The following is a 72089-nucleotide window of genomic DNA, read 5'->3' on the forward strand; positions in this document are numbered from 1 at the left end:
ATAATGAAAACTGAAAAACTTACAAAGCATGGAGTTTTAAGAACTCAAGTGTAATAAGGCCGCAAATGGGCAATATTCCAAGGGCGAGTTGACTCAGCCCCCGTAGTCGGTCGATCAGGCCAAAGATCCATCAAGTAGTAAGAACCATTGCGGAGGTTCTTGCTGACAACGAAAGGTCCCTCCCAAGGGGGCGAAAGCTTGTGCATGCCTGCCCGATCTTGTATCAGTCGAAGCACCAAATCGCCTTCCTGGAAGGTCCGACTCTTCACCCGGCGACTATGATAACGCCGCAGATCTTGTTGATAGATCGCCGAACGAGCCGCTGCTAAGTCACGTGCCTCTTCCAAGGCATCCAAAGAGTCCTGACGCGCCAGCTCGTTGTCTTGCTCCACATATGCAGCGACTCTAAGAGAATCATGCCTTATGTCAGTAGGGAGGATGGCCTCTGCACCATAGACCAAGAAGAAAGGGGTGAACCCCGTGGACCGATTCGGGGTGGTCCGGATGCTCCATAATACCGAAGGTAACTCCTCCACCCAACATCCTGGAGTTCTTTCCAGGGGAATTATGAGCCGAGGTTTGATCCCTCGCAAAACTTCCTGATTCGCCCGCTCGGCCTGTCCGTTTGACTGCGGGTGAGCAACTGCAGAGATATCAAGCCGGATATGTTCACGGCGACAGAAATCCAGCATCGCTCCTTGGGACAAGTTGGTACCATTGTCCGTGATGATACTGTGCGGATATCCAAAACGGAAAATCAGCTTCTTCAGGAATTTTACCGTAGTCTCCGCATCGCAAGTCCCAACAGGCTCCACCTCAATCCATTTAGTGAATTTATCAACCGCCACCAATAAGTGAGTTTTCTTGTTGGAGGACATCTTAAAGGGACCGACCATGTCCAGCCCCCAGACCGCGAAAGGCCAAGTAATGGGGATCATCCTCAATTCTTGAGCCGGCACATGAGCCTGTCTCCCGTATCGTTGGCACCCCTCACACCGCCGTACTATATCTTCTGCATCTGCGTGAGCCGTCAACCAGAAGAAACCGTGTCGAAAGGCTTTTGATACCAAAGAACGTGACCCGGCGTGATGTCCGCAGTCTCCAGAATGGATGTCATTAAGGATTGTGCATCCTTCCTCGGAGGAAACGCACCGCTGAAAGACCCCTGAAGCACTTCGTTTATATAGCTCGCCATTAATGATGACCATGGACTTGCTACGCCGAACAATCTGGCGAGCCGAAACTTCGTCAGTGGGTAACTCGCCACGAGCAAGATAAGCTAGATAAGGAAGAGCCCAATCCGGAGCGATATGGAGAGCCGCCACAAGCTGAGACTCGGGATCTGGTATCGCCAATTCCTCCTCCGTGGGTACAGTTACGGACGGTTTATGCAGGACATCCAAGAAGACATTAGGGGGGACCGGTTTTCTCTGTGAGCCGAGTCGCGAGAGGGCATCAGCTGCTTCGTTGAGTCGCCGATCAACATGATCAACCTGGTACCCATGAAAATAGCCTGCCACGTGAGATACGGCTCGCCTGTAAGCCGCCATCATAGGATCTCGAGAGTCCCAGGTGCCCGAAACCTGTTGCGCCACCAGATCTGAGTCCCCAAAACATCTGACTCGGGTTAGGTTCATCTCTTTTGCTAGTCGCAAACCGTGAAGCAGAGCTTCATACTCTGCTGCATTATTTGTACAAGGGAACATGAGCCGGAGGACGTAGCAGAACTTATCTCCTTGAGGGGATATCAACACCACACCTGCCCCCGAGCCCTCCAACTGCCTGGATCCATCAAAATAAATAGTCCAATAGGTAAGGTCAGGCCGATCTTCCGGAGCCTGAAGCTCCGTCCAATCATTGACGAAATCAATTAATGCCTGGGACTTGATGGCCATGCGGGGGGTATACTGAATGTGATGTGACCCAAGTTCTATTGCCCATTTGGCGATTCGCCCTGTTGCCTCGCGGTTTTGGATGACGTCGCCGAGGGGCGCGGAACTGACCACGGTGATTGGGTGTTCTTGGAAATAATGTTTAAGCTTTCGACTCGCCATGAACACCCCATAGACCAGTTTCTGCCAATGTGGGTATCGCTGTTTGGAAAGAGTTAACACCTCACTGATAAAGTACACCGGGCGTTGTACCGGGTATTCCTTTCCTTCCTCCTTTCTTTCGACGACCACAGCCACGCTGACCGCTTTGGAATTCGCGGCGATATACAGGAGCATAGGCTCCTTTTCAGTCGGGGCCGCCAGGACCGGCGGGTTAACCAATTGATGTTTCAAGGCCTGAAGTGCCTCGTCAGCCTCCTCTGTGCACACGAACCGGTCAGACTTCCTCAACAATTGATAGAGCGGAATCGCCTTTTCTCCGAGGCGGCTTACAAAACGACTGAGAGCCGCAATGCGACCCGCCAATCGCTGAACTTGGTTAACATTCGTCGGCTTGCCGAGGGAGGTAACCGCTTCAATTTTGTCCGGGTTAGCCTCGATGCCGCGCTCCGATACCAAGAAACCCAGTAGTTTTCCCGTAGGTACGCCGAAAACGCACTTGGTAGGATTTAGCTTCATCTGATATACCCGTAAATTATCAAAGGTTTCCTTAAGGTCTTCCAGAAGTGTCTCCTCCCGGCGGGTCTTGATCACAATGTCGTCAACATAAGCATGGACGTTGCGGCCAATTTGGCTATGAAGACAATTCTGGATGCAACGTTGGTAAGTCGCTCCTGCGCTCTTGAGCCCGAACGACATGGACACATAGCAAAAGGCCCCAAAGGGGGTTATGAAAGCAGTCTTTTCTTGATCTTCCACAGCCATTTTGATTTGATGATAACCTGAATAAGCGTCCAAAAAGCACAACGTTCGCATCCCGCCACCGAGTCAATGATTTGGTCGATGCGGGGAAGAGCGAAAGGATCCTTGGGGCAAGCTCTGTTGAGGTCCGTATAGTCAATACACATACGGAACGTGCCATTCTTCTTGAGTACTAACACCGGGTTAGCTAGCCATTTGGGGTGAAAGACTTCCACGATGAACCCGGCGGCTAAAAGACGGGCGACTTCCTCTCCAATCGCCTTCCGTCGCTCCTCGTTAAACCTGCGGAGGTATTGTTGGACATGTTTGCATTTTGGGTCAATATTAAGATGGTGCTCAGCGAATTCTCTCGGTACACCCGGCATGTCAGAGGGTTTCCATGCAAAGATGTCCCAATTCTCACGGATGAATTCGATGAGCGCGCTTTCCTATTTGGGGTCCAGACCCGTTCCAATGGTAAACTGCTTGGATGAATCGCCAGGGACAAAGTCGACTGTCTTCGTGTCATCCGTTGGTTTGAACTTGAGGGGCGACTCGGAATCTGTAGCGGTTTCTTGAGGGGTGACATGTCTGCTGGGTCAACATTGGCCCGGTGGTTTTTGAGCTCTTCCGCCGCGCAGGCGACTTCCGCCTAGGCCGCGTCTCCTTCCTCACACTCCTTTGCAATTCTTCTATCTCCGTCGACCGTGATGGGCCCTTTAGGACCAGGCATTTTGAGCTTGAGGTAGACGTAGCACGGGCGGGCCATGAAGCGAGCGTAAGCCGGTCGCCCGAACAGCGCATGGTACGGGCTTTTTTATTTAACCACCTCGAAGACCAGAGACTCCGACCTGTAGTTCTATGCAGTTCCAAACGCTACTGAGAGCCTGACCCGGCCAATCGGATAAGCGGATTTGCCCGGGACGATGCCGTGGAAAACCGTGGTTGAAGGCATCAAGTCTTTCTCTAATAGATTCATCCTCCGGAAGGTGTCGAAGTATAGGATATTAATGCTGCTGCCGCCATCCATTAGTACTTTCGATAGAGTGTAACCCGCCACTTGGGGAGCCACGACCAAGGCCAGGTCGCCCGGGTTATCTATTCTCGGCGGGTGATCCTCTCTGCTCCACGTTATGGTCTGTTCGGACCAGTGGAGATATCTGGGAACTGCCGGCTCAATTACGCTGTACGCTCGGTGATTTACCTTTTTATCACGTCTGCAAGCATTAGTGGTGAAAACATGATATTTCCCATTACTTAGCTGTTTACGATTGTTGCGGAAGCCCCCATGCTTGACAAATCCTTGCAGATACCTCTCCGTCACACGAAGTGACAAATCCCGATCTTGATTCATACCAACCCAACAGACACTTTCAGAGGTACTTGTAGTGCACCTTTATAGTCACCCATTTACGTTGTGACGTTTGATACACCCAAAGCACTCCTACGGTATCCGGGAGTTGCACAATCTCACGGTCGAAGGAAAATATACTTGACATTAGAAAAGCTTTAGCATACGAACAATACGATCTAGTGCTATGCTTAGGATTGGGTCTTGTCCATCACATCATTCTCCTAATTATGTGATCCCGTTATCAATGACATCTAATGCCCATGATTAGGAAACCATGATCATCTATTGACTAACGAGCTAGCCAACTAGAGGCTTGCTAGGGACACATTGTGATCTATTTATTCACACATGTATTACTGTTTCCTGTTAATACAATTATAGCATGAACAATAGACGATTATCATGAACAAGGAAATATGATAATAACCATTTTATTATTGCCTCTAGGGCATATTTCCAACAGTCTCCCACTTGCACTAGAGTCAATAATCTAGTTATATTATGATGTATCGAACACCCATAGCATTATGGTGTTGATCATGTTTTGCTCGTGAAAGAGGTTTAGTCAACGGGTCTGCAATATTCAGATCCGTGTGTACTTTACAAATATCTATCACTCCACTCTGGACATGGTCCTGGATAGAGTTGTAGCGGCGTTTGATGTGCTTCGTCTTCCGGTGAAACCTGGGCTCCTTGGCTATGGCAATGGCCCCAGTGTTATCACAGAAGAGTGTCATTGGACCCGACGCGCTTGGAACCACTCCAAGGTCGGTGTTGAGCTCCTTCATCCAAATTCCTTCATGAGCTGCTTCTGAAGCAGCTATGTACTCCGCTTCACATGTAGATGCTGCCACGACTTCTTGCTTGCTGCTGCACCAGCTCACTGCACCACCATTCAACACATATACGTATCCGGTCTGTGACTTAGAGTCATCCGGATCTGTGTCGAAGCTAGCATCGACGTAACCCTTTACGACGAGCTCTTCGTCACCTCCATAAACGAGAAACATTTCCTTAGTCCTTTTCAGGTACTTGAGGATATTCTTGACCGTTGTCCAGTGTTCCATACCTGGATCACTTTGGTACCTCCCTACCAAACTTATGGCAACGTTTATATCAGGTCTAGTACACAGCATGGCATACATTAGAGAGCCCACGGCTGAAGCGTAGGGGACAGAACTCATCTTCTCTCTATCTGCTGCCGTGGTCGGCGACTGGGTCTTACTCAATCTCATGCCTTGCAAAACTGGCAAGAACCCTTTCTTTGAGTTTTCCATATTGAACTTCTTCAATATCTTGTCAAGATATGTACTTTGCGAAAGACCTATGAGGCGTCTTGATCTATCTCTATAGATCTTGATGCCTAATATGTATGCAGCTTCTCCAAGGTCCTTCATTGAAAAACTCTTGTTCAAATAGGCCTTTATGCTCTCCAACATCTCTATATTATTCCCCATCAATAATATGTCATCCACATATAGTATGAGGAAAGCTACAGAGCTCCCACTCACTTTCTTGTACAGACAGGCTTCTCCGTAAACCTGTATGAACCCAAACGCTTTAATCACCTCATTAAAGCGAATGTTCCAACTCCGAGATGCTTGCACCAGCCCATAGATGGAGCGCTGGAGCTTGCACACTTTGTTAGCACCCTTAGGGTCGACAAAACCTTCTGGTTGCATCATATACAACTCTTCTTTAAGGTTCCCGTTAAGGAACGCTGTTTTGACGTCCATTTGCCAAATTTCATAATCATAAAAGGCGGCAATTGCTAACATGATTCGGACTGATTTCAGCTTCGCTACGGGAGAGAAAGTCTCTTCGTAGTCAACTCCTTGAATTTGTCGAAAACCCTTTGCGACAAGTCAAGCTTTGTAAACGGTTACATTACCGTTTGCATCAGTCTTCTTCTTGAAGATCCATTTATTTTCTATGGCTCGCCGGTCATCGGGCAAGTCCGCCAAAGTCCATACTTTGTTCTCATACATGGATCCTATCTCGTATTTCATAGCCTCAAGCCATTTGTTGGAATCCGGGCCCGCCATCGCTTCTTCATAGTTCGATGGTTCACCGTTGTCTAACAACATGATTTCCATCACAGGGTTGCCGTACCACTCTGGTGTGGAGCGTGCCCTTATGGACCTTCGTGGTTCAGTAGTAACTTGATCCGAAGCTTCATGATCATCATCATTAACTTCCTCTTCAGTCGGTGTAGGCACCAAAGGAACAACTTCCCGCGTTGCGCTACTATCCTGTTCGAGAGGGGGTGTAATTACCTCATCAAGTTCTACCTTCCTTCCACTTACTTCTTTCGAGAGAAACTCTTTCTCTAGAAAGGATCCGTTCTTGGCAACAAAGGTTTTACCTTCGGATCTAAGATAGTGTTGGAATTATGCCCTAGAGGCAATAATAAATATAGTTATTATTATAATTCCTGTATCAAGATAATCGTTTATTTATCCATGCTATAATTGTATTGAATGAAGACTCATTTACATGTGTGGATACATAGACAAAACACCGTCCCTAGCATGCCTCTAGTTGGCTAGTCAGTTGATCAAAGATAGTCAGTGTCTTCTGATTATGAACAAGGTGTTGTTGCTTGATAACTGGATCACGTCATTAGGAGAATCACGTGATGGACTAGACCCAAACTAATAGACGTAGCATGTTGATCGTGTCATTTTGTTGCTACTGTTTTCTGCGTGTCAAGTATTTATTCCTATGACCATGAGATCATATAACTCACTGACACCGGAGGAATGCTTTGTGTGTATCAAACGTCGCAACGTAACTGGGTGACTATAAAGATGCTCTACAGGTATCTCCGAAGGTGTTAGTTGAGTTAGTATGGATCAAGACTGGGATTTGTCACTCCGTGTGACGGAGAGGTATCTCGGGGCCCACTCGGTAATACAACATCACACACAAGCCTTGCAAGCAATGTAACTTAGTGTAAGTTGCGGGATCTTGTATTACGGAACGAGTAAAGAGACTTGCCGGTAAACGAGTTTGAAATAGGTATACGGATACTGACGATCGAATCTCGGGCAAGTAACATACCGGAAGGTTTTCGGAGTTACCGGGAATGTACCGGGAATGACGAATGGGTTCCGGGAGTACACCGGGGGGGGCAACCCACCCCGGGGAAGCCCATAGGCCTTGAGGGTGTCACACCAGCCCTTAGTGGGCTGGTGGGACAGCCCACAAGTGCCCTATGCGCCATAGAGATAAAAATCAAAGAGAAAGAAAAAAAAAGGAGGAGGTGGGAAGGAAGGGGGACTCCCTCCCACCAAACCAAGTCCAACTCGGTTTGGGGGGGAGTCCTCCCCCCTTGGACTCGGCCGACCCCCTTGGGGCTCCTTGAGCCCCAAGGCAAGGTCCCCTCCCTCCCACCTATATATACGGAGGTTTTAGGGCTGATTTGAGACGACTTTTCCACAGCAGCCCAACCACATACCTCCACAGTTTTTCCTCTAGATCGCGTTTCTGCGGAGCTCGGGCGGAGCCCTGCTGAGACAAGGTCATCACCAACCTCCGGAGCGCCATCACGCTGCCGGAGAACTCTTCTACCTCTCCGTCTCTCTTGCTGGATCAAGAAGGCCGAGATCATCGTCGAGCTGTACGTGTGCTGAACGCGGAGGTGCCGTCCGTTCGGTACTAGATCGTGGGACTGATCGCGGGATTGTTCGCGGGGCGGATCGAGGAACGTGAGGACGTTCCACCACATCAACCGCGTTCTCTAACGCTTCTGATGTATGGTCTACAAGGGTACGTAGATCACTCATCCCCTCTCGTAGATGGACATCACCATGATAGGTCTTCGTGCGCGTAGGAAAATTTTTGTTTCCCATGCGACGTTCCCAACAGATAGAAGGTATACCCAATAGTTTCCTTAGGGTATCCTATGAATACACATTTCTCCGCTTTGGGTTCGAGCTTTTCTGGTTGAAGTTTCTTCACATAAGCATCACAGTCCCAAACTTTAAGAAACGACAACTTAGGTTTCTTGCCAAACCACAGTTCATACGGTGTCGTCTCAACGGATTTAGACGGTGCCCTATTTAAAGTGAATGCTGCAGTTTCTAATGCGTATCCCCAAAATGATAGCGGTAAGTCGGTAAGAGACATCATAGATCGTACCATATCTAATAAAGTGCGATTACGACGTTCAGACACTCTGTTGCGTTGCGGTGTGCCAGGCGGCGTCAGTTGTGAAACGATTCCACACTTCCTTAGGTGTGTGCCAAACTCGTGACTCAAATATTCTCCTCCACGATCAGATCGTAGACATTTAATTTTTCTGTCAAGTTGATTCTCAACCTCACTCTGAAATTCCTTGAAGTTTTCAAACGTCTCAGATTTGTGTTTCATCAAGTAGATATACCCATACCTACTCAAATCATCGGTGAGAGTGAGAACATAACGATAACCACCGCGAGCTTCAACGTTCATTGGACCACACACATCAGTATATATTATTTCCAATAAGTTGGTTTCTCTCTCCATTATTCCTGAGAATGGAGTCTTAGTCATCTTGCCCATGAGGCACGGTTCGCAAGTGTCAAATCAAGAGACTCTAGTAGTCCATCAATATGGAGCTTCTTCATGCGCTTAACGCCGATATGACCAAGGCGGCAGTGCCACAAGTATGTGGGACTGTCATTATCAACTTTACATCTTTTGGTACTCACACTATGAATATGTGTAACATCACGATCGAGATTCATCAAGAATAAACCATTCATCAGCGGAGCATGACCATAAAACATATCACTCATATAAATAGAACAACCATTATTCTCTGACTTAAATGAGTAGCCGTCTCGCATTAAGCAAGACCCTGATACAATGTTCATGCTTAAAGCTGGTACTAAATAATAATTATTAAGGTTTAAAACTAATCCCGATGGTAGATGTAGAGTTAGCGTGCCGACGGTGATCACATCGACCTTTGAACCATTCCCGACGCGCATCGTCACCTCGTCCTTGGCCAGTCTCCGCTTATTCCGCAGTTCCTGCTTTGAGTTGCAAATGTGAGCAACAACACCGGTATCAAATACCCACGAGCTACTACGAGCGCTGGTAAGGTACACATCAATAACATGTATATCACATATACCTTTAACGTTGCCGGCCTTCTTGTCCGCTAAGTATTTGGGGCAGTTCCGCTTCCAGTGACCTTTTCCCTTGCAATAGAAGCACTCAGTCTCAGGCTTGGGTCCATTCTTTTTCTTCTTCCCAGCATCTGGCTTACCGGGCGCGGCAACAGCTTTACCGTCTTTCTTGAAGTTCTTCTTACCCTTGCCTTTCTTGAAACTAGTGGTCTTGTTGACCATCAACACTTGATGCTCTTTCTTGATTTCTACTTCTGCAGATTTGAGCATCGAGTACAACTCGGGAATGGTCTTCTCCATCCCTTGCATGTTGTAGTTAAGCACAAAGCCTTTGTAGCTTGGTGGGAGAGACTGGAGGATTCTGTCAATTATATTATCATCCGGAAGTTCGACTCCAAGTGAAGTCAGACGACCGTGTAACCCAGACATTTTGAGTATGTGCTCACTGACAGAACTGTTCTCCTCCATCTTACAGCTAAAGAACTTGTCGGAGACTTCATATCTCTCGACACGGGCATGAGCTTGAAAAACTAGCTTCAGCTCCTGGAACATCTCATATGCCCCGTGTTGCTCAAAACGCCTTTGGAGCCCCGTTTCTAAACTGTATAACATGCCACACCTAACCAGAGAGTAGTCATCACTCCGCGTTTGCCAGACGTTCAGAATGTCCTGGGCTGCTGCGGGAGCGGGAGGGTCACCTAGCGGCGCATCAAGGACATAAGCCTTTGTAGCTGCTTCAAGGATGAGCTTCAAGTTGCGAACCCAGTCCGCATAGTTGCTACCATCATCTTTCAGCTTGTTTTTCTCTAGGAATGCGTTGAAATTGAGGTTGACGTTGGCCATCTACAATATTTATAAAGACAACTTTTAGACTAAGTTCATGACAATTAAGTTCATTTAATCAAATTAAGTATGAACTCCCACTTAAATCAACATCCCTCTAGTCATCTAAGTGATACATGATCCATGTTGACTAACCCGTGTCCGATCATCACTTGAGACGGACTAGTCACCATGGTGAGCAACTGCATGCTGATCGTATTCAACCATACGACTCATGTTCGACCTTTCGGTATCTTGTATTCGAGGTCATGTCTGTACATGCTAAGCTCGTCGAGTCAACCTAGGTGTTTCGCATGTGTAAATCTGGCTTACACCCGTTGTATGCGAACGTTAGAATCTATCACACCCGATCATCACATGGTGCTTCGAGACAACGAACCTTCGCAACGGTGCACACTTAGGGGAATACGTTCTCGAAATTTTAAGAGGGATCATCTTATTATGCTACCGTCGTTCTAAGCAATAAGATGTAAAACATGATAAACATCACAATGCAATCATATAGTGACATGATATGGCCATTATCATCTTTGCTCTTTCGATCTCCATCTTCAGGCATCGCATGATCATCATTGTCACCGACGTGACACCATGATCTCCATCATCGTGTCTCTGTGAAGTCGTCACGCCAACTACTACTATCACTACTACTATAGCTAACCGTTAGCAATGAAGTAAAAGTAGTAAGCACATGGCGTTGCATCTCATACAATAAATTAAGACAACTCCTATGGCTCCTGCCGGTTGTCATACTCATCGACATGCAAGTCGTGAAACCTATTACAATAACATGATCATCTCATACATCATACATGCAACATCACAACTTTGGCCATATCACATCACATGTCAAACCCTACAAAAACAAGTTAGACGGCCTCTAATTGTTGTTGCAAGTTTTACGTGGCTGATTTGGGTTTCTAGCAAGAACGCCTTCTTACCTATGTGACAGCCACAACGATGATATGCCAAAGCTTTTTACACTTCATAAGGACCCTTTTCATCAAATCCAATCCGACTAGAGTAGGAGAGACAGACACCCGCTAGCCACCTTTATGCACGGTGTGCATGTCTGTCGGTGGAACCAGTCTCACGTAAGCGTACGTGTAAAGTCGGTCCGGGCCGCTTCGTCCCACAATACCGCCGGAAAAGAATAAGACTACTAGCGGCAAGCAAATTGACAAATCATCGCCCACAACTTTTGTGTTCTACTCGTGCATAGAATCTACGCATAGAAAACCTGGCTCTGATACCACTTTTGGGTAACGTAGCATAATTCAAAATTTTCCTACGCATATTCAGATCTTCCTATGGAGAGACCAGCAACGAGAGAGGGGTAAGAGCATCTTCATACCTTTGAAGATCGCTAAGCGGAAGCGTTGCTAGAACGCGGTTGATGGAGTCGTACTCGGAGCGATTCCGATTTAGTGCCGAACTACGACACCTCCGCGTTCAACACACGTGCAGCCCGGTGACGTCTCCCGCACCTTGATCCAGCAAGGAGGAGGGAGAGGTTGGGGAAGAACTCCAGCAGCACGACGACGTGGTGTCGATGGAGAGATGAGGTCTCCCGGCAGGGCTTCGCCAAGCACCGGCAGAGAGGAGGAGGAAGAGGGGCAGGGCTGCGCCGAGAGAGAGAGAAAACCATGTGTCTCAATGGCCAAAACCCCTCTCTATTTATAGGAGGAGGGGGGAGGGCTGCGCCACCCCTAGGGTTCCCTCCCTAGGGGACGGCGGCCACCAAATGGGAGAGGGGGCGGCAGCTAGGGTGGGAGGGGGTGTGGCGCACCACTTGGTGGGCCTAAGGCCCACATGCGCCTAGGGTTGCCCCCTCTCCCCACCACTAGCGCATCAGGCTGGGTGTGGGAGGCACACCAGCCCACCTAGGGGCTGGTTCCCTTCCCCACTTAGCCCATCTAGCCTCCCGGGGTCGTTGCCCCCTTTCGGTGGTCCCCGGGGCCACCTCCGGTGGTCCCGGTGGTCCCGGTACGTTACCCGTGACGCCCGAAACACTTCCGGTGTCCGAAACCATCTATCCTATATATCAATCTTTACCTCCGGAACATTCCGGAGCTCCTCGTGACATCCGGGATCTCATCCGGGACTCCGAACAACTTTCGGTAACCTCGTATAACAATTCCCTATAACCCTAGCGTCATCGAACCTTAAGTGTGTAGACCCTACGGGTTCGGGAGACAGGCAGACATGACCGAGACACCTCTCTGGCCAATAACCATCAGCGGGGTCTGGATACCCATGGTGGCTCCCACTTGCTCCACGATGATCTCATCGGATGAACCACAATGACAAGGATTCAATCAATCCCGTATACGATTCCCTTTGTCTGTCGGTATAGAACTTGCCCGAGATTCGATCGTCGGTATACCTATACCTTGTTCAATCTCGTTACCGGTAAGTCTCTTTACTCGTTTCGTAGCATGTCATCGTGTGACTAACTCCTTAGTCACATTGAGCTCATGATGATGTTCTACCGAGTGGGCCCAGAGATACCTCTCCGTCACACGGAGTGACAAATCCCGATCTTGATTCGTACCAACCCAACAGACACTTTCGGAGGTACCCGTAGTGCACCTTTATAGTCACCCAGTTACGTTGTGACGTTTGATACACCCAAAGCACTCCTACGGTATCCGGGAGTTGCACAATCTCACGGTCGAAGGAAAATATACTTGACATTAGAAAAGCTTTAGCATACGAACAATACGATCTAGTGCTATGCTTAGGATTGGGTCTTGTCCATCACATCATTCTCCTAATGATGTGATCCCGTTATCAATGACATCTAATGCCCATGATCAGGAAACCATGATCATCTATTGACTAACGAGCTAGCCAGCTAGAGGCTTGCTAGGGACACATTGTGATCTATTTATTCACACATGTATTACTGTTTCCTGTTAATACAATTATAGCATGAACAATAGACGATTATTATGAACAAGGAAATATGATAATAACCATTTTATTATTGCATCTAGGGCATATTTCCAACAGGAACTGAAGCTGTCGTAGAAGCAGCTACCTCGTTGTATACTACATTTGCCGGTCGATACCTCGCGAGATGCCTTGCAGCCTGCAATACACACATATGCGTGCACGAAAGATTTAGTCAAGAATTCGGTCTAGCAACAATATGGCTCTACTTAACAGTTTTGGGTTTCAACATCAAGCATGATGAAAGAACAGTTTTGTGTGTCACAACTCACAACACACGGACCCCAAGACAGGATTCAACATAATTTTGGGTGTGCACTATATACGGATTAGCAGTCAAGTCAATGCGCGCTAAAATTACTTTTTCTGTAAATAAAGTGTTTGTTTTGGGGAGAAGAAGACGAACATGTTGTACACGTTCACGATGCCGCTGCTGGAGCCTGTGGCAAAGTAGGAGTTGTCCTGCGAGGTGCAGAGGGAAAGGCCAGACATGGAGCCTTCGTCAACAACCTTGTGCATACACTTCCTTGTCCTAAGATCCTAGTGGTAAACATGACCGTCCCCACCGCTTCAGGTTGGAGATGCTACTACAACAACACAAATACAGGATGCAAACTCACCAGATCCCAGTTAATAAGATGAAAATGCGGTTCTCCAAGGGTTGCCGGTGGAAGGTGACCCTGCAGGTCGAGCCGGGAGGCGCTCCGGTGGTGAGGACGGCGGGACCCGGTCAGATCCGGGCGGATCTCGTCGGGGTAGATCCATTTTCAGCGGATTTGTCGTGGAGGCGGCCGGATCCGGCGAGGTTGAGGCTGGACGGCTACAGCAAGACCCCCCCTCACGGTGACAGCATGTCCGCGAGAATGGCGGCCACCACCAGCTCCTGCTCGCCGAACTCCTTCCTCGTGCGTCCGCTCGAGCCGCCGCGTCCGTCTTGGATCTCGGCGAGCGAGTAGGGATTGGGTGGAGTTCTGCGGGCGATGGCGAGAGCAGGGGAGGAGGCGGGGCAGTAGATAAGATAGAAGAAATGAACTCGAACTAAAAATGAAACGATTTTTCCACTTAATGAAGGACCGCGGGTTGATTTCGAAGAAACAGAGGGGGCTTTTCGCAAAAATGCCACGACGGACGACCAGAAACCCTATTTGCTTTATTATTAGGAAGATTAGGTAAAGACTAGCAAAAGGGCCCGTGCGTTGCAACGGGAGAAAAAAAATACCACACGCTTTTAATCTTTTTATAATTATTTTGATTTATTAAAATAATAAGTTAACTAACTAATGTAGTTAGTCTTATTCTATTTTGTTGAGAAATCAACCCATTCATTGTTAATTCCACCATGATGAGAAATTAAGCGGGACAAGCAAAGCAAAATAAAGAGGCTACGTGAATTGATCAATGGACTGTTATCTTATTTCACTCATGGGGTAGAGAATGTGGGATCATATGACAAACTGAAGGTGGTGTTCCATTCTCTGTCTCTACAACAATACAATCTTACATTCAATACATTCATTCATCAGCAAACAAATCCCCACAAAATAAAATTTCTTGCCGGTGCACACGGTTGGAGGCATGGGGAGGGGATCTCACCAGATGATGAGTTCCTGCCGGAGGAGGGGATACGATGAGGGGAGCAAGGGTTAGGCGCCTCTATCTGGCCATAAGGAGTCGTTGTTGCCGCGCCATAACCTCAGAGTTCCCCGTGTGAGCCATGGAGGCCCGCCTCCACATGCAAGTACTTCGCTCCGCCGCGCCGCCGCCGTTCTGCATCGAGCAGACGCATCATCCCCAATCACTCTAGCTGTTGCGTTGATTTGATTCAGAAGTTGTGCTCGAGCGTCGAAACAGGGGCAGCAAGCGGGCAGAGGTACGGCCGCGGAGGCGGGTGGGTTGAGATCGACGACAGTGGTGGTTGAGGTCGGCCGCGGCGGCGAGTGGTGTGGTAGCGGCCTGGGCACACGCCAGGGTGGGCCAGGGTCGACGCGATGCGCTCGAGCGCCGCAACGGGGGCAGTGAGCGGGGAGAGGTACGGCCGCGGAGGCGGGTGGGTTGAGATCGGCAGCGGTGGCGGTTGAGGTCGGCCGCGGCGGCGAGTGGTGTGGCGGCGGCCTGGGCACAGGCCAAGGTGGCCCAGGGTCGACGGAAGGAGGCGATGCGTACGGGTATAATTTTTGCAGCGAATCGTTTTTTACTTTTGCATTGCAGATAAATGATGGAGCGCGGGTTGAATAACCAAAATTACAGTTTCCTCTTTATTATTAAAAAATAAATAAAAGGGTAGGTATAGATTAGGTAAAGATATATAGTAGTATTCCCCGTAATTTATTATTATTATTATAAAAAAAGACTTGGCTCTAGTTAAGTGCTTACAGGTGGGTCCCATTGGTTCTTAGACGCTAGGCGTGACGCTGACCGGCGGCGACGGCGGAATACAGGAGTGGCGGCGGTGTTGAGGCCCTCTCGTCTCTCGAGCTGCGGTGGAGGCACGTCTCGCCCTGCGACGGCGCGGATAGCAGACACCGGTGAGGAGGGCGTGGAACTGCGGCGCGGATGCGCGGTGGAGATTCTCCTTTCGTCTTCCTCCGCGCCAGGACAGCACCAAGCGGCTAGGGCCGTCCTTGCGCCGCTTGATGGTGAGCTTCGTGGCGGCGAGAGGCGTCGGAGGCAGCAAGCTAGCGTCCTAACTCCGCTCTCGTTATTTCTAATCCCAGGTTCAGGCACATGCTGCTGCATCAGGCGGTGACCGCCGGCGCCGGCGGCGTCCTCTGGGTCTTCTCCTCCACGGGCGTCTCCAGTTGCGATATTCAGGTCAGGTGAGGCTATGAGCCGCCGCATCGTCCGACGCGTCCTGGAGCGGAACATCGAGGAGCGGTACCGGGCAGGAGCCATTGGCACCGAGGACGCACTCCACCTGTTCGACGAATTGCTCCAGGATGCTGGGCCCTCCTCGGTCCGCGCCATCAACTGCCTCCTCTACGTCGTCGGCCGCGATCGCCCTGCCCTTGGCGTCTCCCTCTTCAACCGGGTCGCCAGAGCCAAGGTGCCCCGCAGCAATATCACCTACAACATCCTCGTCGGTTGCTGCTGCCATGCAGGCCGGTTAGACCTCGGCTTCGCCGCCATGGGCAACATCATTAAGCTGGGTTTTTCGGCTGAAGCCATGGTCGCTTTCAACCACCTACTCAGGGCCATCTGCGCGGAGAACAAGACCAGCTATGCAATGGACATCGCACTCCGACGAATGCCCGAGTTTAACTGCATACCCAATGTTTTCTCCTATAGCGTTCTTCTCAAGGGTCTCTGTGTTGAGAAGAGAAGTCAAGAGGCTCTTGAGCTTATTCACATGATGGCTGATGCTGGAGGTAGCTGCCAACCTAATGTGGTGTCCTATAGCACTGTAGTCGATGGCCTGTTGAAAGAGGGTGAGGTGAACAAAGCTTACAGCCTATTTTGTGAGATGCTACATCAGGGGATTACACCGGATGTTGTGACCTATAGCTCAATCATCTCTGGCATGTGCAAGGTTCAAGCAATGGATAAGGCCGAGGAGGTCCTTCAACAGATGTTTGATAGAGGTATTCTGCCAAATGTTACTACATATAATAGTCTGATACACGGATATTATTCGTCAGGACTGTGCGAAGAGGTGGTTCGTATTTTCAAGAAAATGTCTGGGAATGGTGTTCAGCCAGATATTACAACTTACAACATACAGATGGATTATCTTTGCAAGAGTGGAAGATGTGAGGAAGCTAGGGCGATTTTTGATTCTATGGCTGGTAAGGTCCAAAAACCGAATGTTACTAGCTACAGTATTCTGCTTCATGGGTATGTTATGGAACGGTCATTTCATGATATGCATTGTCTCATTAAATTGATGGTAGAAAATGGTATTGCACCAAATCATTTTGTGTACAACATACTGATAGTTGCATATGCTAAGGAGAAAATGGTTGATGAGGTAATGCATATATTTACAAAAATGCGGCAGCAAGGATTGAACCCAAAAGCTGCGAACTATGGAACAGTAATAAACTTACTTTGCAGTATTGGCCGAATGGATGATGCTATGTTACAATTCAATCAAATGGTAACTGAAGAATTAACTCCTGATATCATAGTTTTCAACACCCTTATAAGTGGTTTTTGTTCTTGTGGAATATGGGAGAAGGTTCATGAACTACTTGCTGAAATGTTGAATCGTGGCATCTATCCCGACAACGTGTTCTTCAACACAATTATGGATCACCTTTGCAAAAATGGAAGGGTCATGGAATCGCAAGATCTCGCTGACCTTATGATACACATGGGTGTGAAGCCTGGCATGCATACTTATAACACACTGATGGGTGGATACTTTTTCATTGGTAAGATGGATGAAGTGAGGAAGTTACTTGACCATATGGTCTCAATTGGCATGGAACTGGATATTGTCACCTATAACACACTGATTGATGGTTACTTTAAGAATGGAATGGTAGATGATGCGTTAGCTGTTTTAAGTGAAATGTTGGACAAGAAAGTTGAGCCTTGTATTATCAATTATAACACAGTGCTGCATGGGTTATTTCATACTGGAAGGACTGTTGCTGCAAATGAACTCTATCTCAGGATGATTGACAGTGGAGTATGCGTGAATATTGTGACCTACAACATAATTCTCAGTGGTTTGTGTAGAAATAACCGTGTGGATGAAGCACTACGGATGTTTCAAAACCTGTGTTCAACAAATTATCAACTTGAGATCAGGACTTATAACATTATGGTTAGTGCGTTGCTTAAAGTTGGTAGGAAGGAAGAAGCCACAGGTTTGTTGGGTGGAATCTGGGCCAAAGGATTTGTGCCTGATGCTGTTACGTATAGATTAATGATACAAAGCTTTTAGAAGAAAAATCTCTGCAAGAATGGTTTGCTGACCGTATGTTAAATGCCATCGTTAGAATGTTACTTCAGAAAGAGGAGGTGCCCAGTGGGGAAATTGATGAGAGGAGCTTCGCCCTTGAAGCTTCCGCAGCTGGCTTGTTGACTGCACTTGCTCCGGGGGGAAATGTCAGCAGTATCAGAGATTCCTCCCTTAAAAATATCACTCTTTTCTGGAATAGGGAACTGGTTGAAACCTTTTCTAGTTATTTCACCTAATCGAGGGCTGAACATTTCTTTGCAGGTTTCCTTTCCCAACCTTTTCCTTTTGTAATGTAAGGAATGTCATGCTGGTCACTTTTCTTAGCAGTAAGTCCGGGAGAACTTTGACTAGTAGTAAACGCCTGACTGGTACCATTTTGATGATCGACTATCTGTGTTTCATCTATATGGGTAACTGCTACTTCTTCCATGGAGCTGAACATTTCGCCTCAATTAAGCACAGTTTTTATTAGTTTTGTCAGTCTTGGATTTGACCTGATAAATTATCCTCGACACTTTTTCCCTTGTGTGCTGTGTCGTTGGACGTATAATAGATACTCCACCACATCATAATGTGAGACAACATTGGGAGCAAACTTTGGCAACCCTTGTCACTATCCAACAATCATACTGTTTACAACTGGCATGCTTTGATGACCATGTTGTGCCTGTTCACTCATTGAAGTTGTTAGCAGGAAGTTGACTTCTGTATCTATATTCCAAATCTCTTTTACATTCAAATGGATACATGTGGTCCTTGAAGAATCAGTGTTCCATCACCACTTACCATTTTATTCATAATGAAAATTGACGTGATAAATATGTTAAGACATGATATATTATAACTGTTGACATATAAATGCATTGCCTAGTCTTTTTTATCAGATCGGTCTTTTGGTTGCATTGGCTAGAGCATGCACTTCTACAATAACATATACTCCCTTCGTTCATAAATATAAGTCTTTTTAGAGCTTTCACTAGGGGACTACATACGGATGTATATGGACATACTTTAGAGTATAGATTTCTCATTTTGCTCCGTATGTAGCCTCCTAGTGAAATATCTAAAAAGACTTATATTTAGGAACGGAGGGAGTATTCTGAAATGTAGACCATATAACAGCATTACTTCTTTAATTTGACACTTTTTCAAGTGGGTAGTTATGCTTAGGTTCTTCGTATGATTCTGTCCTGTAGTCTGAACTCCATTATTGTTCATTATTCAAAATATCTCAATATAATAATTTACTAGGATAATTGTAACCACATGAAAAAAAGAATGACATAGCTAGCTTTTTTGCAGATGTCTTTCCTTAGCCTAAATGGCACAATGTACAAGCATGTATAAATCCAGTGATTAACTTATCTTTCACATCAGTATTCATCTAGTCATTTGATAAGTTATCATTTTTTTCTGTTTTATGAAATGGATAAAGATCATATAAATTTCTTTTCTTAGTGGGTACTTGAAAGATATGTAAACAAGGCTGGCTCTTTCCCTTTAATAAATAAGTGTCGAATCTGTAGTTCTGCATTTTTTTCCTTCAAGCTTTGAGTGGTTTGTCCGATTACCATATTTTGAAGAAATTTAGATCTGTCTGATTGAATTATTGTCCAGCAGTACATCGAGAATAATTTGTGGTTCCCGTAATACTTATTTTATTGTGATTTTGCTCATGTTATTACGGACCAGTTTTACAGCGAATGCATTTGTTCCGTGTCAGCAGTAAATTTGGTTTGTCGTCTCATGTAGCTAGACTGCCAGGTGCCAACCAATCTAGTTGCTACTAGTACTGAAACAACACACAGTTTTTTTTCTTCTCCTCAATCAGACTCTGACTAGGAGTTCTTCTAATTCCAAACCTTTCTTTTTGTCATGTCAAAGCATATTTGTTGGCTACATATATTTTCTGAAAGAAAGGATAATTTGAGCTTTCTTTCCTTGGTAGTCCTCCTGGTTGCTCTTAACATGGATGTGATAAATAGGCGCCGAGAAGGAATTTCTCATAGGTTTCATAAGTTCTAAGTACTCCCTCCTTTCCTAAATATAAGTCTTTTTAGAGATTACACTATGGACTACACTCTAAAGCATGTGTATATACATCCGTATGTAGTCCGTAATGAAATCTCTAAAAGGACTTGTATTTAGGAACGGAGGGAGTACCATACAGTACAGCTTGCTTTTAGAAATAAGTTCTAGATTAGCTTGTTAAGTCTCTTCTGTGATCATGTTCACTTATGTGCTGTGCTGATGTACTGGGCTACATGTTACCAGTTGCAACCAAGGATGCGCTTCGTAAAGGTGCAAATAAGTTTCTGAATCTAGTTATGACGGTGATGAATGCTCAGATTACAGGTGCAAGTAATGCTGATGTATTAGGCAGACATGCAGTCAGGTACAGATAAGCATGCTCTGTGATAAGCTTGCTTCCGGTTCTCTTTCTGTTGTTCTCTCTACCTTTTCTCTTGTGTGTGGGGCGCTACTTGTTGTAGCCGTTGTGTTTGTATCTCTCGATCTTGGTTTTGAAATTGAAAATTGTTCTGGCCGGCTTTTGCCCACCGTAGCAGCGTCAAAAAGGGGTTTACAAACTTCTGAATGAAGGTACGACGGTGATGAGGTCTGAGACTGTGCAGACTACAGGTGCAAGAGATGACGGCGTTCTGGAGATATGCGGTATGTGCTTCAGACTTGCTGGTACATGCCCTTTGTCCAGTGTGGTTCAGTTTTGGCTTGCTGTGTGGTCTCTTTTACTTTCCAACTTGCGTTAAAATTCGTAGCATTTAGTGATAATCTTACTATTATAGTTATAGCTGTGCCAGTAGGTTTTCATCCCACAGCCACCATTCAAAAAAAATGGTGTGCGGTTTGTTTCCTGCTGATGCTATTAATGGAAAAGGGAATGGCATGACTCGAAAAAATAAGTACCACCTATTGAAAGAAGAGAAAATACTTTTGGATGATCCAGAAATAGGAATTTATATCATTTCACTGAATAATTGTGGCATCCTGAGTGACATATGAACTACTAGCTGTCCAGTGAGAAAGAAACTATACATTGTTTGAGCTACAGCCTCTTGTAGGTGATGTTCCTGAATCCCGATTCTTGGATCGTTCATTCTACTGATAGTGATGAATCTGGAGAGTGGCACTGAAAATGATTGAAACGTACCATTAGAATTCAGGAGTGATCACAAGTAATGCATGGTAAGTTAAACTAAACTGTCTAAACTGTTTCTAACCAATAAGAGCTCATAATCTGTTTGAGAAACTGTTCATCTCGAAACAGGCTATCGCCCCGCTTTATATATAAAGCAACAACCAAAGAAAGAACACGGCCGAATAATACATGGCTGTGAGAAACAGTTCCATCAAGGAGTGTTTCCTTGATTTCTAGCTTGTCAACAACGATGAGAAGAGGATATTTTTTTTGGGGGGGGGGGGGGGGGGTGTTCCGAAGCAAAAGTGTGAAAAAAATGAAGGAAAAATAACGGTCACTTGGTAATTAATAGAACACTTGAAGGAAAAATTTGGAGCAGGCAACAAAGGAGAGCTATTAATAAAGGGAGTGATATAAAATGTTGGGGAAGAAAGAATTAGTTACTACGTACCTGAATGAAGAGGCCTAGCTTAGCTAGTAGATGACGAAGTCCAGAGCAGGGCAACTGGGATGTGTGCTGACTGCTCTCTCCAGGGCCGCCCTTGTGGCTTCAAGAGTGCAATCTCCATCAAATGACTTACAGTCACATACGACAGTCGTGAGACTGATAGGAAGGTTCTCGATTCCGAAATCAAAAGGACCACTACCAGTTAGACCACCGGTACTGAAGAGATATTCATTCGTTGCTGGGGTGAAATCAATGTTGAGCTTTTCTAGCTTGGGCATGGATCCTGCTTCAAACATGATCTCTATCCCTAATCCAGGGTACTTACTGTAAGTGAAATCCCTCAACATTGGGAATCCCATGTCACCATTAACAGTGAGCTTTCCTTCAGACATTTCTTTTCCTACTATTTGCAGAGTGAGCAGAGCAGGTAAGCCTCCGAGGATGCAGAGATCTTCATACCTGACTCTCTCCAGGTCAAGCCGTAATTGCTGAAGGTTGACGAGGGAACCCATCCAATCCGGAACCCGTGGAAAGGTTGAGCTCCAGGTAATAAGTTTTTGGAGGCCAACCGGAGTGGGGCACCATTCTTCCAACAATAAGCTGTAATCACAGTTCCAGATAGTTAAAGAACGAAGATTGTGTGTGCCTAGTTCATAGAGAGAAGATGCAATAGCTTTCATGCACTCCTTTGTTTCTTCACTGTCCTCTTGATTATTGGTAAGATCGATATTCAGCTTCCACAGATTCTGTAGCTTGCCAAAATCTTGAAGAAATTGAAGTGGCTGCTTAAAGGCTCTGACTTGTTTCAATGTCTCCAGTGCTTGCATCTTCTCAATTCCTCCTTCCGGAAATTTAACAAACTCGCCGATTAATAGATGCGCCAATTTTTCTAGATTAACTATGGATGATGGTAACTTGGATACCCCTGTGGCTGTTAGGTCCAACATCTCTAAGCAACATAGGTTTCCTATTTCTTCTGGGAGCTCACATACTCTTGTCCAAGAGAGGTTCAGGTACCTCAGCTGGAATAACCTCCCAATATATGCAAGATCATCGTCTCCCAAAAGACTGAAACCTCCAAAGTCCACAACACGCAAATGCTTGAACTTATCTAGAGAAGGGATTTCCCACAGTAATCCAAATGCTTTAAGTGATCGGGCATGAGACAATACCAAGTCAGTCCCTGGAAATGAATAGCCTCCTTCTGTAGCTTGGAGGGAGAATCGACGGACTTTCATTTGTGTCTGATCAATAGTTGGACATGGAGCACCAACGAAAGTAACAAAGTTATCTTCGACAGACTTGGATATGATGTAGTCCATAACTGTGTCATGAACTTGACAGCTTTTGACCTTGCCATACTGGTCTATCTTCACAGGCTGGATCAAACTCCTATTCAGGAGCTCATTAAAACACATTTCTCCTAACTCATGTGCTGCATTTCTTTGTTCTCCATGAAAGAATCCTTCAGCAGTCCATCTCCATATCAGGTCCTTCATCTTAATGGTTGATCCTTTTGGGAACATACTGAGGTATAAGAGACAAGTTTTTAGACGAGGATGAAGATCAAAATAACAAAGTGACAAAATCTTCATCATCCTTTCAGCAATATCACTTGTTTCAAGTGCACACCCAATTGAATCTGCCATGTGATTCCATAGATGCTCTGTTCTTTCTGTGTTAGCCAACAAACCAGATGTAAGTAAGATTGCCAAAGGTAAGTCATCACATTTTTCCAATATTTGATCAGAAACTTCTTCGATGTGTGGACGGCAGTCGTCATCAGAGTTGAATAATCGTTGGTGCAATAGCGGTCTGGAATGTACCATACCAAGAGGTCTTATATGGTAAATATGCCCATTGAATGATGACCGGCATAATTCGGCTATATCTTCACACGGGCTAGTGGTGATTATTATGCCACAGCTTGTCATGGGGAATGCATGCTTAATGACTTCCCATGTTTCTTTCTGGCATATACCGTCAATGACAATCAAGTATCTGCAAACAAACGGTTTGTGAGTGATATTAGTGTGGCTTTAACATAATGACAAATCACCGGAAGGAAAATAAAGAAAACATTGTTCTTCTTCACAAGGGTAGGAGTATAAAAAGGAAATATTAACGCCTCCAGTTTTCGAGAAGCTATCATTCTGGACATTTGCAAGGTCTCTAATACAATTCTGACCACCACTCCACCCGTTCCAAATTAAATTTGAGTCGTGTTTTGATTTGTTTTAGGAACTTAGTACACCTTTGATGAACAAATACTCTATTAACACATACACATTGATATCATTGGCACGCTGCCTATCCCTTGTAAAGCTACCAGCTAGTTTTATATATTGCCTAGTTGTACATAAACATTATCTGTATTACTAATGGACCACACAATTAAACTGTTGGAGCTTTAATACTAAGTAAGAGTAAACTTCACAGAATCAAATCAACTACGGCATCTAACACAAAACTACAACTTATTTGAAATCCTTTTTCATACACAAGCCATGCTCCTGGTTCATTTTTCAATGAATACATGGCGTTCCAGTTAGAAATCTCTACACATCATTTCTTCCTAGTTGACTGACATTCACTTGGAATACATTACAGATTTACAGTATGATTTTTACATATATGTATAATCTTGATCATGTGATATATGTCATAATGGGAAAACTGATAAATAGTGGAACGGGCGCTCTTAGAACATGTTGATTGTTACGCACATCACATGGTCCCTCCATTCTATTTTACTTAATATTGTCGTCACGAACATAATACACAACATGCTAAATTAATTTTCTTAGTTTCAGAATTACTTCGATTACAACGAGTAGAAAGGAGTAGAGACAATACCTTTTGTCTAGTAGCGATTCATTGATGTCGATAATCAGTTGTTCCACGCTCGCTGTTTTCTTAAATTCACCGGTAAGTTCAAGGAGAAGTGCTGTCAGGGTGCTTGTCATGTCTGGATTTGCTGACATTGATATAAAAGGCCAGTAGTCAAAATCTTTTACTCTGAGCTCTTCATACACCTTGTTCGCAAGAGCTGTTCCTCCAGCTCCAACAATGGCAACCAGCTTGGGTTGTTTCCGTGGTCTCAACTCACATGGGCCCTCTTCTTCTGCCTGTGGCGACTCACACTCGTCTTCTTCAGCAGGCGCTGGCTCACATACATCCTCATCTTTTGCCTCCGGCGACTCACACTCTTCTTCTTCAGCAGCCGCTGGCTCACATACATCCTCCTCTTCCATCTCCGGCGACTCATACTCTTCTTCTTCAGCAGGCGCTGGCTCACATGCACCCTCCTCTTCCACCTCCGGCAACTCACATTCTTCTTCTTCAGCAGGCGCTGGCTCACATACACCCTCCTCTTCCACCTCCGATGACTCACATTCTTCTTCTTCCTCTTCCGCCTTTGGCGACTCACATCCATCCTCCTCTTGAACCAATGGCAACTCGGATCCGTCCTCGGCCTCAGCCAGCGGGGACTCACATCCGCCCTCCTCTTCAGCCAGCAATGACTCATGTCCACCATCCACTTCAGCCAGCAGTGGCTCACTGCAGTCAGCCTCATCTTCAGTGAGCAACTTGATCAGCTCAGCTTTGGGCCCATCTTGCTTCGTCAAGAGCTCAAACATGGCAATAGCCGCAGGGTCAACAGTCGCGTGCACGGTGTTGGAGAAGGTCCCGCGGGTCTCATACCTTCCAGTTCCTTTGCCCACCCTGTTGATCTGTTCCTTCAAATCATCGCCGGTCGGACGACTAGCCTTCATCTTCTCCAGCGAGTCCTTCATCTTCTCCATGAAGAAGCCATGATCTGGCTCAACACCCTCGTCGCGGATGGTCTGCATGAAGTCATCGATGGAGTCTTCCATGTCGTAGGAGAGCTCCCGCGCCTCGTTCATCCACGCCTTGTCCTGCGCGGCAGGGTCCTCCTTCCCCGACATGTCCAGCAGAGCCGCGTCCATCGCGCAGAGCTCGTCGGCGAGGGATTTGATCTCCTCACCACGCGCCATCCCGAGGCGCTTGTGCTCGTCGCCCATTAGCGTGGCCAGCTTCCCTAGGACGGACTTGAGGGCCCCCGTCACCGCGCTCACCGGAGCCGCCTCCATCTCCATTGCTGGGACAAATTGTGGGTCTGTGCACGCGCGCGTGTGTTGTGTTGTGTATGGATGCGGAAGCAGTGTAGGCTGTGTAGATGACCCTTCCATGTGCCTTTTTATAGCATCTCTAATTGCCTCATGTTCATCGCATCCCCTCTTGCTTTTGACCGGCATACGTATGCTCGTTCCAAGCACCATCGTGCGTGAGCCTACCTGCTCGTACGTAGTACTCCCACCTGCTCGAATGCTCGATGCAATTAATTTTAAGCCCCCTTGGAAGCCAACCTGCAGTCTCGTGCCACTGGCCGGGTGGATGCATGAATGCTTCCCAAGCCTGTCGTTACCTCTACAGCTAGCAGCCTAGCACACACAACTTGACCTTTTTCTATGGATAATTCGATATATATACAATGCATGCTCCTCAACAAGTTGTAGCGTGCGTTTGTACTAGAAACTAATTATAAATCCTTATCATCATATCATGCATGCACCTGAAAAAAGGAAGAAGCAAAGGTGGTTTGGGCTTTGCCAGCTGATTATGCTCGTGTTAGGTAGAGATCTGTTTTCCTAACTTAATTAGTTTACACGTACCTGCACTGCATACTAGACGATTCAGAATGTCTTATCAAGTTTTTTGGGAATTATAAAGTCTCTATTTCATTTACACCCATCTATTCTACTAAAACATATGCTCATTCTCGACAGGCCGGGGAGGTACGTGTATGCGAAGAGGCGATCCTGAGTTTCTGTTTCAGAGGCGTTGCAGAGCGAGCAGTTCAGACCCTCCTCGTCCTCGACCATTGTCATGAACACAAGTAAGAAGCCAGGTTACTTGCTGTTCACAACTAAGATGAAAAAAAACTACTAATGCAATACGAGCAAGTTTGAAAAGCCAAGCTGTCTTCACCCAGACTATACAGCTGCCACACTACACAACTTGGGCATTTTCCATTGATATTTGCTCTTGAACAAGTTGTGTAATTATTGGCTAGCGTGTGTACATAAACTTATTTTATGTGTGCTTGAGAAGGGCTTGTGCAAGATGTTGAGGTTATTCTGAAGATGAAAAACCTTCTACCATAATTTGGGATTCAATGGGTGGCTTCCATGAAACATCATCTTCCATATTTATCTGCTGCTGCAGTTTCAAAAGAGATATACATAGTCTAGTCCAATTTCATCAGATAAAAGAGCATGCTTGCCTTGTGAAGGACAGTGACATTTGACAGTTGTTGTTTGGAGACTTCTTATGATATCCGGTACATCCTTACATGGAGAGAAACACATGTTGTATGGAGTGCATCAAACCTATTTGAAAGCTTAACAACAAACTTATATGAAAGCTTAACAAAAAACTCATCTGCAGTACGGAGTGCATCCAACATAAATAGATAGCATGCAAAGTTTGATACTTGAGGGTTAGGTATCCGATCAGTATCTTCCAACAGATAGCCTTGGTGATTCCAACATGTAGTAATCAGCTTACGCTTCTTATTGTGCAGCTGATTTTTTTTTTTTTTTGCCTTATATATTAGTGTCTTGACGGCTGTTTAGTTCTCATTGAAGGTGCTGGCGTTACTGAAGGGGTGACTAGAGTTAATAGTCGGGGTATATATATTGAGGGAGATAACACTTGCTTGAAATGAGAAGGTTAATATCTAAGTATGTGGGTTTGTAAAATCTGAGATCTTGAGAACAAGAGAATACTCTGATGTAATATGATTTGTGAAACTTCATGACTAAAGAAACAAATTGTGGTCTTCTTTTCTTTTTTCTTTTTCTGTTGGACTGCTACTTGAGGGCATGATATTGTTTTGCTCCTGGACTGCTATTTGAAGGCATGAGGTTAACCAGGCACCGACAATATCTTGAGTTAATTATTGTATAAATACATTATAGTGATCTTTATTGTTTTTGTTATATTCATATAGTATCAGTTTTTTCACTTAAGCACGTAATTGCCTACCGACTAGGATGAATGAGGAAAATTATTACTAAGGTAAACATACGTCACACGTTCACACTTACTTCCTCCGTCCCATAATATAAAAGTATTTTCGACACTACATTAATATAAGAGTAGTGTAGTGTCAAAAACAATTTTTATATTAAGAAATGGAGGGGGTACTTAAGATAACAACCCAAGCCAATAGATGCAGGAACAATTATGATGAAACACTCAACTGACGAAGCAAATCATATCTATACCTACTAATAAAGCAGGTATTACTTATGCCCATTCATTGTTAGTACTTGTGCAAAAAAGTCCTTGTGTTTTTTTAATTAACCCGCAGTCTAGTAAATAAGTGAAAAAAATGTTTCGTATTTCTGCTTCGTGCCGCATCCTATGCCGTCTGTTATGGGCCTCGTGTGCTTACGGGCTTTCTCCTTGCTTTCCTAGGATCATGCCAAAAAATTATATGATTTCGGCTAAATAATAATACCACATCGCTCCTTTACGCCTAATCTCACCGGTTCATATATGTACATATTGATGATTCAACAAACTATCACAAAAAATCAGGAAACAAAAGCAAGGAGGACGAGGCATAGTGAATACTCAGAAGTGAGGAGGATGAGACATAGTCAATACTCTTATTCACAAGGAGAAGGAAACGATGGATCGAATAATCGATCAAAGAAAGTTGTCCGGATGGATAAAGAAGAGCAGATTGCAACACCATGAATCGGGAATCGGGAATCGGTTATCAAAGATCAAAGAAAACAATTTGGAATCGATTATCAAAGATCAAAGAAAGTTGCCGCTGCTCTCGCATCCCAAAGGCCGAAAGAAGAGCACTCAAAGAAATGGAACAAGGAGGAGGTTTGGGCGGCAGAGCAGATGAGCAAAAGGGAGGTGTGGAGGAGGAGTCGCCGGCCATAGGTCCGGACGCGAGGCAAGGCACAGGGTGTGTGGGAACGACGCTGGAAGGGGATGAGGAAGAGACGAGAGAGGGTGTGTGTGGATCGAAGAGAGGAGCAAGAGGGAGGTGCAAAGGAGGAGCCGCGATGGTCTTGGGTTGGTTGGACTCCCCCTCTCTCTCTTTTTTCCTTTTAAAATTAAAAGAAACTTGAACAAAAGAAAGATGGAGAAGGGATCTAGACCAACATAGTTATTTTTGTGGGATAAAAGAAATATGGAGAATTTAAATAAATTGCTTTGGTGACTTTTACAAACTTTATATCCGCTGATGGATACATCAAGTTTTTCTGTGGCAACGATGTGCTAGTAACTCGATAAAATGTTAAACATGCATCAATAAAGTAGGAAAACTCTTACCTTACATTGAATGATCCGCACGATCTATCCGTCGTCCGCTGATCTTGCCTCGCTCTGACGGACGAGACCTTGTCCGCACCCAACAAAGCAACGACCTAGTCACGAACCGTTTCCTGAAGCTGAATCGTTGTTTCAGAAAAACTGTCCTCATGTCCACGTCGCACATCGTTGTTTCAGAAAAACTGTCCTCATGTCCACGTCGCACCTCACCCTGGTGCAGCGTAGCTGTTGCCAAGATGGTTCGTCCCTATGTTGCAGAATTTTTTTTTACAACAAAACGATTGTTTCTTCCCCAATAAAGTAACAATTTTTTTTGGCAAAATGGCATTGATTAGTCAAGATTAAGCTTGTTTTGTTGGGACCCACTCAAGGAGTAGGTACCTTTTAAAAATTAAGGTATGCTGCTTATTGTCACGTGCACACGGTATACTTTAGTAAAAGGCGAAAGAATAGTTCGCTTTGCGCTCATGACGCAGCTGCTTGATTTGTTCAGTGTGACACAGCTCCCATATATAGCCAGCTAGCGCTAGTCTCTTCCTTCTCCCGGCGATGTGGTACTATTAGCACGAGACAATGTTTCTTCAGTCTAGCATTTGTGGGCCTAAGCGTGAGTTTAGCCGGGTTTGACTGTCCGTGTGGACACAATGGGTGCCACACGCTCTATCTAAAAATTTGAGTTACATGTATGCTTCAAATATTCTGAATATATATTATTCAAAAAATAATTAAATTAAAAGATTAAATGTTCATTGTACATTTTAAATTTTTCATGCAGCGTGAGCCTGTTATGAACATTTAAAATGTACAATGAACCAAAAGGACGGAGGACCATCATGTATGCTTCAAATGCAGCAAATGTAGTATTATCACAATGCAGCAAATGTACAATGAACATTTAAAATGTACAATGTTCATTTTTGTTGAGTAAATAGGCAATTTTCCGAGTACATTAATCCACAAAATAATAACTAGCATGGCATTGACTAGACTAATAACATACTGATCTTGAGCTAACCTAGCACATACTACGCATATAGTGGATACATCTATGCAAACAAGTAGTACTGCTAGAATAAATACGAACATGAGGATAAACAAGTCATACCCTCCAATCGGCCAGTTGGCCGTAGCAGCAGCAGCGGCGGCGGCGGCAGTATCCTCTGCCGTCTTCTTCTCGGCTTCCTCGCGGAGACGATCAGCTTCGCTTGGTGAAGACATGGCGATGACGAGGGCGACGCGGACGTAGACGAAGCAGACGGACGGAGGCGAGCAGTCGCGTGATCGCTCCCCAAAAACCTAATCGCCCCTCTCCCGTACAGGAACCGGAGAGGCGAGGTTTCGGAGGCCTGCTCTCCCGTCGACCGTGTACGCGGTAAACGGGACGGAGTCGCCGGCGGCAGCAGCAGTCAAGGAACGAAGGCGTGAGGCAGATGTGATCTGATTCTCGTGACGGCTAGGGTAGGCGATCGCGTGCTTATAAAGGCGGCTGGGTGGAGAGACGGGGCCAAGCCCACGTCCGAGTCGGTAACAACCAGCTCGGCTCATTCCCGCAACCCGTGTCGTGACGAGGCGTGGCGTGGCGAGGCGGGCGGCGGAGGAGGAGTGCGCGAGGGCACCTTCTCGTCTCACTCTCCAATAGCATGTGGAAGAGAGACCCTTATAAAGGGGTCCAAACTCTCCTCCACTAGCGGGGTGGGACTAAACTCCCACCACCTTGCCATGCCACCACCTACATGGGCCCTTGTAGATTTTCTGAAATTCTCTAATGGGCCTAAGGCCCACCTCCAAATTTCAACAATCCCCCACCAGATCTCAAGGGCACATCGTGTTCCCTCGTTCCAATCACTGTTTTAATATACCAGCATTTCAGTGAAGACCTATTAAGGTTGAGCTTCACCTAGAACAAGTAGCTACACTCCTTTACAACTGAACAATGGACTATGCCTTGAATTGTCAGCTTGGCGTAAAAGAGCTTCACCACAAGTCTTACTAGTACTAGACTGCCGAAGGTGACCCCTCGGGTGGAGCATATTAGTCACACTCCTGGCCTATTCATGAGTTTACTAGAGATCACCCAAACCTCATAGACTGTGACCAGCAGTCAAGCTCATATAGGTGTGTTCCTCCAAAGATCGCTCTGTAGGACAGCATCTTGCTTACATGTAAGCTTTAGAACACATTAAGACAGTAGTCATCCTACCATACAGTATCCGAGAGTATTGCATCTCCAACGGAGTGGGTTAGTAAAGTTACTCTCCTCAGTTCACCACTGGCTTGTTTTCCCAGGTCCTACTTCACGGGATCTCCGATCATATAGGTTAGGTTACTACCATGGAAACTCATGTGGGTCTCATACCCATCTCCCTCGATGCACTATCTATCACAACACGTGATAGCCCTTTTGTAAAGGGATCTGCCAGATTCTTAGACGTTTGGATATAATCCAACGCTATCACTCCGGAGTTTCTCAAACGTCTGACAGACTTCAATCTCATTCTTATATGTTTGTTGGACTTCATATTGTCCTTTGAACTCTTCACTTTAACAATAACCGTCTGATTATCGCAGTTCATAAGGATAGCCGGAACCGGCTTCTCAACCACAGGTAAGTCCATCAAAAGATCTCGAAGAAATTCTGCTTCGACACCAGATGTGTCTAATGCTGTTAATTCTGCTTCCATTGTCGATCTTGTTAAGATCGTTTGCTTGCAAGACTTCCAGGAAACAGCACCACCCCCAAGAGTAAACATATACCCAGTAGTGGCCTTCATCTCATCAGCATCAGAGATCCAATTCGCATCACTATACCCTTCAAGTACCGATGGGAATCCCGTATAGTGAAGCCCGTGGTTGACAGTACCTTTCAAGTAGCGCATAATTCTTTCAACAGCACGCCAATGAACATCGCCCGGGTTTGCAACAAACCGGCTAAGTTTGCTCACATCAAACGCGATGTCAGGCCTCGTTGCGCTAGCTAGGTACATAAGTGAACCGATAATTTGAGAGAATCTCAATTGATCTATAGCTGTGCCTTTAAACTTTCGAATAAGCACACTAGGATCATATGGTGTTTGACAAATTTTGCAGTCTGAATATCCAAAGCGACTCAAAATCTTATCAACATAGTGGGATTGCAGAAGTGTAATCCCACCCTCATCATCTCTCAACAGCTTGATGTTCAAGATAACATCAGCCACCCCAAGGTCCTTCATCTCAAAGTTTTGAGACAGAAAAGACTTAACCTCCTCAATTACTTTGAGGTTGGTTCCAAATATCAGTATGTCATCAACATACAAGCACAATATAACTCCTTCGCCCCCACCATGGCGATAGTATACACATTTGTCAGCTTCATTAACAACGAAGCCAGCAGATGTCAGAGTTGTATTAAACTTCTCATGCCATTGCTTAGGTGCTTGTCTCAGACCATATAAAGATTTCAGCAACTTACACACCTTTCCTTCCTGACCTTCTATCACAAAGCCATCTGGCTGTTGCATATAGATTTCCTCATTTAGCTCTCCATTCAGGAAAGCCGTCTTAACGTCCATTTGATGAACGAGAAGACCATGAGAGGCCGCCAATGAGAGTAGTACTCTAATGGTGGTCAGTCTAGCCACAGGTGAATAAGTATCGAAGAAATCTTCCTCTTCTTTCTGGGCATAGCCCTTGGCCACAAGCCTAGCCTTGTACTTTTCAATCGTACCGTCGGGCCTAAGCTTCTTTTTGAACACCCACTTGCATCCCAATGGTTTGCAACCATAGGGACGATCAGTGATTTCCCATGTCCCGTTAGCCATGATGGAGTCCATCTCGCTACGGACAGCAGCTTTCCAGTAATCAGCATCTGGAGAAGCATACGCTTCTGAAATAGAAGTGGGATTATCATCCACGAGGTATACGAAGAAATCATCACCAAAGGTCTTTGCAGTCCTTTGTCTCTTGCCCCTACCACGGGCTTCCTCGTCATCCTCCTCAGGATTTTCATCATGTGTTTGTTCATAATATTCCATAGGAATGGCAGGTTCAGGAGTTATCTCAGATTCCTGTCTAGAAGTGCTTTGCATATCTCTCATGGGAAATATATCCTCAAAGAATGTAACATCCCTCGACTCCATTATTGTACCGACCTTCACGTCAGGTACCTCAGATTTCACTACTAGAAATCTATAGCCTACGCTATTCTTAGCGTATCCCAAATTAACGCAATCCACAGTCTTTGGTCCAAGCTTACGCTTCTTGGGGATCGGTACATTGACTTTTGCCAAGCAGCCCCAAGTACGTAAGTACGAGAGTGTCGTCCTTCTCTTCGACCACTCCTCGTAGGTAGTGACCTCATTATCTTTTGTAGGAACTTTATTCAGGACATGACACGCGGTCAATATAGCCTCCCCCCACCATGCCTTGGATAAACCCGATGTATCTAACATGGCGTTAACCAAATCAGTTAGAGTACGGTTTTTCCGCTCGGCAACCCCGTTTGACTGGGGTGAATAGGGAGGCGTCCTCTCATGAATAATGCCGTGTTCCGCACAAAATGAATCAAATTCGTTTGAGAAGTACTCTCCACCACGATCAGACCGGACTCGTTTAATTTTCTTTTCAAGTTGATTCTCAACTTCTGCCTTATAGATTTTAAAGTAGTGTAGAGCCTCATCTTTAGTATTTAACAGATACACATAGCAAAATATAGTGGAATCATCTATCAATGTCATGAAGTATTTCTTTCCACCTTTAGTCAACACACCATTCATCTCACAAAGATTAGAATGTATGAGTTCTAATGGTGCCAAGTGTCTCTCCTCTGCAGCCTTGTGAGGCTTGCGAGGTTGCTTTGCTTGCACACACGAGTGACACTTAGAACCTTTGGCTAAAGTGAAAGTTGGGATTAAATTCAGTTTTGCTAGCCGCGACATAACACCGAAACTTATGTGACAAAGACGTGAATGCCAAACTTCAGATTCATTAACACTCGAATGAATATTGTTCACGACTTTATTACAAAAATCTGCTAGAGAAAGGCGGAACAGACCTCCGCATTCATAACCTTTTCCAACGAAAAGTCCATATTTCGTAACTACTACTTTATTAGACTCGAACACCAACTTAAACCCTTCTCTACACAGAAGGGAGCCACTAACGAGATTCTTCTTGATGGCGGGGACATGCTGCACGTTCTTCAGCTGCACGATCCTTCCCGAAGTAAACTTCAGATCGACCGTGCCAACACCAAGAACAGAAGCACTCGCGCCATTCCCCATCAATACGGACCCGCGACCGGTGGCCTGATAAGAAGAGAACAAAGATAAGTCAGCACACACATGAATATTTGCACCCGTGTCCACCCACCAATCGGTGGACTGACAAACTGTAAATACAGTAAGTAAATTACCGTACCCAGATGCACCACTTTCATTGTTGCCCACAATCATGTTTGCAGACTTGGAGTCCTGCGCCGGCTTCTTGTACTTGTTTGGGCATTTGTTCGCCCAATGTTCCTCTGAACCACAAGTATAGCAGCCATCTCCCTTCTTATTCTTCTTGAAGGGCTTCTTCCCCTTCTTCTTGAAGTCGATATTCTGTTGGACAGAGTTCTTTCCCTTGGGCTTGTGAGAATTGAAGTTCCTCTGATGTACCATATTGGCAGCAGAAGAGCTTTCCACCGCTTTTCCATTGGAGTCCTTTGCTCTCGAGTTCTGCTCAACACTCAGATGGCCGATGATGTCCTCTACTGAGAACTCACGCCTCTGATGTTTTAGAGTAGTAGCAAAGTTCCTCCAGGAATTAGGGAGCTTAGCAATTATACAGCCCGCGACAAACTTGCCCGGCAAATTGCACTTAAGAACCTCAAGTTCCTTAGCTATGCATATTATCTCATGAGCTTGTTCCAATACAGAACGATTGTCAACCATCTTGTAATCGTGGAACTGCTCCATAACATACATCTCACTCCCAGCATCGGTGGCCCCGAATTTAGATTCGAGCGCCTCCCACAAGTCCTTGGCAACATGCATATGTAAATATGCATCAACCAGCTTATCTCCGATCACGCTAATGACTGCTCCAAGGAATAGGACGGTGGCCTCCTTAAACATCTTCTCCTGTTCAGGAGTGATAGTTTCCGTAGGAGTGACACCGGCTACCCAGAACACGTTCATAGCCGTGAGCCATAAGGTGGTTCTCGTTTGCCAACGCTTGAAAAAAGTACCGGTAAACTTATCCGGTTTCAGTGCAGCAGCAAAACCATTACTCGAAAAATTCCTACAGACATTAGGTTTTTGGATTGTTGAGTAAATAGGCAATTTTCCGAGTACATTAATCCACAAAATAATAACTAGCATGGCATTGACTAGACTAATGACATACTGATCTTGAGCTAACCTAGCACATACTACGCATATAGTGGATACATCTATGCAAACAAGTAGTACTGCTAGAATAAATACGAACCTGAGGATAAACAAGTCATACAGTTGGCCGTAGCAGCAGCAGCGGCGGCAGTATCCTCTGCCGTCTTCTTCTCGGCTTCCTCGCGGAAACGATCAGCTTCGCTTGGTGAAGACATGGCGATGACGAGGGCGACGCGGACGTAGACGAAGCAGACGGACGGAGGCGAGCAGTCGCGTGATCGCTCCCAAAAACCTAATCGCCCCTCTCCCGTCGACCGTGTACGCGGTAAACGAGACGGAGTCGCCGGCGGCAGCAGTCAAGGAACGAAGGCGTGAGGCAGATGTGATCTGATTCTCGTGACGGCTAGGGTAGGCGATCGCATGCTTATAAAGGCGGCTGGGTGGAGAGACGGGGCCAAGCCCATCGGTAACAGCCAGCTCGGCTCATTCCCGCAACCCGCGTCGTGGCGAGGCGGGCGGCGGAGGAGGAGTGCGCGAGGGCACCTTCTCTTCTCACTCTCCAATAGCATGTGGAAGAGAGACCCTTATAAAGGGGTCCAAACTCTCCTCCACTAGCGGGGTGGGACTAAACTCCCACCACCTTGCCATGCCACCACCTACATGGGCCCTTATAGATTTTCTGAAATTCTCTAATGGGCCTAAGGCCCACCTCCAAATTTCAACAATTTTAAGCCATTTGAGACACTGTTTCTTTTGGTTCGGCACTGCGTGAGCCTGTTTTTTCGTGGGCCTTAGAGTGAGTTTAGCCGGGTTTGACTGTCCGTGTGGACCCAATGGGTGCCACACGCTCTATCTAAGAATTTGAGTTGTATGTTTGAAATATTCTGAATATACATTATTTGAAAAATTAGTTAAACTAAATTCTTCACATATTCATTGTACATTTTAAAATTTTCATGCATGATAAAAAATTGTGTGCGTTACTTCCAAAACAATTGATACCATTCAAAAAAACATTCGTGGCACTTAGAAAACATTAAGACAAATATTGTAAACATGTAGGAAAAATATACATCATGTATTTGAAAAAGTGTCAACGTGTACCAAGAATATCTTATGCGTGTATAAATAAAATGTATAGTGTGTATCAAAAACTATACTTGTAGTTGAAAAAGAAGGGAAAATAAGGAATTTAAAAGAACAAACCAATGAATACCGTTAAAACACAGAGAAAGAAAGAAGATGACATACCGCCTCGGCACCGAAAGTGGCCCATGTGACCGCGACCAAAGAAGCTTCGGGTCGATGACGGGAGCCCGGTTCCTCACCAAGCTGCGTGCCCCGGAAGGTAGCTCCTCCGACTGCCAGCCCGGCGAAGCCCAGTCCCGGACATGCTAGCACCTCTCAAGCAGGTGGTTGCCACCGAGTCGACGATGAGGATGCGGGCCAGGCATCGTCGATGTCGAGAACCAATTCTACAACTATTTAAATTCCTATTATTTAATAAATTTCTACAAATATTTAAGTGCAAAAGTTGTTGTGTGAAATAGTTACCATACATGCCATAAGAGTGAAATTATTATGAATAGATCCGAAGTGTAGGAAATGTCATTAGCTCAAAGTGATAGGATTTGGCAAGGTTTGATATTACTGAATTCTAAACTAGGATGGTAGTAATCTCCATGACTAAAGTGAACATGAAGATAGCATGAGTCTTTTTAGACAAATTCCTACTCGAAGGAAAATCTAAGGTAGCATATGTCAACGCAGGTTCCGTTGGCAATCCATGACTAAAGTGAACATGAAGATCTCATTTTTTTCTCTGTTTTTTCATGTTGGTATATTCCATCTCCTTTTACTTTTAGATTTTACACTAATTATAATCTATGGCAATCCATGACTAAGTAAGTGAACATAAAGTGTGAACATGCAAGTATCTGACAATAATCTATGGAGGAAGGGAGGCGGCCACGCTCAGGCAGGTCGGCGGCAACGGCGCCGCCGCGCTCGGGCAAGCCGGCAGCCATGGCTCCGCCGCGCTCGGGCAAGCCGACGGGAGGCGATCGGAGCTAAGGGAGGAGAGGGAGGAGCGGTCGAGCTCGCCGTGGGAGCAGAGGAGGGCTCGGGCGCAGCAGCTGCTCGTCGTCGGGTAGAGGGAGGAGGTGCAGGTGGTCGGTGTCGGTGGCGGCGACGACAAGGACGGCTTCGGGGGCGGCGGCGACGACGAGGATGGCTTCGGGGGCGGAGGCGACTCGGGTAGCCTGACGGCGTTGGGGGCAGGGGCGTCGGGGTCGGGGGATCAAATGGAGGGAGGGAGATCGAAATTTCAGAAGTCTCGCTTATATAGCCCCATCTTTAGTCCCGGTTGGTGGCTCTAGCCGGGACTAAAGGCCACCCTTTAGTGCCGGTTGGAGCCACCAATCGGGACTAAAGCTCGTTTTCAGCAGCCCAGAGGGCGGGAAGCAAAAGGGTTTAATCCCGGTTGGTGGATCAAACCGGGACTAAATGTTGGGGAACGTCGCATGGGAAACAAAAAATTTCCTACGCGCACGAAGACCTATCATGGTGATGTCCATCTACGAGAGGGGATGTGTGATCTACGTACCCTTGTAGACCGTACAGTAGAAGCGTTAGTGAAGGCGGTTAATATAGTGGAACGTCCTCACGTCCCTCGATCCGCCCCGCGAACCGTCCCGCGATCTAGTGCCGAACGGACGGCACCTACGCGTTCAGCACACGTACAGCTCGACGATGATCTCGACCTTCTTGATCCAGCAAGAAATACGGAGAGGTAGAAGAGTTCTCCGGCAGCGTGACGGCGCTCCGGAGGTTGGTGGTGATCTTATCTCAGCAGGGCTCCGCCCGAGCTCCGCAGAAACGCAATCTAGAGGAAAAAACGTGGAGGTATGTGGTCGGGCTGCCGTGCAAAAGTCGTCTCAAATCAGCCCTAAAACCTCCGTATATATAGGGGGAGGAGGGGGAGCCTTGCCTTGGGGTCCAAGGACTCCCAAGGGGGTCGGCCGAGCCTAAGGGGGGGAACCCTCCCCTTTAAACCGAGTCCAACTAGGTTTGGAAGGAGGAGTCCTTCCCCCTTTTCCCACCTCCTCCTTTTTTTCTTTTCTCTTTGATTTTCTTCCTATGGCGCATAGGGCCTTCTTGGGCTGTCCCACCAGCCCACTAAGGGCTGGTGCGCCACCCCCAAGGCCTATGGGCTTCCCCAGGGTGGGTTGCCCCCCCGGTGAACTCCCGGAACCCATTCGTCATTCCCGGTAACTCCGAAAACCTTCCGGTAATCAAATGAGGTCATCCTATATATCAATCTTTGTTTCCGGACCATTCCGAAAACCCCCGTGACGTCCGTGATCTCATCCGGGACTCCGAACAACATTCGGTAACCAACCATATAACTCAAATACGCATAAAACAACGTCGAACCTTAAGTGTGCAGACCCTGCGGGTTCGAGAACTATGTAGACATGACCCGAGAGACTCCTCGGTCAATATCCAATAGCGGGACCTGGATGCCCATATTGGATCCTACATATTCTACGAAGATCTTATCGTTTGAACCTCAGTGCCAAGGATTCATATAATCCTGTATGTCATTCCCTTTGTCCTTCGGTATGTTACTTGCCCGAGATTCGATCGTTAGTATCCGTATACCTATTTCAATCTCGTTTACCGGCAAGTCTCTTTACTCGTTCCGTAATACAAGATCCCGCAACTTACACTAAGTCACATTGCTTGCAAGGCTTGTGTGTGATGTTGTATTACCGAGTGGGCCCCGAGATACCTCTCCGTCACACGGAGTGACAAATCCCAGTCTTGATCCATACTAACTCAACGAACACCTTCGGAGATACCTGTAGAGCATCTTTATAGTCACCCAGTTACGTTGCGACATTTGATACACACAAAGTATTCCTCCGGTGTCAGTGAGTTATATGATCTCATGGTCATAGGAACAAATACTTGACACGCAGAAAACAGTAGCAACAAAATGACACGATCAACATGCTACGTCTATTAGTTTGGGTCTAGTCCATCACGTGATTCTCCTAATGACGTGATCCAGTTATCAAGCAACAACACCTTGTTCATAATCAGGAGACACTGACTATCTTTGATCAACTAGCTAGCCAACTAGAGGCTTGCTAGGGACAGTGTTTTGTCTATGTATCCACACATGTATATAAGTCTTTATTCAATACAATTATAGCATGGATAATAAACGATTATCTTGATACATGAATTATAATAATAACTATATTTATTATTGCCTCTAGGGCATAATTCCAACACTAAAGGGGGTCCTTTAGTCCTGGTTGGAGCCACCAACCGGAACTACACGTCTGTTCCTTGCACCTTCGAGGAAGTTTTGTCCCACCTCGCCAAACGAAGCGCACTGGTAGTGGTTTATAAGCCACTCCGCGGCTGCCACCTCATCAAAGCGTTTGTTCCAACTCCGAGATGCTTGCACCAGTCCATAAATGGATCGCTGGAGCTTGCACACCTTGTTAGCATTCTTAGGATCGACAAAACCTTCGGGTTGCAGCATATACAACTCTTCCTTAAGGAAACCGTTAAGGAACGCCGTTTTGACATCCATCTGCCAGATTTCATAATCGAAAAATGCAGCTGTTGCTAACATGATTCTGACGGACTTAAGCATCGCTACGGGTGAGAAAGTCTCATCGTAGTCAACTCCTTGAACTTGTGAAAAACCCTTTGCCACAAGTCAAGCTTTATAAACGGTCACATTGCCATCAGCGTCCGTCTTCCTCTTAAAGATCCATTTGTTCTGAATAGCCTTACGGCCCTCAGGTAGTACTTCCAAAGTCCACACTTTGTTCTCATACATGGATCCTATCTCGGACTTCATGGCTTCTAGCCATTTGTTGGAATCTGGGCCCACCATTGCTTCTTCATAATTTGCAGGTTCATTGTTGTCTAACAACATGATTGACAAGACGGGATTACCGTACCACTCTGGAGCAGCACGTGGTCTCGTCGACCTGCATGGTTCGACAGAAACTTGAACTGGAGTTTCATGATCATCATCATTAACTTCCTCCTCAACCGGCATCGCAACGACAGAGGTTTCCCCTTGCCCTGCGCCACCATCCAGAGGGATGAGAGGTTCGACAACCTCATCAAGTTCTATCTTCCTCCCACTCAATTCTCTCGAGAGAAACTCCTTCTCGAGAAAAGCTCCGTTTTTAGCAACAAACACTTTGCCCTCGGATTTGAGATAGAAGGTGTACCCAACTGTCTCTTTTGGGTAACCTATGAAGATGCACTTTTCCGCTTTGGGTTCCAGCTTTTCAGGCTGAAGCTTTTTGACATAAGCATCACATCCCCAAACTTTAAGAAACGACAACTTTGGCCTTTTGCCATACCACAGTTCGTATGGTGTCGTCTCAACGGATTTTGATGGTGCCCTATTTAAAGTGAATGCAGTTGTTTCTAATGCATAACCCCAATACGATAACGACAAATCGGTAAGAGACATCATAGATCGCACCATCTCTAATAAAGTACGATTACGACGTTCGGACACACCATTACGCTGTGGTGTTCCAGGCGGTGTCAACTGTAAAACAATTCCACATTGTCTTAAGTGAGCACCAAACTCGAAACTCAGATATTCACCCCCACGATCAGACCGTAGGAACTTGATCTTCTTGTTACGATGATTTTCAACTTCACTCTGAAATTGCTAGAACTTTTCAAATGTTTCAGACTTGTGCTTCATTAAGTAGACATAACCATATCTACTCAAATCGTTAGTGAAGGTGAGAAAATAACGATATCCGCCGCGTGCCTCTACGCTCATCGGACCACACACATCGGTATGTATGATTTCCAACAAGTCACTTGCACGCTCCATTGTTCCGGAGAACGGAGTTTTAGTCATCTTGCCCATGAGGCATGGTTCGCACGTGTCAAGTGAATCAAAGTCAAGTGACTCCAAAAGTCCATCGGCATGGAGTTTCTTCATGCGCTTTACACCAATATGACCTAAGCGGCAGTGCCACAAAAATATGGCGCTATCATTGTTAACTCTAACTCTTTTGGTCTCAATGTTATGTATGTGTGTATCGCTATCAAGATTCAATATGAACAATCCTCTCACATTGGGTGCATGACCATAAAAGATGTTACTCATAGAAATAGAACAACCATTATTCTCTTACTTAAAAGAGTAACCGTCTCGCAATAAACAAGATCCAGATATAATGTTCATGCTCAACGCAGGCACTAAATAACAATGATTCAAGTTCATAACTAATCCTGATGGTAACTGAAGTGAAACTGTGCCGATGGCGATTGCATCAACCTTGGAACCATTTCCTACACGCATCGTCACTTCATCTTTCGCCAGCCTTCGTTTATTCCGTAGTTCCTGTTTCGAGTTGCAAATATGAGCAACAGAACCGGTATCGAATACCCAGGCACTACTACGAGAGCCGGTTAAGTACACATCAATAACATGTATATCAAATATACCTGATTTTTGTTTGGCCGCCTTCTTATCAGCCAGATACTTGGGGCAATTGCGCTTCCAGTGACCCATACCCTTGCAATAGTAACACTCTGTTTCAGGCTTAGGTCCAGCTTTGGGTTTCTTCGTCGAATTGGCAACAGGCTTGCCGCTCTTCTTTGATTTACCCTTCTTGCCTTTGCCGTTTCTCTTGAAACTAGTGGTCTTATTCACCATCAACACTTGATGTTCTTTACGGAGTTCAGACTCTGCGACTTTCAGCATCGCAAACAACTCGTCGGGTGACTTGTACATCCCTTGCATGTTGTAGTTCAACAGAAAGCCTTTATAGCTTGGCGGCAGTGATTGAAGGATTCTGTCAGTGATAGCCTCTTGTGGGAGTTCAATCCCCAGCTCAGCTAGACGGTTTGAGTACCCAGACATTTTGAGCACATGTTCACTGACAGACGAGTTCTCCTCCATCTTGCAAGCATAGAATTTATCGGAGGTCTCATACCTCTTGATCCGGGTGTTCTTCTGAAAGATGAAGTTCAACTCCTGGAACATCTCAAATGCTCCATGACGCTCAAAGCGACGTTGAAGTCCCGGTTCTAAGACATACAAGACTGCACATTGAACTACTGAGTAGTCCTCCTTACGTGCTAACCAAGCGTTCTTAACATCCTGATCAGCCGTAGCGGGTGGTTCATCTCCTAGCGCAGCATTAAGGACATAATCCTTCTTCCCAGCTTGTAAGATTAGCTTAAGATTACGAGCCCAGTCTACAAAGTTGCTTCCATCATCTTTCAACTTAGCTTTCTCAAGGAACGTATTAAAATTCAGGGTGACTGTCGCGTGAGCCATGATCTACAACACAAATATATTCAAAGTGGACTTAGACTATGTTCAAGATAATTAGAGTTTAACTTAATCAAGTTATTCGCTAAACTCCCACTCAAAAAGTACATCTCTCTAGTCATTTGAGTGGTTCATGATCCACTTACACTAGCTCAAGTCCGATCATCACGTGAGTTGAGTATAGTTTCAATGGTAAGCATCCCTATGCTAATCATATCATCTATATGATTCATGATCGACCTTTCGGTCTCATGTGTTCCGAGGCCATGTCTGCACATGCTAGGCTCGGCAAGCTTAACCCGAGTGTTCCGCTTGCGCAACTGTTTTGCACCCGTTGTATGTGAACGTTGAGTCTATCACACCCGATCATCACGTGGTGTCTCGAAACGACGAACTGTAGCAACGGTGCACAGTCGGGAAGAACACAATTTCATCTTGAAATTTTAGTGAGAGATCACCTCATAATGCTACCGTCGTTCTAAGCAAAATAAGGTGCATAAAAGGATTAACATCACATGCAATTCATAAGTGACATGATATGGCCATCATCACGTGCTCCTTGATCTCCATCACCAAGCACCGGCACGATCTTCTTGTCACCGGCGCCACACCATGATCTCCATCAACGTGTCGCCATCGGGGTTGTCGTGCTACTCATGCTATTACTACTAAAGCTACATCCTAGCAAAATAGTAAACGCATCTGCAAGCACAAACGTTAGTATAAAGACAACCCTATGGCTCCTGCCGGTTGCCGTACCATCGACGTGCAAGTCGATATTATCTATTACAACATGATCATCTCATACATCCAATATATCACATCACATCGTTGGCCATATCACATCACAAGCATACCCTGCAAAAACAAGTTAGACGTCCTCTAATTTTGTTGTTGCATGTTTTACGTGGTGACCATGGGTATCTAGTAGGATCGCATCTTACTTACGCAAACACCACAACGGAGATATATGAGTTGCTATTTAACCTCATCCAAGGACCTCCTCGGTCAAATCCGATTCAACTAAAGTTCGAGAAACTGACACCCCCCAGTCATCTTTGAGCAACGGAGTTACTCGTAGCGATGAAGCCAGTCTCTCGTAAGCGTATGAGTAATGTCGGTCCGAGCCGCTTCGATCCAACAATACCGCGGAATCAGGAAAAGACTAAGGAGGGCAGCAAAACGCACATCACCGCCCACAAAAACTTTTGTGTTCTACTCGAGAAGACATCTACGCATGAACCTAGCTCATGATGCCACTGTTGGAGAACGTCGCATGGGAAACAAAAAATTTCCTACGCGCACGAAGACCTATCATGGTGATGTCCATCTACGAGAGGGGATGTGTGATCTACGTACCCTTGTAGACCGTACAGCAGAAGCGTTAGTGAACGCGGTTGATGTAGTGGAACGTCCTCACGTCCCTCGATCCGCCCCACGAACCGTCCCGCGATCAGTCCCACGATCTAGAGCCGAACGGACGGCACCTCCGCGTTCAGCACACGTACAGCTCGTCGATGATCTCGGCCTTCTTGATCCAGCAAGAGAGACGGAGAGGTAGAAGAGTTCTCTGGCAGCGTGACGACGCTCCGGAGGTTGGTGGTGATCTTATCTCAGCAGGGCTCCGCCTGAGCTCCGCAGAAACGCGATCTAGAGGAAAAACCGTGGAGGTATGTGGTCGGGCTGCCGTGGAAAAGTCGTCTCAAATCAGCCCTAAAACCTCCGTATATATAGGGGGAGGAGGGGGAGCCTTGCCTTGGGTTCCAAGGACTCCCAAGGGGGTCGGCCGAGCCTAAGGGGAGAACCCTCCCCTTCCAAACCGAGTCCAACTAGGTTTGGAAGGGGGAGTCCTTCCCCCTTTTCCCACCTCCTCTTTTTTTTTTCTCTTTGATTTTCTTCCTATGGCGCATAGGGCCTTCTTGGGCTGTCCCACCAGCCTACTAAGGGCTGGTGCGCCACCCCCAAGGCCTATGGGCTTCCCCGGGGTGGGTTGCCCCCCCCGGTGAACTCCCGAAACCCATTCGTCATTCCCGGTACATTCCCGGTAACTTCGAAAACCTTCCGGTAATAAAATGAGGTCATCCTATATATCAATATTCATTTCCGGACCATTCCGGAAACCCTCATGACTTCCGTGATCTCATCCGGGACTCCGAACAACATTCGGTAACCAACCATATAACTCAAATACGCATAAAACAACGTCGAACCTTAAGTGTGCAGACCCTGCGGGTTCGAGAACTATGTAGACATGACCCAAGAGACTCCTCGGTCAATATCCAATAGCGGGACCTGGATGCCCATATTGGATCCTACATATTCTACGAAGATCTTATCGTTTGAACCTCAGTGCCAAGGATTCATATAATCCCGTATGTCATTCCCTTTGTCCTTCGGTATGTTACTTGCCCGAGATTCAATCGCCAGTATCCGTATACCTATTTCAATCTCGTTTACCGGCAAGTCTCTTTACTCGTTCCGTAATACAAGATCCCGCAACTTACACTAAGTCACATTGCTTGCAAGGCTTGTGTGTGATGTTGTATTACCGAGTGGGCCCCGAGATACCTCTCCGTCACACGGAGTGACAAATCCCAGTCTCGATCCATAATAACTCAACGAACACCTTCGGAGATACCTGTAGAGCATCTTTATAGTCACCCAGTTATGTTGCGACGTTTGATACACAGAAAGTATTCCTCCGGTGTCAATGAGTTATATGATCTCATGGTCATAGGAACAAATACTTGACACGCAGAAAACAGTAGCAACAAAATGACACGATCAACATGCTACGTCTATTAGTTTGGGTCTAGTCCATCACGTGATTCTCCTAATGATGTGATCCAGTTATCAAGCAACAACACCTTGTTCATAATCAGGAGACACTGACTATCTTTGATCAACTAGCTAGCCAACTAGAGGCTTGCTAGGGACAGTGTTTTGTCTATGTATCCACACATGTATATAAGTCTTTATTCAATACAATTATAGCATGGATAATAAACGATTATCTTGATACATGAATTATAATAATAACTATATTTATTATTGCCTCTAGGGCATAATTCCAACACTAAAGGGGGTCCTTTAGTCCTGGTTGGAGCCACCAACCGGAACTACACGTGTGTTCCTTGCACCTTCGAGGAAGTTTTGTCCCACCTCGCCAAACGAAGCGCACTGGTAGTGGTTTATAAGCCACTCCGCGGCTGCCAACTCGAAGAGTGCTATTATATAGAAAATTCGACCTAAATTTCAAAGTGCTAGTTGTGCAGTTGATGTACAAATAACACTTTCAATTTAGGTTGAATTTTCTCTATAAGCGCATCTATTTTCACTTTTGCTATTTTTATATCTTATTTTTTGCATATTAAAAGTTCTTAACAAGAAATGATTTAATATTAGTGTGTTTTATCATTATATTAAATTTGGTAATTTTTAGGTTATTAAAAAAATGAAATGTCATGTGGAACCCTCATACTTCGGAAGAGATAGTCCAATTTGTACACGAAATTCATCCTGTTTTTCCCGTAACCCTCCCAACTTTTTAGCACATGCTATGTGGGTGAAATGATGATACCATGCCAAGTTTCAGCCTTTTCAGAGTTCATTTGTAGCGCTTTTCAATTTAAGGGTCATTTAGCTCAAATAAATCATTTAATGCATGAAAAATAGAAAATGAGGTGAGAAAGGGTTGAAAATTTATGAGGTGTCTTTGAATGATGTATATTAAGGGCACAAAAAGTCTAGAATTGAAATAAGATTAAAAAAATGAAATGCCTTTGTAAGAGATGAGTATTCATGTGGAACCCTCATACTTCAAAAGAGGTAGTCCAGTTTGTACACGAAGTGCATCCTGTTTTTGCCGTAACACTCACACCTTTTTAGCACATGCCATGTAGGTGAAATGATGATACCATGCCAAGTTTCAGCCTTTTGAGAGTTCTTTGTAGCGCTTTTCAATTTAAGGGTCATTTAGCTCAAATAAATCATTTAATGCATGGAAAATAGAAAATGAGGTGAGAAAGGGTTGAAAATTTATGAGATAGCTTTGAATGATGCATACCGAGGGCACAAAAAGTCTGGAGTTCAAATAAGATTAAAAAATGAAATGTGTTTGTGAGAGATGAGTATTCGTCCGGAACCTTGATACTTCGAAAGAGATAGTCGAGTTTGTACACGAAGTGCATTCTGTTTTTGTCGTAACCCTCCCAACTTTTTAACACGTGCCATGTGGGTGAAATGATGATACCATTTCAAGTTTCAGCCTTTTCAGAGTTCATTTGTAGCGCTTTTCAATTTAAGGGTCATTTAACTCAAATAAATCATTTAATGCATGGAAAATAGCAAATGAGGTGAGAAAGGGTTGAAAAATTATGAGGTGGCTTTGAATAATGCACATCGAGGGCACAAAAAGTCTGGAGTTGAAATAAGATTAAAAAAATGAAATGCTTTTGTAAGAGATGAGTATTCGTCCGGAACACTAATACTTCGAAAGAGATAGCTTAGTTAGCTACATAATGTTTCTCCGCGTTTCAAATGCCAAAACACACACACATATACCCGGAAACTCACTAAGAAGAAAGTGATGATAGTGAAAGCCGGACAAATCCGAGTTGGGATGTTGGGGTATACAACTTTTTCTTCTCGTGTGTGTCTTTGCGATGTATTCGCTTCCTTACCTTTTCTTTTTCTCGGCTTGGTAGACATGTCCTTCACATAGAAAACCTGCGCCACATTGTTGGCTAGGCGAATGGTTCATCTGTGTACCCAAGATTGTTGAGATCCACTGTTGTAATTCCGTACCGCGGGTCTTCATTTATGCCGCCTCCTTTCATATTGACCAATTTGCATCGAAACAAAGGCACCTTCAAATTGTTTTCATAGTCAAGTTCCCATATCTCCTCTATGTAACCATATCTCCTTTGGCCTATTGTTGGTGTTTGTTGCATCAAAGCGGACACCACTATTTTGGTTGGTGCTCTTTTTATCTTGGGCGATTGTGTAAAATGTATTCCCATTTATCTCGTACCCTTTGAAAGTCGATATAGTCGAAGATGGTGACTTGGCCAGCAAGTACATGTCATCCCTAACTTCACGGTCATGCATGAGACGTGTTTGCAACCAACCGCCGAATGACGACATGTGTGTACGTTTGATCGAGGGATCAGACTGCTCCGGGTTCTTGGAACGTACAATATCCATATGTTCCTCGATATACGGAGCCACCAACGTGGAATTTTGTAGAACTATGTAGTGTGCTTTCGCCCAAGAATGTCCGTCCGTACATATTACTGAATCCTTTCCTAGCATGCCTTTTCCACCCAGTATGCCCTCATGCCGCGATTCAGGAAGACCAATCAACTTAATATAAGGAATAAACTCAACACAAAACTCAATGACCTCCTCTGTTTCATGGCCCTTGGAGATGCTTCCTTCTGATCTAGCACGGTTGTGAACATATTTCTTTAAGACTCCCATGAACCTCTCGAAGGGGAACATATTGTGTAGAAATACAGGGCCCAGAATGGCAATCTCTTCGACTAGGTGAACTAGGACGTGCGTCGTGATATTGAAGAAGGATGGTGGGAACACCAACAAAAACTGCCAAGGCATTGCATCAAATCATTCTGTAACCTTGGTAGGATTTCTGGATCGATTACCTTCTGAGAGATTGCATTGAGGAATGCACATAGCTTCACAATGGATGATCGGACATTTTCCGGTAGAAGCCCCTTCAATGCAACTGGAAGCAATTGCGTCATAATCACGTGGCAGTCATGAGACTTTAGGTTCTGAAACTTTTTCTCTCTCATATTTAATATTCCCTTTATATTCGACGAGTAGCGAGACGGGACCTTCATACTGAGCAGACATTCAGAGAAGAATTCCTTCTCTTCTTTGGTAAGAGCATAGCTTGCAGAACTTCATACTACTTTGGATGCATGCTCTCTTTTTCGTGCATATGTTGTTAGTCCTCCCGTGCCTCCGGTGTATCTTTTGTCTTCTCATACATGTCCAAGAAGCCTAGCAGGTTCACGCAAAGATTCTTCGTCACGTGCATCACGTCTATTGCAAAGCGGACCTCTAGGACTTTCCAATAAGGTTGGTCCCAAAATATAGATTTCTTCTTTCACATGGGTGTGTGTCCGTCAACGTCATTCAGAACCGATTGTCCGCCAAGACCCTTTCCAAAAATTACTTTTAAATCCTTGACCATATGAAGTATACGATCACCAGTACGGTGGTCAGGCTTCTTCCGGTGATCTGGCTCCAGTACGGTGGTCAGGCTTCTTCCGGTGATCTGGCTCACCTTTAAAATGCTTGCCTTCTTTTCTTAAGAGATGCTTGATCGGAAGAAATCGACGATGTCATAGGTACACATTCTTCTTACATTTATCCAAGTATATACTTTCGGTATCATCTAAGCAGTGCGTGCATGTGTGGTATCCCTTGTTTGTCTGTCCTGAAAGGTTACTAGGAGTAGGACAATCATTGATGGTTACAAACAACAACGCTCGTAGGTCAAATTCCTGCTGATTGTGCTCATCCCACACACGTACACCTTTGATATCCCACAACTGTAAAAGTTCTTTAACTAATGGCATCAGGTACACATCAATGTCATTGTCGGGTTGCTTGGGGGCCTTGGATGAGCACTGTCATCATAGTGAACTTTCGCTTCATGCACAACCAAGGAGGAATGTTATAGATACATAGAGTCACGGGTCAGGTGCTATGATTGCTGCTCTGCTGTCTTTCTTACGCTCGTCTTTGTGCCATCACATCAACTTGGCATGCTTTTTTATTTTGGAACAAACGTTTGAACCGTGGTATTATAGGAGCATACCACATCACCTTGGCAGGAATCCTCTTCCTGGAGCGCTGGACCTCAACATCCTCACCAGGGTCTTCGCGGCCGATCTTATAGCGCTCGGCACAGCATACCGGGCATGCATCCAGGAAATCTTGAGGTACGTAAACATTATTCACAATTTTTATATCATGGTCTAATATATATATGCATGTATAAAATATTCATATTGGTCTCCTTTAAAAGATATTGGAGAAGCGGGAGGAACTCCTCCGAACGGAACGCATACGAGCACTTCAAGAGGAAATTTCAGAAGTTTTGCTGGAGCAGGTCATAGATCCCAAAGGAGAATACCACTTCACCAATTAATGCATGCATGTAATTGATCCCTAAGTTGTAGAAGAAATTGTATATATATATATATATATATATATGTGTGTGTGTGTGTGTGTGTGTGTGTGTGTGTTATATAATATGCGCATGCATATGGTCCCTCTCTAAATTCTATGATATATGATTGGTCCTACGAAAAATCATATGATATATGCATAACGTGTACGGTATGTACTAGCGTAAGATATGTTATAAAAAAAATGGAAAACCGAAAATAAAAAGAAAAAATAAACAATAAACCCCCAAACCCCAAAACCCCAAATCACCAAAGCATGTAGTCCCGGTTGGTAACACCAACTGGGACTAAAGATTCCGGCCACGCCACGCACGCTATCAGCCACGTGGAAAGGTATTAATCCCGGTTCGTAGCAAACCAGAACTAGGGAGGGGGGGGTCTTTAGTCCCAAGTTAATAGTCCCGGTTTAACTGGGACTATAGGCTCTTACCAACCGGGACTATATCCCCGTTTTGTACTAGTGACGCCGTCGCAAGAGAGATTTGGACCCGCTATAGGAAAGAGCAACGAGGAGGGCCTGAGGTGGAAGAGGAGCCCCCACTGCCGTGGGCGTGCCCGGCGGCCCACGGCAGCCCGGACGGGTCTCTTCTTGCCACAACATTCCGGATATGACCGATTTCATGACAATCTCTGGATGATTTCCGTGAATTCAATGAGATGAAAAATAGTGTAGAAAAATACGTATTACATGTGGTTTACTTCACAGTTTTAAATAGCCGGCTATAGTCCCGTTACAGCCATAGCCTTAGTATAGTCTTTTCAATAATGTGCAGGTTAAATGGTTTCATGTACAAATTGATTGCTATAGCCTACTATAGCCTGTTATATCTCCGTTACAGCTTATTTGAAGGTCCGTGGCTATTTGACATAGCCCATTAATTATTTAAAACACTGTACTTTGATGACAGAAAAACTTGTATAACATCAAACGAGACGAACTGGTGCGCTGCCAAATGACAGCTGCCACCATCATTTATGCTTGGAGGCAGTGGTGGGAGACCTAGAGCAATGGTTGGCGGCCGCTCTACCTTGATTTGTCCGGTGCAAGGCGGCGCATCGGCGTTGCCGGTGGCGAAAGGAAACATTGGAGGAGTCCGTGTGGGACAGAGGTGGATACACGTACTCCATCGAACGGCTACAAATACAGAGATCGGATGAACGTACACCGTTCGGCATGGCGTGAGATTTCTCTACCGTTGATGCCTAAAGATAGTACTAGTACAACTCGGAGGAGTATGGCTCCCAAAACCTTTCAAAAGACCGCCAACTATCCTCCTCCTCTGTCTTCGCCGACGGGATTTTTGTCCAAAAGGACCCCCTGTCGAGTGGGATTGTCAAAAGAGACCACCTGCGAGTGCAAACGATAAAAAAGACCCTCACCCCGGGCGGCGGCAGGCGCGCCAGGCGGCACGTGGCACCTGCCGCCACCGCACGAGGCGGCCGTGGGGCCTGCCGCCACCGCCCCTGGCGGCCAGCGCGGGATCCCGTTCCCGCCCACTCCTGTCCGTAACGGACAAGGCCGGGTGGGCCCTGCCGCCTCGGGAGCAGGCGGCCAGGTGCACTTTTTCCGCGCGCCGGCACTGTTGCTGATTGCGCTAATTCCCAGGCTCCTTTCCCGCTCGAATTTTTCCCGCGCGGCCGGCCGGAACAGTGGGAATTTTTCCCGCTATCCACCGACGAAACAGTGCGAAACTTCTTCTTTATAAGCGAACCGCGTCGCTGCCTCCTCTCTCACTCTCTTCTCCTGCCGTTGCCTCCCGTGTCACTCCTCTTTCTCACTCTTTTCTCTTTCTCACAAGAGCTACTCCGTATGAATGTTTATGTGGCGATTTAGGACGGATTAAAGTGAGATTTTGAAGACGTTGTAGTTGAAGAAAAGATAGATCAAGGTAAGAGCTTTCCATATCTGTTGGTTGTGTTTGCATGCATGATGTATTTATTTTGTTTGATTAGTTTCTAAGTATGTGTTTTATTTTGTCTTAGGGAGCGTATTATCACTTTTGTGGAACTATTTTGAAGACGTTGTAGTTGAAGAAAAGATAGATCAAGGTAACAGCTTTCCATTTCTGTTGGTCGTGTTTGCATGCATGATGTTTTTATTTTGTTTGATTAGTTTTAAGTATGTGTTTTCTTTTGTCTTAGGGAGTGTATTATCACTTTTGTGGAACTATTTTGTCATGCGATATGAACTACTAAGTTGAAGATCAAGGTATGAGACTTTGTTCATATTTATGTTCATGTGATAATAGGTCGACTATGTTTATATATTACCGATGATTTGTTCGTGTTTGCATGCAACTGGTATTTAGAAAGGAGCCGGAAAAATGCCTATGTAACTAGCATTTTTGTAAAAAACATGTAATAATATGTTAGCTCCATTAGTATTATTACATGCAAGACGCGTGTGTAATATATTTGTTTATTTGATAATTTGCCAACCCCGTAGAAATATGATTCGTATATATATATATATATATATATGCAGTATGTATTTTTAGACTTTTGCTAGCACGAAAATAATTATGTGTGTAATATTTTTGTTCATATGAAAATAGGTGGAATTCGCTGATATTATTCTGGTGATATATTATATTCGGAAGGATATCCTTATTTAAACCAGAGGTATGAATGACATATTGTAATTCATCTTCTATTTATTTTATAGATGTAGTGTGACGATAAATGATACAATATAAATTATTATGCGTAGATGTAATGGATGTTGTTAAATTGTTATATGTAAAAAAGATAAGTAATGGATGTTGTTATTACAATGTAAATCTAAAAATATGATTTTTAATGGACTAACGATGTAAATATGGCTGCTCGTTAGGTACTATGGAAAATTTGTTAGTGTTTTATGGGCACATCGTACGTGAGTGTCCTTCTGGTGTGGATGTGTCTAGGTGCGGGATGACTACGGTTGTAGTGAAAGACATGGTTAATGTAGAGTATGCGACAGTTAGAAGGTGCATCCGATCGGTGTTTGGTTCAGCGATGAATGGAAAAAAAATGACCCTGGAGGCTTTCGTGGTTGAGGGAGGAAATCGTTGGGTTTTGCGACGGGTTACCGGTGAAAGAGCATGGGCGTCGTACATGGGTTTTGCAAGCAATCCCAATAACTCCATGTATGGACAACCCACGGTTTATGTGGAGTTCATTTCTGCCAGTGATGTCGCCGAGTGTAGTAGCGGTGCCGGTGAGGCCGAGTTGGCCATAACTGTAGCCCCCGACGCCGGCCCATCGGAACCAAGCGGTGGCGAACATACGACCATAACTGTAGCCCCCGACGCCGGCCCAACGGAACCAACAGGTGGCCAACAAGTGTATGACACGGGATATTGGTCTGCGGTCGTTGACATGAGCGAACATGTCGAGGGATTGCCGGAGGCGCTAGATGATGACGATGATGGTCATTCTTCTGCGTCTTCGGAATCAGATGATGATGAAGTTGTTCCTCCTGAGAATGCGGTCGCTGCAGCAATCAACCCAGAGTTTTTACAGGTTATGAGCATCACCAATGAATTTCACTCTGTTGCTGGCCTAGACGCGGGGAGTCTCGCCGTTGGACAGATTTTCCCAGATAAGAAATCTGCTAAACAAGCAATACATAGCTATGCAATTGCTATACACACGCAACATAGAGTGAAGCAGTCTGATAAAAAGGAGTTGAAGCTCATATGCATCCATCGCGAAGCGGGTTGCCGCGGAAGAGTTATTGCTCGCCAGAAGCCTGGGGTATGTCAGCCATGGCATGTCACAAAAATAGAGCAACATGGTTGTGAGCAAACCGGCACTCTTTCAGAGCACCGCAACGTGACTGCAGAATATGTGTCACAGGTGATGCAAACCATTGTGCAGCAAAGTCTTAATATTAGTATTAGGGCTTTGCGTGCAACTGCATCTGATCTGATTGGTTTCCCTGTCAGCTATAGCAAGGCTCGTCATGCAAAGGAAAAGATATTTCAGAGGTTGTATGGAACCTATGAGGAGGCGTACTCTTTTGCCCCTAGAATGTTGCATCAGATTTCAGTTGCTAATAGGGGGACTCAAGTTTTCCGGAAAGAACGTCCAAATCCATTGAACCCGGACGAGCAAATCTTGGACCGCTTATTCTGGGCATTCGCCCAGACTATACAAGCATTCAAGCATTGTCGTCCGGTTGTATCAATTGATGGTACATTTCTCACAGGAAAGTACAAGGGCACACTCTTAGTGGCGATGGCAGCTGATGCAAACAATCAACTTCTTCCTATTGCCTATGCACTAGTGGAGAGCGAAAACAAACATAGTTGGCTATGGTTCCTGTGTTGCCTGAAGATGGGTGTCATCAAAGATCGGGAAGGGGTTTGCATCATCTCTGATCGCAACACCGGACTATTAAGCGCGCTTGAGATAATTAAGGCTTCACAAGATCCAGACTGGGGGTGGCCCGATCTGGAGACAAGGTGGTGCATGAGGCATTTGGCAGCTAATTTTTATTCGAAATTCAAAAACAAAGATTGGTTCAAGCTATTCAAGAGGATGTGCATGCAGAAAACTACAGCAAAAATGAATGCTATCTGGGCAGGTATCAATGGTCAGGTCGAGCGCGCATCCCTCCCGGCAAGAGAAGACCGGAGGGGTCGTCGAACAGCAATAAATTTGAGCGAGTGGATTAATGAGAATTGTCCCAATTTGTACAAGTGGGCGCAGTCTCATGAAATTGGCGCTAGATACGGTATAATGACAAGCAACATGTCCGAGGTGTACAATGGTGTTCTTAAAGGGGTGAGGGCACTACCTATCACAACACTAATTGATGAAACTTGGAACCGGACTGTGTCATACTTTGCAGATAGAGTCACCGTTGCCAAGGCGCTAGTTGATTTGAACAAGACCTGGTCTGAGAAGATGCAAAGACATCTTGATGACAAAGCAAAGAAGTCGCAAAGACATGGGTGCAGGCAGGTAGATGCACTTAGGAATAAATGGGAAGTTAGTGTGCGAGCAAAGTTTGTGAAGGGTCACCACGGGGGAGCAAAAAACAAGCTGTGACGCTTGGCGCAACCTCGTGTGAGTGCACTTGCAACAAGCCCAAGCTTCTGGGATATCCTTGTAGTCACGTATTGCGGGCAGCTGCAGATCAACAAATTAGTGTCGAGCCGTACGTATCACCATACTTCAACATGCACAATTTGTACAACACTTGGAACGGTGAGTTTTGGGCATGGGGCATTGATACGAACTACAAGCAATTATGGCCAGAAGGCACCACATGGGTTTCAGATCCCGCATTGATGCGAACCAGCAAGGGACGGCGTCAGTCTAGGCGTCATCGCAATGACATGGACCACAGCCAGTTGGGAGAACCAAGGCGATGCCCCGTATGTAGGTGTGCTGGTCACCCGCGTAGGGAGTGTCCGTATCGTAACAACAACACTGCATGATATGTAATCATGCTATGTATTCATAATTTAATCGTGATGTAATATTCGGAATATGTATTTTAATTTAATCGTGATGTAATATTCGGAATATGTATTTTAATTTAATCGTGATGTAATATTCGGAATATGTATTTTAATTTAATCGTGATGTAATATTCGGAATATTTAATTTTTTTCATCGTGATTGCAGGTTATGGCTGAAATGCCCCAGCTTTTGAATGGTTATCACGACAACCACCACCGTTGCCAGCTTTTCATAAATCCAAATCATGAAAATCCTCCTCAGACCTTCCGGCTTCGAACTGTAAAGACGCCCTGGTCAATAGAGAATCGGTTCCTTGAACACCTTGAGGCTTATGGACTGCTACATTTTGCGAACATCGCAGCTCGTCGAGGTAGTTTTACTGCCGACCCATCCCTTTTGACATCCCTCGTTGATAGATGGAGACCGGAGACCCACACATTTCACTTTCGATGTGGAGAGCTTGCACCTACTCTAAAAGATGTGTCAATGATCACAGCTTTACCAATTAGAGGTGTGCCAGTGGTACATCCACGAGTTTCTCCTAATTCGCCAGCAGATGTCTCTGCCCGTCTGAGGCTCGAAATGCCCATATCAGATCGTTCTGGTCCGCCTCGAGGTGTCCCACACAGCTGGCTTCGTATTAACTTCGAAATTTTATCTACCCATGCTGATCCTGAGACAACGAAGAGACACTTGTTTGCATATTTGTTGTGGCTCTTCGGTGTGATGTTTCCTAATTCTCACGGGGACGTAGTTTTGCCTGGTCTCATCTATTTTGCCGCAAAGATAGTAGACGAACCTTTACCCCAAAATCCACCATATAGCTTTGGTTCTGCTTTGCTTTCTCACACATACCGAGGGTTGTGTGATGCCACTCAAAAAACGGCATTCACATCTAAAGCTCCATTACTTTGTGTCTCCTACGAGTTTCTACAGTTGTGGTCCTGGGAATACTTACCTGTAGGACGACCGCAGATAGTAGAACCCGCAACCCCGTACAACTATGGTGAGGGTGTTGTAACTATGTCCACTCGGTGGATGCTGGGTCGAAAAAAATGGTCTACTAAAATTGCAAAAAATTGTTACCCCATATACCATGATCAGTTTGAGCTTCTTAACGACTCACTAATAACATGGAACCCGTGGACTGAGGCGCACATTGATATGGTATTTGGTTCGCAACACATGCCAGTGGAATGCGTGAGAGATAGTGCCTTTTGGATGACTCGCTGCAATTTACTCTATCTATGGTTTGTGGAACCGTATAATCCTGACCGTGTCATGAGACAGTTCGGTCTATATCAAGATATTCCACCACCGGTTCCAAAATGTATCGACGAAGAAACTCATAAGTAAGTAAGATGTGACCTAGCTAAATAGATATTCCATCAACTATTCTTGAATTTTTTTTTTGTTATCTATAATTACAGGATGAGCAATATGGGCAGATCTGGTGTGGACTGGAATGCAGAAAATATTGAATGGATAAATCAGTGAAATAATGAAGCTCTACAAAATATAGTGCCTCAGCAACGGTAATTTTACTAATGTTAATTTAATTATATGCTTATAAAATACAGAATGTGATGTCAATTTAGTAATGTTAATTTATTTATGCAGAACGTACGATGCAACTACGACAGAAGCGTACTATAATTGGTATCGCATGAGCACGCGTACTAGACTAACGAGTGAACCACCTACGATGCCAACACATCCAACGCATATGGAACAGTTGCAGAGACGGATGGACACATCATCAGCTTACTATCGTGACTCCGCGGTAATAATCAACATCTTGCTATTCAGGTCCATCATTTCATGAACAATTTAACCAACGAACAACGATTTTTTTCAGATTGATATTTGCACCCAAGTACAAGCGATGGCGAGTGAAGGAATGCGAGCCCAGGGAATTGATCCTAAAGACAGGTCGTGGTTTAAAAAAATTCGCGAATTCGTGAGCACAAGGTTTACGAGATGCGGTACAGAGAACGACGTTGTCACTGCAGCGTACAACATTCCAGAACCGAGGTCAGCTAGACCGAGTGGGGCGCCGTCGTCGTCCATGCGGTGGGGAGAGGGTCGTAATACTATGCCGACACTTCCACGACATGACTCGTCTCTACCAATACATGGCCAGACATCACAGGTAAATGCTCCAGATGTAGGTTCGACACCCGAACAGACTCATTTCGTGGAGCAGGATGCATATACAGCATATGGCGCACACATTCAAGGATCTCAGCCATATCTGCCCACACGAGGGATTAGGATGCCCGAGGAGAATCGTTGGGCTGAGACAAGCGAGGGAGCACAAAGCTACAACAGCGGTCAGGTATGTACAATTATAATAAGCAATTACATAACTTCTATTTACACAGGATTTATTTTAAAAACATTTTTTCGTGGAGCAGGAAATTAATGATCCATCATGGGGAGATGAACATACCCAGCGTGGCGTACAGAAAGAAATACTCACAGAAACCCATGATACTCAATGCACGCTCCCAGGAATGATAAATGATTTTTTCGGGCAGGACGTTATTGGTCCATCTTACATCAATTCTGAGTCACAACCATTCACCTACAATTTAGAATCATCATCTCAATATGGATTTCAGACTCCACCACCTATGCATGAGTCGCAGACACAGGAACACGAGGGACAGTACGGTCGTGGTCTTCGTGAACACAAACCCCCTGATCGATTGTCACCCTCCGGTCCTCGGGCAAGGCCAGCTGGTCGTCGTCGCATAGGGTGATTCGTCTATGTATGTGTGCGAACAATTGCATCTCTCTATGTCAGTTTCAAACTTTCAGATGTACGTACAAGACATCTATGTAGTTTCATGAAATAAAAGTTCGCGATATATTTGAAGTTGCTTCCATAAAATAAGATACATAAAATAAGATTCATAAAATAACATACATAAAATAACATACATAAAATAAGATACATTAAGATGTAGAGTTCATAAAAAAAACTACATAAAGTCGTCGTCATCCTTCGACGATGCAGAACTCTCGCCCTTTGACGAAGCGCTACTCTTGGCCTTCGATGATGATGCGCTCTTGGCCTTCGTCGATGACGCGCTCTTGGTACTCGGCATGAAGATATCGTCTTCGTCCTCACTATAGTCAATCCATAAGAAGGGATGTTTTACTCCACCTCCACCGCGTATGTGTTGGCATTTCTTCTTCCATCTTTCATTCAACCGCAGAAGTTCTTTCCGAATCTCCTCATATGTCCTTGCAGGCCACCCCTTCCTAGCTAATGCGTGGGCAACCTCATTCAGTAGCGTGTCACTACTGATGAGTTCGTCCCATGAAACTATTCTATTATCTATCTTGAAATTGCTAGCTAAGCGCAGAAGACACTCGGACATACCACTATGAAAACTACGATCGAAAGGATAATGAGACATTTTCAGCACACTCCTTACCCACCTTGGTCTGGAGGGGGTTTTATAGGTGCAGCAGAGCGAGACGAATAACTAATGGCGGGAAAACGAGGAGGGAAAGCAAGGCGGGAAAGCGAGGGCGGGAAAGCAAGGGCGGGAAAGCGAGGCAGGAACAAAATGGCGGCAAAGCTATACGCGGGATAAAATGGCGGGAAAGCGAGGCGGGAAATAAATGGCGGGATAAAATGAACATACACGTAGCTGAAATTAAGATACTCATTGCGGAAATTAAGATACACATTACTGAAAATAAGATACAATTTGCCGAAATTAAGATACAACTTGCAGAAATTAAGATACAACTAACACAACTTAACATACAATAAAATAAATCTACTGAGTCCAACGTGGATATTTTCCTTTTCCATCACCAGCTTCTTCTGCTGCCTTGGCGGCACGAGCCCTTTCTCTCTTTCTCTCCCTCTCAGCTTCACGGGCCTGTTCCCGCTGTCTGTAAACCTCCTCCAGCCGAAGTTTCTCTTCTTGATTTTTCCTTATCATCTCATCAAGAAAAGCCCTCTGCTCCATACAGTAATCTTTCCACTCTTTCTTCTGCTCTGCTTTCTCCTCTGCTTCAGCCTTCTCACGACGCTCTTCCAAGTCCAAGCTAGCCCATGCACGGCGACCTCTTTCACGAATCTCGGTCACCGCCCAGTCCGGCATTTCCGTGTCAATCCAATGATAGTACATGCAGAGAGGAGGAGGAGACTAAAGGATGGATCAGATTCAAGTAAACAATAAAATCAAATAACAATAATCTGGATGACTTGAGCATACCGGAGGCCTGACGTACGCAGAAATAGATTCGGGTGGATCAGATTCATAATTGACGCACATGAAAAACTTCATGCCCAACCAATCTGAAAAATCCGTCACCTCCTTCACCTTGCACACATTTCCGCACCAACATCGAACTGCTTCCACCCCCCGAGGCAAGCTTGCACTCTGCATTTTCCTAGGCCTAATGCTCTGATCCGAACAAGGCAAACTCATACTGACTATGGAGGTGCAGATGCTTTGAAGTCTGTCTGATGGTGAAGAGAGTTTCACTCCCTGCCTCCTTTTATAGGCTCTGTCGGATGTCTACGCGGGAAAAAAGGGCGCGAAAACGAGAAACTGCAGCGGGAAAATTTGGCGGGATAACGCGGGAAAATTAGGCGGGAAACTATTGCACTGCTCGTCCGTCGTTATCGCGTGTACATTCTAAAATAAGTCCATATACATCCATATGTAGTCTTGTAGTACGAACTCTTAAAAGACTCTTGTAGTTACTTTTGTATAAATGATATTTTTTTTCAAACCATGAAAGAGAATTGTGTGTGATCATTATAGAAGATAAAGAAGAAACAAGTACAAAGCTCTAAGCGTCATACAAAAAAAAACCAACTTTACTAAGAGCATCATTATAGAATCATGAAAGAGAATTGTGTGTGATTATACGAACAAGGATTCAAAATCATTTACTTTCATGTAAATGATAGTTGCATTTTAAGTATTAAGATTACATATTATGGCGACCAACGAGAGCATCCTCACCAAGTGATTAGTTAGTAATGTTTTCTACTTTATTCCATGGCAGTGTCACTGCTGCGATAGCAATCAAACATTCACTCCCAAAATATTTGATCGAGAGCTAAAACATACTTTCTCTATAAATAAATATAAGAAACGCTATTGTAAACAATGTCGACCTAGAGATAAAAGCCTCACGAAACCACCGTAACGAACAGTGTCGACCAGGACACAAAGAGTCCCTCTGAAATCGCCGCGGTGAACAATGCTGACCCGAAGATGAGAGCCCCGTGAAACCACGGAAAAAACCGCCCGCCTTCACCAGCGTGGATATCTTGGTTTGGTTCGAGGGATGGGGAATAACCACGGCCCAACAAAATATCCGTAGTATATGCCTCCCATGCACTTAGCCATCCGTGCAACTTGCACAATATTTTTGTTCAAAAGGATTGCACGGTCCGAACCGGAGCAAAGGAGTAAATTTCGCACTGTTTCGTCGGTGGAGAGCGGGAAAAATTCCCACTGTTCCGGCCGGCCGCGCGGGAAAAATTCGAGCGGTAAAGGAGCCTGGGAATCAGCGCAATCAGCAACAGTGCCGGCGGCGCGGAAACAGTGCACCTGGCCGCCTGCTCTCGAGGCGGCAGGGCCCACCCGGCCTTGTCCGTTACGGACAAGAGTGGGCGGGAACGGGATCCCGCGCTGGCCGCCTGAGCCGGTGGCGGCAGGCCCCGGCCGCCAGTGGCGGTGGCGGCAGGCCCCACGGCCGCCTCGTGCGGTGGCGGCAGGTGCCACGTGCCGCCTAGCGCGCCTGCCGCCACCCGGGGTGGGGGTCTTTTTTGACGTTTGCACTCGCATGTGGTCTCTTTTGACAATCCCACTCGACTGGGGTCCTTTTGGACAAAAATCCTCGCCGACGGACCCAATCTTGAAGGGCACGAAAAGGCGGAGAGCTCGCTACCTGCGGCGCCGGCGTCGATGGGCGACCACTACCAGACGCTCGGGCTCGGCCGCGACGCCAGCAAGGCCGACATCAAGAACGCCTTCTTCCGCCTCGCCCACCGCCACCACCCCGACCACCACACCCACGCCGACGCCGCCGCCCGCGCCGAAGCCGCGCGCCGCTTCCGCCAGGTCAAAGAAGCCTACGACGTGCTCCACGACGAACGCCGCCGTGCGGAGTACGATGCCCGGTTCCGCTCCTCCTACTCCTCCTCCGCCTCGGCTTCGACCGGCTACGGGCGCCGTCACGGACACGGACACGCCGGGACCTCCTCCTCCTCCTCGTCCGCCAATGACCACGGGCACCGTCGCGGATACGGACACGCCGGGAGCTCCTCCTCCTCGTCCGCCAATGACCACGGGCACCGTCGCGGACACGGACACGGAGGGAGCTCCTCCTCCTCGTCCGCCAATGACCACGGGCACCGTCGCGGACACGGACACGGCGGCGCCGCCTCGTCGGGTTCGAGGGCTCCCCCTCGGCCCAGAGCCGGCTCCAAAATCGAAACCGCGATATTCCTGTAAGCGGCTTGTTTCCTTTGGGGGTCTGTCCAGCAGGACCAGATGAGTTTTCTGCAGCAATTTTCATGCCCTAGCAGGTGATTCGGTGCCTGAATGCTCATGACTCACCACATGATATGTATGTACCGCGCGCAGCGCAATTGTAGGCCTGTCTATACTCGGAGAAACTACAGATGGGCGGGAGGAAGATCCGGAGGAGAAGGAACGAGATCTCGAAAGGATGAGGATAGAGATGCAGAGGAAGCAACAATGGGAAGATTTCAAACGAGCATGGGAAGAGAAGAAACCCTGGGTAAGTATCCACATGATCGAGTCCCCCCCCCCCCCTTGGTTTACTTGGACGATTTCAATTACTTCCTGCTCTTCGAAACACACACTTGCCCATGTAATTAATTCCGTCTTGTTTGTTCATCATGCATGGGATCATATTCATACATGTCCCTGGATTTGGTGGGACGACGTCGGTTGCAATGCGCTGTCAGTACATGTACTAGCAGTAATGTTGTGATGTGCTAATCGTGTGCGTTGCGCTGCGTATTGTGCAGAAATCATGGATGGAGTCGAGAGAGAAGGAGAAGAAGAAGAACTGGTGGACGGACATCTTTAGATCTTGACTTCAGGCATACAGCTAATAGAGTTCAGACTTCATAATCTCTACTCGTCAAGACGAAGATTTGGCATGTCTTTCGTGTGGTAGCAGCCAGGCGTTCATGTTACTTTATCTTTCCGAGGGAACCCGATCGAGGGGGATTTCTCCCTACTTCCATGTTTAGATGTAAACTGAAAATTGGCTGTGAAGTGCCAATCGAGGGGGATTTCTCCCTGCTGTTTAAAGTGCCGTCTTGGTTGTGAAGTTGGCTTGACTATTGTAAACCAAGCCGATTTCATGGCAGCGTCAAATGGGTTGTTGCAGCACAAAACCAATAGTTACAGGCCATATTCAGTTAGTTTCATATACAGTAGTACTAATCTCTCCTTCTGTCCTGATGTCAAAATATATATCCTTGCATCAAACTAGTCAAAGAATCAAAATTTCATGAATTACAGAAAATTAGTGAATACAAAATTATTTTAGTAAAACTAAAAATTATTTATGAATGTGGAAAAAAGTATTTTAATACAAATACAATTTGAAAAAGAAAAAAAACAAAAAAGTTCATAATTTTAAGAAGATCCTCGTGACTTTTTTTATAAGAGTAAAATGCATAATAAGTCGTAAAACTACTGAAGGTGTGTCAATTTTTTAGTTCTAAAACATTGAAACTGCAGTTTTGGATCTTAAAACTATTGAAGGTGTATCAATTTGGTCCTATAACTTTTAAAATGCAGTTTTAGGTCACAAAACCATGTAATTTTGTTCATCTCGATCCCCAAACTGTCAGTCGGCATGGAGGATGATTCCCTCGGCGCGGCCACGGGGGATATCTGTAGTGCCCCAGATGTAAACCTTGTCATATTTGGAACCTATCTCTTGTGGGTCCACCTTGTCAGAGGTATGATGATGTCACTTGTGTCTATGATTTCCTGTGTCACCTTGTGTCCCTTGCATATCTTCCTTGCATGCATGCATAGCATAACATATCATATCATCTCCTTGTCCTTGTGATTTCACGTGTCTCTTATTTTTAGTCTTCCTTGCATGCATGCAAACCATAATGCTTCATGTCATGTCTTGTATGCACATATCTTGCTAGGTGTGATTTGGTGCTCTTGTGGTTAGTACTTTGTGATGTTGTGTATGTGTTGAGGTGCTCTATGATTTCATGTGATGTTAGTACTAAATGTAGTGGGCTTGTCATGTTTGCGACCTCTCTCTCTCTCTTTTATTTCTCAAGCCAATATTCACTTGTCCCAACCTTGATTCAAAAATGCCCATGATTTAGCATATTTTGTGGAGGATGTCAAGATGTGTTTTTGCTGTTTTGTATCTTAGTTTTAAGGGTGCAAATAAATCCAAAACAGTAAATAAATTGCTGTTTTGCATTTATTCAAGTTGCTCCAAAAATTCCCTTTGCATTTTATTCAAATAGGTTAGATGTTTTCAAGACCAGGGGCATTTTTATTTTGTTTTTATCTCCTACAGAAAACCCTGTGTTATTTCTCTCTTCTCTGTTATTTCTGTAAAAGAAAAGCACAGGGTCTTTCTTTTCTTTTAAGTGCCGCCAAGGTGGGCTCTCTCTCTCACTTGGCGGCCCACCTCCCTCTCTCTCGCGCAGCAGGAGCTCGCAGCGCTCTCCTTCTTCCTTCCTGACGCCGTCACCCCCAACGTGCACGCTTTCCGTCAGCATCAGAGAACGCAAGAGCACGCCGTTGCACAAACGTCGAGCCCCCCCCCCTTATAACGTGGCGCGTTCCCCCCTCGTCCTAGGGTTCCTCCCTTTCCTCTCCTACCGCCGCCGCCTCTCCTCTCCCCCTCCATCTCTCCTTCTCCTTCCCAGGTAGGCTCTGTAAAGATCCAGTAACACAGAGAGATAGAGTAGCTCCTCGCCGCGTCTACCCCACCGTCATAGTCATCTCCGTCGAACTTCGCCGGCGACCATGTCCGGGGGCTCGGGGAAGGTGCCCGCAATCCATTCCCGGCGCTAGGAGCCCTGGGGAACGACTGCACCGACAGCCTCGACCTCGTCTACAGCTCGGCCTCGGTGTCCTCTCCATCCTGCTTCGGTTCGACAGGGCAGGGGCTTCTCCGAGCTTCTTCTTCCTCTTCGGTGCTTCTTCCTCCACAGTTCGGCCCCGCCTTCCTTCCCAAGGTGAGGATCAACCTCCCCTTCTTTCTTCCTCCTTAGGCCGGCCCATGTTAGTTTTGAGGCTGTGATCTGCTCTCTCTCTCTCTCTCTCGATCTGAATTCTTTCCCTGAAGAACCTACACGCACTAGAGGTAGATGAAAAACAGAGGAAACACAGTCACAGAGAGAGATGAGTTTTGCGACGCGTAACTAACTTGCGTCTTTTTCTGTCTTCCTTTTATTCAGTAGCTAACAAACCTGAACAGAAACAACGCCACGATCCAATTTCTGCGCGTGCCATCCCACGAGCATAGATCGTGCCGATGCATAAGCTGAGCAATGACTAAAACTACGGCCGCAGCGTGAACGCAACACGCTTCTGGCAGGCAGTCACGCACTGACCAAATCAACACATGACTGCACTTATGTAAACTGAATAAAAGACTGCATAACTAAACTAACTGTCGAACAGATACAACATGTTAAACACTTACATTCACCTCCTTAAACTTGATGTATGTGTCCCATCGTGCGCATGCCAATTCTCTCCCTTAGCTCCAGAAATTTCATTCTTCCAAGTGGCTTGGTCAGAATGTCAGCAAGTTGATCCCCAGTACGCACATGCTGAATTCAATTTCCCCGGTTTCAACACACTCACGGACATAGTGATACTTAATGTCAATGTGCTTACTTCTCTCATGATGAACTGGGTTTTTGCTCAGAGCTATCGCTGACTGATTATCAACATTCAGTAACACAGCTTCACCTTCTGTTCCGGTCAGGTTTTCAAGCAATCTTTTGAGCCACACAGCCTGACAAGAAGCAACAGCTGCTGCTACATATTCAGCTTCACAGGAAGACACAACAACTATCTTTTGTTTCTGTCAAAACCAACTCACCGGGTTAGATCCAAGGTAGAGGATGACGCCAGTTGTGCTTTTCCTGTCATCCACATCGCCACCCAAATCACTATCGCTGTATCCGCACAGACGCATTCCTTCTTCAGTTCTTCCATAGAAGCAACCGAGATCTTGTGTCCCTTTTACATACCGTAGTATGTGTCTTACAGCAGTCATGTGATCGGTCGCCGGATTCTCCATGTATCGACTTACAACCCCAACAGCAAAGGTAATGTCAGGGCGGGTGTGAGTCAAGTATCTCAGACTTCCTATGATGCTTCTGTATTCTGTTGCATCAGCCGGCTCACAAGTGTTGAACTTGCTCAAGTGCACACGAGCCTCCATTGGAGTTTTCACATCATTACAAGTTGTCATTCCACACTTCTCCAGTATCTTTGCTGCATAACTTGACTGATTCGGAAAAATTCCATGAGACAACTGTTTAACTTCTATCCCAAGATAAAAACTCAACAACCCCAGGTCACTCATGCTGAACAACTTCTTCATTTGCTTTTTGAATTCAGTTATTTCAGCCAACCTAGGACCGGTGATGATGAGGTCATCAACATAGACACCAACCACCAATTGTGACCTCTTGTACACAACATATTCATATGGACATCTTTCAAAACCCAAATCAGCAAGTGTTTTGTCCAACTTTTCATTCCAGGACCATGGAGCCTGCTTCAAACCATAAAGTGCCTTATGCAGTTTTAGCACCTTTTGTTCTTGTCCCTCAATCACATAACCCGGAGGCTGAGCGACATACACTTCTTCGCTCAAATCTCCGTTCAAAAACGCAGACTTCACATCCATGTGATGCACCTCCCACTTCTCTTGTGCTGCAATTGCAATCAGTAGACGCACTGTCTCCAATCGAGCCACAGGCGCAAACACCTCCTCATAATCTATCCCTTGACGTTGCACATAACCCTTAGCGACCAGCCTGGCCTTGTGCTTCACCACTCTTCCTTGTGGATTTTTCTTTAATTTATAGACCCACTTAAGTCCAATAGCTTTGTGTCCTTCTGGCAAATCAGCAAGCTCCCAAGTGTTGTTGCTCTCAATTGAGCTCAACTCTGCTTGCATGGCTTCTTTCCAAGCTTCCTCTTCATTTGCCTCACTGAAATTTGTTGGTTCCTCCATACCGAGCAAACATGACGGTGACAGAACAGTTTCTGGCGCTTCCTCAATCAGTTCTTCCATCAACCTATACCTGCGTGGCCCCTCGGTGCTCGTCCGCGTTGAGGCGCCGGTCGGAGGTGACACAAAGCAAGGTCCAGTGGGTGCTTCATCTCTAGTTGGGGTGACAAAATCTTCCGGTCTGAAACCTGCAGCTATTTCTTCAGGTGTGAGTCCGTTCTCCTTCAGACTTTTTGTTGTCGGATGATGAACAGTACACTTTGGCTGGGCGACAATATGAGCATCATCCAAATGTACATTGTACTCTACCATGAAACTTTCAGGCCTCTGCCCGGTTTCACCCGACGCCCATTCCCAGCGCTTGTCTTCTTCAAACACAACATCTCGAGATACACACAACTTCTTTGTGCGAGGATCAAACATCCTATAGGCTTTACTATTTGGCTCGTACCCGATCAGCACCATCTCCGAGCTTCGATCAGCAAGTTTTGGGAGATGCCCCCCGACATTCTTTACATGACCAATGCATCCAAACGTGCGCAGGTGATCTACTCTCGACTTCTTCTTGTACAGGGCTTCATAAGGAGTCATGTCATAGACACTTTTTGTTGGTGCTCGATTCAGCAAGTACACTGCAGTAGCTATTGCTTCGCCCCAAAACTGACCAGGTAACCCTTTGCTCTTCAGCAAGCTTCTTGCCATGCCCACCACAGTCTGATTCCTCCTCTCGACGACACCGTTCTGTTGTGGGGAATACGGTGCAGTCAAGTAGTGCTTGATTCCGAGGCCTTCACAGAACTGAACAAAGCTCTTGGAAGTGAACTCCCCTCAACGATCTGTCCGCACAGCCATGACTTCCAGATTCAGCTCAACCTCTATTGATGCTCTTATCTTCTTGACTGCCTCAAGTGCTTCATCTTTGCTTTGTTGGAATTATGCCCTAGAGGCAATGATAAATATAGTTATTATTATAATTCCTGTATCAAGATAATAGTTTATTATCCATGCTATAATTGTATTGAATGAAGACTCATTTACATGTGTGGATACATAGACAAAACACTGTCCCTAGCATGCCTCTAGTTGGCTAGCCAGTTGGTCAATGATAGTCAGTGTCTTCTGATTATGAACAAGGTGTTGTTGCTTGATAACTGGATCACGTCATTGGGAGAATCACGTGATGGACTAGACCCAAACTAATAGACGTAGCAGGTTGATCGTGTCATTTTGTTGCTACTGTTTTCTGCGTGTCAAGTATTTATTCCTATGACCATGAGATCATATAACTCACTGACACCGGAGGAATGCTTTGTGTGTATCAAACGTCGCAACGTAACTGGTTGACTATAAAGATGCTCTACAGGTATCTCCGAAGGTGTTAGTTGAGTTAGTATGGATCAAGACTGGGATTTGTCACTCCGTGTGACGGAGAGGTATCTCGGGGCCCACTCGGTAATACAACATCACACACAAGCCTTGCAGGCAATGTAACTTAGTGTAAGTTGCGGGATCTTGTATTACGGAACGAGTAAAGAGACTTGCCGGTAAACGAGATTGAAATAGGTATGCGGATACTGACGATCGAATCTCGGGCAAGTAACATACCGAAGGACAAAGGAAATGACATACGGGATTATACGAATCCTTGGCACTGAGGTTCAAACGATAAGATCTTCGTAGAATATGTAGGATCCAATATGGGCATCCAGGTCCCGCTATTGGATATTGACCGAGGAGTCTCTCGGGTCATGTCTACATAGTTCTCGAACCCGCAGGGTCTGCACACTTAAGGTTCGACGTTGTTTTATGCGTATTTGAGTTATATGGTTGGTTACCAAATGTTGTTTGGAGTCCCGGATGAGATCACGGACGTCACCAGGGTTTCCGGAATGGTCCGGAAACGAAGATTGATATATAGGATGACCTCATTTGATTACCGGAAGGTTTTCGGAGTTACCGGGAATGTACCGGGAATGACGAATGGGTTCCGGGAGTTCACCGGGGGGGCAACCCACCCCGGGGAAGCCCATAGCCCTTTGGGGAGACACACCAGCCCTTAGTGGGATGGTGGGACAGCCCACAAGTGCCCTATGCGCCAAGGAGAAGAAAATCAAGAGAGAAAGAAAAAAAAGGGAGGAGGTGGGAAGGAAGGGGGACTCCCTCCCACCAAACCTAGTCCAACTCGGTTTGGGGGGGGGAGAGTCCTCCCCCTTGGACTCGGCCGACCCCCTTGGGGCTCCTTGAGCCCCAAGCCAAGGCCCCCTCCCTCCCACCTATATATACGGAGGTTTTAGGGCTGATTTGAGACGACTTTTCCACGGCAGCCCGACCACATACCTTCACGGTTTTTCCTCTAGATCGCGTTTCTGCGGAGCTCGGGCGGAGCGCTGCTGAGACAAGGTCATCACCAACCTCCGGAGCGCCGTCACGCTGCCGGAGAACTCTTCTACCTCTCCGTCTCTCTTGCTGGATCAAGAAGGCCGAGATCATCGTCGAGCTGTACGTGTGCTGAACGCGGAGGTGCCGTCCGTTCGGTACTAGATCGTGGGACTGATCGCGGGATTGTTCGCGGGGCGGATCGAGGGACGTGAGGACGTTCCACTACATCAACCGCGTTCTCTAACGCTTCTGCTGTACGGTCTATGAGGGTACGTAGATCACTCATCCCCTCTCGTAGATGGACATCACCATGATAGGTCTTCGTGCGCGTAGGAAATTTTTTGTTTCCCATGCGACGTTCCCCAATAGTGGCATCGTGAGCTAGGTTCATGCGTAGATGTCTTCTCGAGTAGAACACAAAAGTTTTTGTGGGCGGTGATGTGCATTTTGCTGCCCTCCTTAGTCTTTTCTTGATTCCGCAGTATTGTTGGATTGAAGCGGCTTGGACCGACATTACTCGTACGCTTACGAGAGACTGGTTTCATCGTTACGAGTAACCCCCTTTGCTCAAAGATGATTGGCAAGTGTCGGTTTCTCCAACTTTAGTTGAATCGGATTTGACCGAGGAGGTCCTTGGATGAGGTTAAATAGCAACTCATATATCTCCGTTGTGGTGTTTGCGTAAGTAAGATGCGATCCTACTAGATACCCTTGGTCACCACGTAAAACATGCAACAACAAAATTAGAGGACGTCTAACTTGTTTTTGCAGGGTATGATTGTGATGTGATATGGCCAACGATGTGATGTGATATATTGGATGTATGAGATGATCATGTTGTAATAGAAATATCGACTTGCACGTCGATGGTACGGCAACCGGCAGGAGCCATAGGGTTGTGTTTATACTAACGTTTGTGCTTGCAGATGCGTTTACTATTTTGCTAGGATGTAGCTTTAGTAGTAATAGCATGAGTAGCACGACAACCCCGATGGCAACACGTTGATGGATGATCATGGTGTGGCGCCGGTGACAAGAAGATCGTGCCGGTGCTTTGGTGATGGAGATCAAGAAGCACGTGATGATGGCCATATCATGTCACTTATGAATTGCATGTGATGTTAATCCTTTTATGCACCTTATTTTGCTTAGAACGACGGTAGCATTATGAGGTGATCTCTCACTAAAATTTCAAGACGAAATTGTGTTCTCCCCGACTGTGCACCGTTGCTACAGTTCGTCGTTTCGAGACACCACGTGATGATCGGGTGTGATAGACTCAACGTTCACATACAACGGGTGCAAAACAGTTGCGCACGCGGAACACTCGGGTTAAGCTTGACGAGCCTAGCATGTGCAGACATGGCCTCGGAACACATGAGACCGAAAGGTCGATCATGAATCATATAGATGATATGATTAGCATAGGGATGCTTACGACTGAAACTATACTCAACTCACGTGATGATCGGACTTGGGATAGTGTAAGTGGATCATGAACCACTCAAATGACTAGAGAGATGTACTTTTTGAGTGGGAGTTTAGCATATAATTTGATTAAGTTAAACTCTAATTATCTTGAACATAGTCTAAGTCCACTTTGAATATATTTGTGTTGTAGATCATGGCTCACGCGACAGTCATCCTGAATTTTAATACGTTCCTAGAGAAAGCTAAGTTGAAAGATGATGGAAGCAACTTTGTAGACTGGGCTCGTAATCTTAAGCTAATCTTACAAGCTGGGAAGAAGGATTATGTCCTTAATGCTGCGCTAGGAGATGAACCACCCGCTACGGCTGATCAGGATGTTAAGAACGCTTGGTTAGCACGTAAGGAGGACTACTCAATAGGTCAATGTGCAGTCTTGTATGGCTTAGAACCGGGACTTCAACGTCGCTTTGAGCGTCATGGAGCATTTGAGATGTTCCAGGAGTTGGAGTTTATCTTTCAGAAGAACGCCCGGATCGAGAGGTATGAGACCTCCGATAAATTCTATGCTTGCAAGATGGAGGAAAACTCGTCTGTCAGTGAACATGTGCTCAAAATGTCTGGGTACTCAAACCGTCTAGCTGAGCTGGGGATTGAACTCCCGCAAGAAGCTATCACTGACAGAATCCTTCAATCACTGCCGCCAAGCTATAAAGGCTGTGTGTTGAACTACAACATGCAAGGGATGAACAAGTCTCCCGGCGAGTTGTTTGCGATGCTGAAAGTCGCAGAGTCTGAACTCCGTAAAGAGCATCAAGTGTTGATGGTGAGCAAGACCACTAGTTTCAAGAGAAACGGGAAAGGCAAGAAGGGCAATTCGAAGAAGAGCGGCAAGCCTGTTGCCAATCCGCCGAAGAAACCCAAGGCTGGACCTAAGCCTGAAACAGAGTGCTTCTATTGCAAGGGTATGGGTCACTGGAAGCGCAATTGCCCAAGTATCTGGCAGATAAGAAGGCGGGCAAAGAAAAATCAGGTATATTTGATATACATGTTATTGATGTGTACTTAACCGGCTCTCGTAGTAGTGCCTGGGTATTCGATACCGGTTCTGTTGCTCATATTTGCAACTCGAAGCAGGAACTGCGGAATAGACGAAGGCTGGCGAAAGACGAAGTGACGATGCGCGTAGGAAATGGTTCCAAGGTTGATGCAATCGCCGTCGGCACAGTGTCACTTCAGCTACCATCGGGATTAGTGATGAACTTAAATCATTGTTATTTAGTGCCTGCGTTGAGCATGAACATTATATCTGGATCTTGTTTATTGCGAGACGGTTACTCTTTTAAGTCTGAGAATAATGGTTGTTCTATTTCTATGAGTAACATCTTTTATGGTCATGCACCGAATGTGAGAGGATTGTTCATATTGAATCTTGATAGCGATACGCATATACATAACATTGAGACCAAAAGAGTTAGAGTAAACAATGATAGCGCCATATTTTTGTGGCACTGCCGCTTGGGTCATATTGGTGTAAAGCGCATGAAGAAACTCCATGCTGATGGACTTTTGGAGTCACTTGACTTTGATTCACTTGACACGTGTGAACCATGCCTCATGGGCAAGATGACTAAGACTCCGTTCTCCGGAACAATGGAGCGTGCAAGTGACTTATTGGAAATCATACATA

At 45.7% G+C, this 72089-nt stretch overlaps 2 protein-coding genes, 2 long non-coding RNA genes and 1 other non-coding gene across 8 annotated transcripts; 3 read left to right on the forward strand and 2 right to left on the reverse strand.

Annotated features, from left to right (window-relative positions):
* The first annotated feature begins 15446 nt into the window (after nucleotides 1-15446).
* Nucleotides 15447-18438, forward strand: LOC123402688 (protein Rf1, mitochondrial-like). Of its 2 annotated transcripts, none has more exons than XM_045096626.1 (2): nucleotides 15447-15697; nucleotides 15776-18438. In XM_045096626.1, the coding sequence occupies exon 2, from the start codon at nucleotides 15886-15888 to the stop codon at nucleotides 17947-17949; it is 2064 nt and encodes a 687-aa protein (XP_044952561.1). In that variant the 5' UTR covers nucleotides 15447-15697; nucleotides 15776-15885; the 3' UTR covers nucleotides 17950-18438. The 2 variants fall into 2 exon arrangements, with proteins under 2 accessions (XP_044952561.1, XP_044952562.1); XM_045096627.1 differs by having other exon boundaries at nucleotides 15447-15586.
* A 556-nt stretch (nucleotides 18439-18994) lies between these two features.
* On the forward strand, nucleotides 18995-27655 carry LOC123402690. Its single transcript, XR_006611327.1, has 3 exons — nucleotides 18995-20640; nucleotides 26384-26493; nucleotides 27233-27655. It is a non-coding gene; the product is annotated as an uncharacterized LOC123402690 (long non-coding RNA).
* On the reverse strand, nucleotides 20925-25894 carry LOC123402689 (disease resistance protein RGA5-like). 2 transcript variants are annotated; one of them, XM_045096629.1, is made up of 3 exons: nucleotides 24429-25894; nucleotides 21706-23573; nucleotides 20925-21115 (listed from the first exon to the last, which is right to left on the reverse strand). In XM_045096629.1, exons 1-3 carry the CDS (start codon nucleotides 25874-25876, stop codon nucleotides 20943-20945), a joined length of 3489 nt encoding a protein of 1162 aa, XP_044952564.1. In that variant the 5' UTR covers nucleotides 25877-25894; the 3' UTR covers nucleotides 20925-20942. The 2 variants fall into 2 exon arrangements, with proteins under 2 accessions (XP_044952564.1, XP_044952563.1); XM_045096628.1 differs by having other exon boundaries at nucleotides 21576-23573; nucleotides 24429-25888.
* A 1662-nt stretch (nucleotides 27656-29317) lies between the features above and the next one.
* LOC123406477 lies at nucleotides 29318-29436 on the reverse strand. Its single transcript, XR_006612175.1, has one exon. It is a non-coding gene; the product is annotated as a U5 spliceosomal RNA (small nuclear RNA).
* A 22603-nt stretch (nucleotides 29437-52039) lies between these two features.
* LOC123404667 lies at nucleotides 52040-55657 on the forward strand. 2 transcript variants are annotated; one of them, XR_006611886.1, is made up of 3 exons: nucleotides 52040-52082; nucleotides 52429-52495; nucleotides 55493-55657. It is a non-coding gene; the product is annotated as an uncharacterized LOC123404667 (long non-coding RNA). The 2 variants fall into 2 exon arrangements; XR_006611887.1 differs by lacking the exon at nucleotides 55493-55657 and adding an exon at nucleotides 52707-52753.
* The last annotated feature ends 16432 nt before the right edge of the window (nucleotides 55658-72089 follow it).

This window comes from Hordeum vulgare, chromosome 6H (genome assembly GCF_904849725.1).
Source record: "Hordeum vulgare subsp. vulgare chromosome 6H, MorexV3_pseudomolecules_assembly, whole genome shotgun sequence".
NCBI lineage: Eukaryota > Viridiplantae > Streptophyta > Magnoliopsida > Poales > Poaceae > Hordeum > Hordeum vulgare.

Bases quoted from the DNA above. Each gene is read 5' to 3' on its own strand.
- LOC123402689 (XM_045096629.1), bottom strand. From the start codon at position 25,876: ATGGTGCTTGGAACGAGCATACGTATGCCGGTCAAAAGCAAGAGGGGA. The intron at 23,574-24,428 runs GTATTGTCTCTA...GTTTGTTTGCAG, and splicing joins GAATCGCTACTAGACAAAAG to ATACTTGATTGTCATTGACG. The intron at 21,116-21,705 runs GTAAGTCATTTG...AATCATTTTCAG, and splicing joins CACGACTGTCGTATGTGACT to TGCCACTCTCCAGATTCATC.
- LOC123402688 (XM_045096626.1), top strand. From the start codon at position 15,886: ATGAGCCGCCGCATCGTCCGACGCGTCCTGGAGCGGAACATCGAGGAG.